The sequence below is a fragment of the Zeus faber genome (genome assembly GCF_960531495.2).
Source record: "Zeus faber genome assembly, chromosome: 19".
Lineage (NCBI taxonomy): Eukaryota > Metazoa > Chordata > Actinopteri > Zeiformes > Zeidae > Zeus > Zeus faber.
Window position 1 is genome coordinate 16892379 of NC_137206.1, and position 68513 is coordinate 16960891.

At 42.5% G+C, this 68513-nt stretch overlaps 2 protein-coding genes across 2 annotated transcripts; both read left to right on the top strand.

Annotated features, from left to right (window-relative positions):
- Positions 1-33524: 33524 nt before the first annotated feature.
- trpa1b (transient receptor potential cation channel, subfamily A, member 1b) lies at positions 33525-53528 on the top strand (the record flags this gene model as incomplete). The annotated part of the gene is made up of 27 exons (XM_080020394.1): positions 33525-33620; positions 33955-34117; positions 34225-34400; positions 35150-35257; positions 35577-35685; positions 36292-36437; positions 37714-37850; positions 40111-40159; positions 40368-40467; positions 40954-41054; positions 41438-41613; positions 42880-43044; positions 43205-43319; positions 44128-44294; positions 44690-44780; positions 44930-44989; positions 45120-45218; positions 45776-45846; positions 46668-46824; positions 49048-49137; positions 49614-49783; positions 49874-50003; positions 50484-50666; positions 50761-50829; positions 51288-51389; positions 51598-51725; positions 53303-53528. The coding sequence occupies 27 exons, from the start codon at positions 33525-33527 to the stop codon at positions 53526-53528; spliced, it is 3384 nt and encodes a 1127-aa protein (XP_079876520.1).
- Positions 53529-58178: 4650 nt separating this feature from the next.
- Positions 58179-60578, top strand: msc (musculin (activated B-cell factor-1)). The gene is made up of 2 exons (XM_080019935.1): positions 58179-58763; positions 59661-60578. Exons 1-2 carry the CDS (start codon positions 58296-58298, stop codon positions 59742-59744), a joined length of 552 nt encoding a protein of 183 aa, XP_079876061.1. The 5' UTR covers positions 58179-58295; the 3' UTR covers positions 59745-60578.
- Positions 60579-68513: the final 7935 nt, after the last annotated feature.

Here is a 68513-nt window from a genome sequence, read left to right on the forward strand (position 1 = left end):
TCGTCTTCCTCTTTCCAGTTCTCTGTCATATGATTTGTGTTCGATATGTAAATAATATTTTCTTTCTTTCCCTTATAGAGCTTTATGTCTCACTTAAACATTTTCCCTTAGCCAAGCATTTTTTTCCCTCCTCTCCCCTTTCCAGAAACTTGATTATACGACTGCATGCGTGTAATTGATTCCTCTGCCATGTTCTTCCCTTGCATTGGCAAGTGATCAATAACCCTGCACTGAGTGAGCCCTGAGCTCCTGACTCGCACGTATGCTTAAGACCATTTGCTGTCTGGGTGCTGGTGTAGGGGGCAGGGGCAGCGGCAGAGAACAATTTTTTCCACCCACCCTGCCGGCCCCCAAAATAAATATTGTTTTAATTTAAATAATGAATAAATAAATACAATTCTGTAAAATACACCAAATATATGTAAATATTATATACAATATTACATAAATGTTGATAATAATTATACAATTCTGGGGGGAAGCAAACAAATATAGAAAAAATATATATGATAGATATAATCAAATTTAAATACGAAAAACATATTTTTTTAATATATAAAATATATGAATATATTCAAAATAATTATGTATAATTTTCAATCTGTCACTGCTCATCCCATGGTTATGATTTGAGTTTAAATATTAAGAGTAGAGTGCAGTGTCACCTTTTCATCCTATTGTTACGACCCGAGAACATCCCAAAAAAAATTGTACATTATTAAACATAGCAGTTAAAACTTTTGTTTGATTAACATTTTGTGTACCATGGGTTCTATGATAACCGCAGAGCTCTGCGGACTGATTTAATGAATATAATGGTTTAATTTGGTGTGCACAAAAAACAACAACCTGCTGCCCCGTGTTGACATCACCTGCATATCTGAACACCTCAGGGGCAGGAAGTTGGGTCCCAGGCAACCGGTGTGGGCAGAATGACTCTTGTTATCAGCTTGTTACTTTTAATTAACACCCTCTATAACGTACCGAGACTACACCATGCTCCTTTTTTTATCTGGAGGGATTATGATTATTTAGCATTCGAGATGAGATTGTGGAAGATTCTTTAAACTCCTCAGCACAACGTGGGCATGTTCGCCTGTGTGGGATGTTGCCATAGCAACCCAAATTGTAGCATCACTGCTGAAGTAACACTTTGGCCTATGAAGCCGGCCAGACTGGGTTGGCGCTGGAACTGGCAGCTTTTTATGGAGTAATTAAATAAATGTTTTGGCTAATTTAACCTTTCTGTGTCTGTATTTATTGTAGTTTATTATCGGTTTAAATTATACGCTGTGCGAGTCTCAGGTTACGAACTGCGGCTTGGTTACTGCTGCTCTCATAATACAGGTCAACGCAGTTGTGACCGACTTAGGGCCCAGGGTACCACATGTGGCCGATAGACTAATTAATAGATTAGGTTTTATTCCAAATTAATAAAAAAAAAAATAATAATAATACATATATTAATTGATTAATTAATTAACAAATTCATTAATTAATTTATGTATTAATTAATTATATAATATATATATATATATATATATATATATATATATATACTGTATGTATAATAAAAATAAAAATATATCATATATATATAGAAATATAAAGAATATTAACCTTTTATCATATTAAAATATAGAGAAAAAAATATATATATACACAGTATACAGTATATATATATATATATATATAAAATTTAGTGTCCTTTTAAAGTTCTATTTTTTTTTTTTGGATGGTGGTTATTCAGAGGGGACGGTGTACCGCCACCCACATATACATGCTGTGAGGCACTTTTAGGCTGATACAATACCACTGAAATTATCATATTGAGCTATGGCCCGGCTCTACAGAGAGTATGTGATGAATGGTGTGTATGCTTATATGAGAATGTGCATTCACAGTGTGCGGGGATGGAGCCAGGACATAAAGTACTTATACTTTAACCAACAAGTACTCACTGTCAGTGTCTCCAGCCCCCCCTACTCTCTTTCTCTCATTGGTACTGTGTGATCTCATCCCAGGCCAGCAGCAGATGATGGACTACGTTGGCAGCCTCATCCCTGAGCTGTCACAGCTGCCTAGATTTCCCCCCATTCCTGTTTTGTCGTAAAGTGAGCCCACTCCATCATCCTCCACCGCCCGCCTCCTCATGACAAACAACATGGGCACACTCACCCCTCCTCGCCCCGCTCACTCACCCCTACTCACCCGCAGCCCATGTTCTGATGCCGTCAGCACATAACAGAGACATCATCGTCCGCTCATGGTCCACTCATAAGGCAGTCCCAGGGCCTAGTCATACTGTATATGAAAAAAAGACAAGCTACAGTAAGATGTTATTCATACCAGGGGGAAATCCACGGCAACAGGGTTTACAGAATAGTGCAAATAAGAGTACATAAAAAAATAAAACAATAAAAATATCACACAAAGTATTAGCTCATCTATAGCGCCCCTCTCCAAAAGGAAGCTTCTTAAACGCTTTAGAGACATTAAAAAAAATCATAGAAAACTTATCGGATTTGAAAAAAAATGTATCTTACCCCACCCCATACACAGCATGATTAAAGTTCCTCTGTAATAATTAAATACAAAGCGAATTATTTTTTATTTTAGAGACTTACGTGTAAAACAGATGACCCTACGCCATGCTTTAAGATAATAAGTGTTACAGGTTCAGCACATTAGGACAAAAAAAAAAAGTTAAAAAAAAGTAAACCCTGTTGGTTGTGTGGTCAGGGCAGACAGGGTTTAGGGCAACAAGTAAACAACCTAGTGACGGACAGAGAGAGGAAGAGAGAGGGAGAGAGGGGGAGAGAGAGAGAGAGAGGGAGAGAGGGCTGTAATTTACTGTGAGCTCCTGCAAGGGGGGGGGGGTGAGAACCACGTGGAACCCTTCAGTTAAATTACAATAATAAGCGATGGATCGATGCGGGACACCTTTCTATTATTAGAAAACCGCACTCTGCCGGAAATGGGAATACTGTAGGCCTACTTGTAAAGGAGGAGAGAGAGAGAGAGAGAGAGGGAAAAGAAAAACACAAGAGCGAGCAGACTTGAGAATGGGAAGCGCGTGCGTGCGTGTACGTGGCAATGAGAGGGGGAGGAAATATGAACTAGTAAACAAGGCATTCACTCTATTCATCGCTGTGACTAACCGTGCACAATGGACCCAACTCACAGTGTGTGTGTGTGTGTGTGTGTGTGTGTGTGTGTGTGTGTGTGTGTGTGTGTGTGTGTGTGTGTGTGTGTGTGTGCATTTGCATAGGTGCCTGAATACAGACGACAAGTCATAACTGCAAATGACAAGAATAGGACTGAAGTTATGAAGTAGCTGCCCCCCCCCCCCACCCTCCCCTACACACAAACACACACACACACACACACGCACACACATACACACACACACACTGTGAGCTGAGACTGGCATGATATTGTTTTCAAAGCTGTGTGTGATTTATGAATCCATGCACTTCAGCTGGCTGTGAGACTGTGTACTATGCTAGTTTGTGTGTGTGTGTGTGTGTGTGTGTGTGTGTGTGTGTGTGTGTGTGTGTGTGTGTGTGTGTGTGTGTGTGTGTGTATATGTGTCAGTACATGAAAGACAGAAAGAGGATGAGACACAGAAACAGAGCGAAACCGAGAAAGTGAAACTACTTTAGATTCTATGCACACATGTCCGCGTGTCTGCGTGCGCACACGCACGCGCATGTGTGTGTGTGTGTGTGTGAGAGAGAGAGAGAGAGAAAGAGAGAGAGAGAGGGACAAGCTGGTCAATAATGGGGAGGAAACCGGGCAATAGAGGGAGTTGCCTGTTTATTCTGTTTTGGCCTATTTTTAGCCACCGCCCGTGTCAAGGTCCACGCCATAACAGCAGCAACAACAACAACAACAACACACACACACACACACACACACACACACACACACACACACACACACACACCTCGATCCTCGTGTCATCCCTCCATTCCCACAAACACATAAATCCTAAATATATGTGTTTGTCAGGTTACACTCTGGATGTGTAGCAGAGCCCCAGGAGACGCTGCTGCTGCTGCCGCTGCCGCTGCGGCTGCTGCTGTTTGGTTTCAACGCTGTAGTTAAGCGCGGAGCCAAACAAACATGATTGATTGTGACCCGCTCCCCCAGTAAAGTTTGGATAATTTATTCAGGGCCACCGAACACAAACTGGATTTTTAGGGTTAGGTTTGCCAACAACCTCATCCCCGTAAAAAAAGAAGAAGCCATTCTGGTAAGGAGCAAATGGTGGGGGCTCGTCGCCCAATGTTCCAGAAGGAACGGGAGGAACTGACTAACTAACTAACTAGCTGCTCATCACACACATACAGTATACGTTCCCACATAGTGAAAAGAAATACTGAGATAATTTACTGACCTGTATTAAGTATATCCTGACAGTGAGAGTGAACTGTAGTAAGAATTATAGTACCACACTGACATTCCTGCTGAAGTAAAAGTATGTAAAGACTTGCTCAGAAACGTACTTGTCATATCCAGCGCCCCGATATAACAGAGCCTATACTATGACATGAAGTGCAACTCTGCCTGTTTTTCAAGCATATCCTCAGTCGGCAGTCAGTCATTTCCAAGCAGTCAGTCATTTCCAAATATATGTGTGGTGTGACTGAAGTGGTGTGACTGAAGTATAGATATTTGCTTTGAAACTTGGTGGATTGAAAAGTCAAAATTCTGAGAAACCGAATATACACCGATCAGCTACAACATTAAAACCACCACTCATAACCACTAATATTGTGTTCTGCCATAACAGCTCTGACCCGTGGAGGCATGGACTCCACAAGACCTCTGAAGGTGTCCTGTGGTATCTGGCACCAAGACGTTAGCAGCAGATCCTTTGAGTCCTGTAAGTTGTGAGGTTGGGCCCCCATGGATCAGGGTTTGTTGTTCCAGTACATCCCACAGATGCTCAATCAGAACGGACCCTCACCCCGGCCATCCACGTGATTCCTCAGAGCAGGCCACCTTCTTCCATCGCTCCATGCTGACGTTCCGACGCTCCCGTGCCCATTGTAGGTGCTTCTGGTGGTGAACAGGAGTCATCATGGGCATTCTGACTGGTCTGCGGCTACACAGCCCCATACGCAGCAAGCTGTGATGCAGTGTGTGTTATATATTTCTATCATAGCAGCATTAACTTTTTCAACAATTTGTGCTCCAGTACAGTATGACAGTACCACGCGCAATAATGAACCCATGGACGCCCGTGACCCCGTCATCGGTTCACCAGTTGTCCTTCCTTGGACCACTTTTGGTAGGTACTAACCACTGCATACTGGGAACACCCCACAAGACCTGCCGTTTTGGGGATGCTCTGAACCCAGTCGTCTAGCCATCACATTTTGTCCCTTGTCAAAGTCACTCAGATCCTTACGCTTGTCCTTGTTTCCTGCTTCCAACAGATTCCCTTAAAGAACTGACTGTTCACTCGCTGCCTAATATATCTCACAGCCTTGTCCGGTGTCATTGGAACAAGATGAACAATGTCATTTTTCATTGTTTATCTTGTACACTTCCCCTGTCAATGGATTTAATGTTGTGGCTGATCGGTGTACTTTGGTACGTCCAGAAACTTGAAAAACGTACTGAAGTACAGTTACAAAGTACTTTGTTACTTTCTACCACTGACACAAACACCTTACGGCACACAAGGTGCCTTTCCAGCAGGGTAACGTGCGCAACCTCCAAATTTCCTGCTTAGCGACATTTGGAGTGTGAATAACTCCGCCTACTGGGGCGCAAATGAGAGGGGCCAAAACAGCCACGGTTCAAAGCTGCTCGTGGCGGCGTGATGGTATGAACGGCAAGCTCCTCGCTCTAATTGCTACCAAAGACTCCGCAAGCACGAGTGACTCGACCCCGAAAACTTGTCGTCTCCAGAGTTTGGCGAGGGAAGCGAGCGTTTATGTAAGGGGGGCAGGTGCGGCACCGCCAGCATGTTCTGCTGATGGCTCCATGTTGTACACTGAGGTGAAAAGCAGAGCGGTTGAAACGCCGCATGCATGGTAAGAATGATGTCGCTTGGAATCCGGGTAAACCTGCAGAGGGCTAAAAAGGTTAACCATTTAGTAGTTTTAATCCAGGAAGTTTAAGTTTCGCGGCGGCCAAGAGACCAGATGTGGCCCAGACATCAATGTAGATTTGCCCTCAAAAAAACAAGTTGGCAATAACACACCCCAAACGTGACTATATGCAGAAGCAAAATAAGACAATATGACAGAATCGTATCCAATATACAGTTTTAAGATTAAATCTTTAAGTATTTGTGCATTTTCTCTTTATGTTTTTACAAGTGTAGCTGTAAGGTATCACACAATCAGGGTTGTGTATTTTAACGGCAAGTGAGCGAGGAGAACAGCCCGCAACCTCGTTGCCCTTTTGTGACAATCATATAGACAATTTGAAGCTTATGAATTATGACGACCGGGTTAAAATTCAACGAGCGTCCTCCCCCATTACAGCCCCCGAGTGGGGACGTAAACATGACCAAAGGATGCGATTATGCATCCAAGGCCAAAATGGAAATCAACTGTGAATATCAATTGCAATGATTATGGTACAAATGCAGCTGTGTTTACACTGTCATAAATCAGTGATCGGCATTGATACTGTTGTCAGTTGTGTAATTGGGCCCACCAGTAGAGTTATGGTGTTGCGAGGCCCTTGGCGAAATAATGTGAAATATTAATCATTTGGACAGGAAACCAAAACCTGCCCACTCCTAGGAGGGAGAATGTGACGGCCGTTTGTGTTTTTTTCTTTCATAAGAACTAGACCAAAGAGGAAGGGGTTTCACCCAGTTCCTTCTGTCACAATGAGAGAATTTCTATCATTTTGCTGTTCTGTTTTTTCCACTGTTTGATGCCAGGTGTTGGAAATGGTGAACAAAAACATCACAAACATATTGATGAACTCCACATACTGCTGTCCAGCTGAGGTGGTTGTTGCTTTGCTGTGATATCGATGCTTCACTGTTATTGTGCTATGGCCAGGTTATATCCCAGGACTTCTAAAATCCTCGCAAAGGACAACTTCCCACAAAGACTTTACTCATCCCAGTGGTGGACACACTACAGGATTTAGCAAGGACAGCAATCACCTTGGGATTCTAGCACACGCTATGGGAGCCTAGACAATGATCATTTCAAACCAACCTCTTATTATCACTAGTCTGGAAGTTTCTGTTCATCTAGGCTTGGGCGATCGTGCAAAATTCCAATTGCCGATAGCTGGGAGGGGTGCGGGGGTTCACGCGTGCATAGAACATAATGTAATGTGGCAAATACGGTTTCCCCCTTCCAGAAGTGCAGGATTTATTATTTACAAGTAAAGTATTTACACAAAAACATCCAGTTTTTACTCAATTAAGTCACAATGCAATTGAAAGCAACGGGGAGACGTCTTTCGCGACAGTGGTGACAGCCGGGGTTTTTTGGAACGGGACGGAACGGGACAGTCCCTTAACTCAGTTGTGTTTCAAAATGTCATTTCATACATGTAGGAAACAAACGTAAATTAATAGATCTAAAATAAAATGACAGGCAAGGGAGCCGGCATGCACCGCTGTCTGGAGGACAAAAAAGCTCTGCTCCAGTTCTCTGAGTTAGGTTTATGTTTTTCATTTTCCATACAAGTAAGAAATTAAGGAAACAAAATAAGCCAAAATCTTTCTCTAGATTATATATTGCTATATTATAATCACAAGATTTGCATATTGAGTGGCAGGTACGTGTGTGTGTGTGTTGGGGGGTGCCCCACAGTGCCCTTCTTATCAGGCGTGGTTTTTTAACAGTGCATGGGCATCGAGGTAGCGGATTGTCTGTGCAACATATATTAATGAGGAACACTTCATGAACCTCGCACCCGATGAGATCCAATCGCCAGTTGTTACCAGTTGTTGCTCCCTCCCTCTCACTCTGCTCCAGTTTCAGAACAGGGTTAATTGCACTTAGACCATTTCAATGCTCAGATTTTTCCTGGCGGATGAAAAACATTAAAAAACCATCTGTCGTAACTGTCAATCGCCAATAGACGGAGTCTATCGATAAACGATTTAAGTGTAAATCTGTCCATGCCCATGCCCATCTCCAATCAAACATCTGCCGGTGACAGGGGCAAGAGATCCCCGATGAAGTTCTTAAGATCTTGTCCTTTGGTGTATATTGGGCATTATAGGACCACTTACTTAGCTTGTCCTAAATTAACAAAGTCAAGATAGAACAAACAAACAATAGAGAATACACCCTTATTATTACATTTTGGGTAAAGGTTCATGGAAAAGGGCATGGTTGAAAGTCTTATTTTTTTCAACTCCATCTCTTTGTCCCAGTAAAAGCCCTTGAATAAATGTGATTGTGCGAAGATCTCAAGCAGATTTGCACGTTTCTTTATTTGCATATCATCCTTTTTATTTTCCTACAACCATACTTAAATGACTTGATGCATGTTCACAGGCAAGGAACTCACCATGAAACGTAATAACCTATAGCAGACTATGTGCATTCATCAGTTATGGTGGGGTGTTGAGGTCAAAGAAGGGTGGAGTGGTTTATGATCCTGTGTGATGCTCTTTCCTTGGACAGGGTTGCTGTTGTTCACCTGCTGACATGAGTCCAGTGTCACATTGGGGAGATTGGGCGGGAGTGAGATGTGGGTCTTAAGTATGGTGGATGTTATCGCAGGGCTCTGCATCGCGCTGACACCCAATCTCCCAATCCCCTCAGCCAGCTGGCTTTGGTGTTGGTTTGTGTGTGTGTGTGTGTGTGTGTGTGTGTGTGTGTGTGTGTACATTTTCAACTCTCCCCCTGTTCCTAACTCTTCTTTCTCGACTGGACTATTGCTGTGAGATAGCATTATTGTATTTACACATGCTGTTAGTGCTAACATGTAAACAACAAGTGCCTTAAGATGGACACTTACAGTAGGGGTGAGTTCACAAAGAAATGAATCATGGCCCCTAATAGCAGCATGAACTGCGCATGAACTTTGCGTTTCAGCATCCTATTCACAAAAGATATTGTGCTTATGATAGTATCATAATCGCTGGAATATTATGCTGGCGTATACACATAGATACATAGATTCTAGTTCTCATCATCTTAATATTACAATGTAGAAATTATTACAGTTGATTTAATATATTGTGGCGAGCTTACGCCGTGAAACTAATTAATTAGTCGAGACAGAGCGTTCTTTAAGAAGCCACCGCCTGCGTCGCATATACCGCACGACCAGCAGGGGCAGCTTCAATTTATTTGTACAGATAGACAACGCACATCAGCATCCCAGAGGCCACAACCGGCTACGTCAGTCCACGTCACGGCCCTATCCTAGTCAGCAACAGCAGTCAACACAGTCCTGGTCAACCCCCAACACAAACAACACAGCCCAACACCAACAGAACATCGCAGAACATTTCTCACCAGAACGGTTGTGGCTGCCCACAGGCTGTATGAAGCCTCGATTGCTCCCGCAGCAGCCGTCTCCTGGATCGTGACGTAGGCGGCGTAGGGGACCCCCGACACACGCTCCTTGGTGGCTAGCGGTGATGTAGAGGAACTCTGGTGGCTGGTGTGGCTTGGGGAGCAGCTGACTGCCGGTGGTCTCACCGAGTCCTCCTCCTCTGGCCTGGGTGGAGCGCTACGGTCTCCGGGCTGATGGTGAGAGTGGCCCAGGACAGGTCGACCCGGGCGCCCCAGCAGGTCAGCGGGGCGACTGATCTCGAGTTGGCTTCCATCTTGCACCAGAAAGTCCTTCTTTTTCAGTCACGATGCACTGGCGCCATGGGGTCGGGCGGGGCAACCTGTCAGCTGGTCCAACTCCCATATAGCCTCTGCTATTTCGTGGATCTCTCAATTAATTTGTTCCATCCCACTTCTGTCACCAATGTGGCAAGCTTACGGCGTGAAACAAATTAATTAGATGAGATAGAGCGTTCTTTTATAAGCCACCGCCTGCGTCCCATTCACAGCACGACCAGCAGGGGCAGCTTCCATTTATTTTTACAGACAGACAACACACATCAGAATCCCCGAGACCACAATCGGCTACGTCAGTCCATGTCACGGTCCTATCCTAGTCAGCAACAGCAGTCAACACAGTCCTGGTCAACCCCCAACACAAACAACACAGCCCAACACCAACAGAACATCCTGAACGACTGAAAACACATAACGAAAAACACAACAGAGACCCATTACATTTCCAAATCCATAATCCTTTAAGTCTAACATAACAAAAGGCTACGGCCCACCTCCTTGGTTCGCTACAGTATTTTGCTCTATCAAGTTCCGTGCCACTGCACCTGAAGCCACGGCCTGCAGAGCTATCCATGGTTCTGCAGGTTCAAGGCCATCTACGTTTCAATGCCAATTTTGACCACTTTATCACTATTCCCTATAACATTTACTTGTTTTTTCGAATATATTTTGAGTTTGATAGGAGTTATAGAACCTTTGTCTACGTTTGTAACCCCTTTTTTTGTACAAAAAATGATTCACAGTTTCAACAAGTTGCCTTTGGAGTGCGTTTTGAAAACTACCACGGACTGCTGCGCGTTCTGCTATGGACAGATTCCGTGACAGTTATAATAATAACAATAATAATAATTTAAAAAAAATAATAATAATTTCGCAATATTATTTACAGATCACTGGTCAGTCTGAGAGTGACACCCCTTATAAAAGCACTTCAGTTGCACAAGTTCTCTGCAGACGATCGCACAGGGCTGCCTTCTTTTTTTTGTCTCATGCAGTTACTACCTGGTCTCTACAGACGGCAATAGCATCACTCTAACTGCATGTGGCTATTAGCGTGGGTGTTTGTGATTTGGACGCAATTTGCGCTGAGGCTCATTTGCATAGAAAGGGGACAATTTTGCACCAAATGAATGCACAATACCTCATTTAAATACGCGCAAATAGCACCACCGCACCGAGCATTTCACTGTTTGCAGGTGCTTTGTGAATTAGACACTGGCTTTTTCTGTTATTCATGCCGGTTTAGCAACCGCACAATCACTTTGTGAGTTCGCCCCTTATTATTTTTCAGGTGTTGTTGTCCAGGTTAGCTTGCTAACCAACGATCCTTTATGTCAAAATATTGCGGTAATGCATGTAAAACTCCCTCAAACGTTGCAAAGATGGCTTCTTCACCCAGCTGGCTTGACCCGTTTTGTCTCTTTGACAAATATTCCATCAGTTTCCTTGACAGGGTTGGGGCTTTTCACAGCAACTTTCACAAATAATACCACATATTTCTGAAGTAACTAACCCCCCATTGACGCGGCATGCTGAATAGAAGTTGTCAGGCCCAAGACTCCCCAAGCCCATCAGTCATGCGGCGGGCGATGTCTCCCAAGCTCTGTAAAGGTCAAGGCAAGAGTCCTGGCAAGAAGATGAGTTATAGCCGTTGCCATCAAGGTGTACCCCTGAGGACCTATGCGGGACCTCGGATCGTTGCAGCAGCATTAAAGGGGACCGAGTGTGTTCCTTTTAAACAAGTTAATAAATGGTCTCTGAGGTCCCCAAAACAAACAAATATCACTCAGATTATGCCTTCTAGCCATTCTAACATTGCTCTATACCATCCTGTTCTAGGACGCTCTGTTTAAGTGGGTGGCACCTCCCTCCCGAGGCCCCTAGTTCTGTGAGCCAATGGGGTTTGAGCACAAGTTGAGGGTTCAACAAGTCAATGGGGTTTGAGCTTTACTTCCGGGTTCTGTTGTATTTAGCCAGTAAACGTTCAGTGATTTCACCTTATCAAACCTGTTTCTGAGCAAATTTGAGGCGTGAAATAAGCAATCCAGTTGCTGACTCTTCACTCATATTAGATATACATGGCCTAATTTAAAAGTTTGTTCCGACTTTCGTTGCCGTGCTTCAAGCTTGTGGGACCTGCACACCGCACGCAGGGATTATTTGTTTCATGTAAACATTGGAAAAAAATAAAATAAATACATCAACAATATAAATCAATTTACCCCATACTTAATATTTTGAAAGAATTTTTTTTTCAATATTAACATTTCCCTCGTCTGCAGTTTCATCACAGACAGTTGGTATTAATAACTCTTTCTTTTAAAAGATTTGTGCTGGTCTGTGCAGCCGACAGACGTGTTCTCCAGCTGTGGGCGGAATTACTCAGATGGAAGGCGGTTCTAATTCTACTGAAGCCCCACTTGACGTAGGAAAGGGCTGCAAATCTGAACAGCGTGTTTCACCACATTTTCCGAAATAGACACCTCACAAAAAACTGACTGGGTTGTCTTATTTCACAGTTTGTGTGTTAGTAGGCCCACCAGAGACCAAAATGCACTGAAAAAGTGAGTTTTACACAATAGGTCCCCTTTAACATTCCTGGGAGGAAGGGAACGGGCACATGCTAACTTTCAAAAGGATGTTGGACCGTTGGGTGTTTGGAAGGCGCCGCTGGAGACCTGTGTTCAAGTCACTCCTTTGAGGGAAAAGCCCCTGGGCCCGGTAGATAGAAAGAAGGAAGACATAAAGCCCTCAGAGCAGGTGACAGACAGACAGACTCCTGGCAGCGACGGTAACAATATCCCTCAGCTGCTCTGTAACTCACACCTGAGGGGGAAGAAGGTTAGCTGTGCAGCTGAACTCAATCCGTTTGATTATGGCGACACGGGCAAATGTAATTAAGCTAATACAGTTTAATTATGCTGACTACTATTCATTGAATGTTTCATTATTATCCTCGGTTACCGTGTAACGCGGTGTGAGATAGCTTTGCCCCGCTAACAGGTATCACTGAATGGCTGCTTGGCTATTAATAGCACAACGATAAACACCAAGTTAGCCACCAGATGGCTAGTTAACACACACATCTGCCAACAATCGCGTGAAAATACATTGGATAACTCATTCAGAGATGATTTATTTACCTCGGCAGGGGCAGAGGGGCAGCAGCTCAGGAGGTATAGCAGGTTGTCTTGACAATCCAAAGGTTGGCCGTTCAATCCCCGGCTCCTCCTGTGAGCATGCTGAAGTGTCCTTGAGCAAGACACCTGCTCCCCAGCTCCTGATGGCTGTGCCCATCGGTGAGTGACTGTTAAATGATGATGAAAAAGTTAGAATTATGACGATACCATTGCTCTGCAGATGTCTTAAATCACACTTCTTCTGCTGCTGCTCTTTGATTTGGATTAAAGGGGACCTATCATGCTCCTTTTTACACAAGTTAATATCTCTCGGAGGTCCCCAAAACATGTTTTCAAGGTTTTCTTTGCTGAGAATTACCACTCAGATTATGCATTTGAGCCACTGTAACATGCGTCCAATCTACCGTGTCTGAAAAACGGGCTGTTTCAGTGGGAGGAGCCACCCTCCTGAGCCCACGAGTTATGTGAGCCAATGGGGTTTCATTCTGGTTACTCCGCAACATTCACTGATTTAACCTTATCAGCGCACCAAAATCTGTCTGAACAAATTTGAGGTGAGAAATATACAATCTAGTTGCTGAATCTTCACTCTTATAAGATCCACACGGCCTCATTTAAAAGTTTGTTCCGACTTTGGTTGCCGTTCTCCAGGTTTGTGGGGCACGGACACGGCACAGCGCCCTCTGGGATTTTTAGTTTCATGTAAATGTCTGAAAATGAAATGAAAAACAATGGAATAAAATAAATGAATACATCTACAATAAAAACACACTATTTGTATTGGTTTCGTTTGGAGAAATGCACAATGGATCAGGTGGAGCAGATGACCATATAAAGAAATCCGTGACGTGCTGATGTCGGTGCAGAGAGTAGAAAAAAACTTTGAAAACCGAGCGTTCAGAGCCGACGGAAGCCTGAGCGTTTTGCTCACAAAAATTACTTTATCATTAGTTTACCTCATTATTTGACACTTTGGCCACGTCTAATATGAATGTCCGACATTGTAACATTATAAATATGACAGAAAATAAGGAAAAGCACAATAGGTCCCCTTTAAGAATTTCAAACATTATTACGTTCACATGTGAGAAGACGGATGCTTTCAATTACAGTAACAGATTAGAGCGTTTATACGTGGGTTTTAAATGTCTCTGTCTTGCCAGGAACACAAATAAAAGAAGCATGTGTGTATGCATTGCACATAATGAGTGAGCCTTCAAAATGATTTTCTGGGGGTTTGTCTTGTCATAAGATGATTATTTTGAATCAAATTACTGTGGAGTCGTTGCTTTTCAGCTGTTGTATAATATTATCCACTCAAGAAATGCAACCTTCCTACCATCATAATCCACATACTGTATGCATTACTGAAATTTCTTACAATCTAATCACAATTGTGGCTTTTCTGTCTTAACGTTATACTACCTTTTGTATATATTTTTATGTATCAATCCACTCTGAAAATAGCTCTGAGGGCTGTATTTCCTTAAGTACATTCATCAGTGGAAGCTCTCAGTCATTTGAAATGCAGCTGCACTATGTTCTATGCAAGGTGTTTAATTGTCTGCTCCCTAAGTGCCCCCTTGGTTTTTATTAGGCTAATTTATTCTGAATAGAAAACCTAGAGGGTATAAAGCCATTTGTTTGACATTGCCAGCTGGACCCCGTCCGATAAGAAACATTTTTACAGCAAGGTTAATCTTCTGGGGTTTAAAAATACACAATGTGGGGGAGCTTGTGTGTGTATGTGCATTGTGTATTGGGGTGGTCCAGAGGTGAGGATGGTGCAGAGGGATAATTCTACAGTGTCACAATTTCAATCTCAAACATAAAGGGGAAATAGCCAAAAGCATACATTAAAATGCATAAATCGGTGTCCTAAAGGTAAGACAGTGTTACCCAGGAAAAAATGCACAAAACCATTCAAGAAAACAGTGAAAGATAGAGATAGAGTTAAACTTCCGCAATGTCAATGAATAAATGATTGTCTTTTTTTTTCATACTGCAAGATCTGCTCTGTTGCATCTCTTCTCCTGGGAAGCCATGAAAAACACACCCACAAACATTGACATAAACCCATCTGTAGAAATTAAGCCATAGACAACACTGCCATATATCCATCCATCTTTGGAAACCCCTTCTTACGGTGTTGGGGTCGCAGCAGGCCAAATGGAGCAGCCAAGTAATCCTCCTTCTCTACCCTTTCTTTTGCAGATCATGGAGGATCCTTAGATGCTACCAGGCCAGCCCAGTCCAATCCTTCCAATCCTTCCTGGCTGCCCCAGGTCCCCTGCCAGTTGGACATGCCTGGTACATCTCTAAATGGAGGCACCCAGGGGCATCCTCACCAGATGCCCAAAACACTTCAACTGGCTCTAATCTGCGAATGGGCCCAGCTGCCCTGCAGGGTAACTCATTGAGGCTGATTGTTCAAAAGTTGTGGCCACAGGTGAGAGTAGGATTACTGTCGTTTTTACCCTAACTCATGAATAAGACCCCAATACATCTGAACTCCTCCACTTCGGGATATTTCTTCCCCTTCATCTGAAGGGGACAACCCTTTTCTCCTGGAAAAGGATGGCTTGGAGGTGCTGATTTGCATAATAGCTCCTTTACACTTGGCTATAAACCATTCAAATACATGCTAGGGGTCACAGTGGGATGAAGCCGAGAGGCAAAAAATCATCTTCAAATAGAAAAGATGGCAACTTTCTGTACTCTCACCAGACACGCTCAAAACCCCTTGGCAACACATTGATATTCTATTCATTGATTACAAACATGCGAGCCTACAAACAGCCTACATGCAGCCTTGTTGGGGTCCAATGTCCAGGCTGAATGAACTGGACCTAATGCCACGAATGATGCTCCACCATGACTCTCGGCCCCGGAGTACCTGTTTTGAGTGGACAAGATGGTTCACAAACCCATACTCCTGCAGCACTTTTGACAAAACGCCCCACAAGCCTTTCAGTCCACACGACACATTAACTGCAAAATGGTAAAAAGTAAAAATCCATTCCTTCAAAATCTGAGGTTTGATTGCCTGTCTGATTTGAGTCACCTTTCCAGAACCTTGGTATATTCTTTCCCAGGGGAGATGAGAATTGTAATTTCCCAATATTTGGAACACACCCTACAATCCCATTTCTTAAAGACAACATCCATGGCCTTCAGCATTATCAGGCAAATCTCATACACCTCAAGTACGAAACCTTACCAATGAGGGGTGACCTCTGCCACCCCATTGACCTCTTCCAGAAACTAGCATAGCGTCCTGTGTGTAAGACATGTCACTCAGGTTATATTTTTTAAAGCAATTCTTCCACATTATGCCATATTCCCAGTCAAGGTCAGAGTTACTTCACTTCACTTACTTCTCACCTTCAACACCTGAGTTGCCAATTTTTTTTTAACCCAGAACCTCCTTGATGCCACCCCAAAGTTATTTTCTGCAAACCCCTCTTATGCCCTGGATTTTTTATCTGCAACTGTTGTGGCCACAATTTTTTGTCTCTTGAGTTGTTAACCTGACAGGAACCAACATGCTTTTGACCAGAGCGCTGAGTAGCTGTTATGGACGAGGAGGTCCTGAGCAGGGTCCATTTCCACTGCATGTCCTATGCCTCCTCCAGGAGAAAACCTCTTTCGGAGGAAACAGTTGAAATCCTTCTGGATTGAACTCTATCATTCAGGCAAACCTGCACAATGTGCTTTGGCTATGTAGGTCAGCTTCCCCTGCCATATGATCTGCACCACTCATCATCAGATGGTGACCAGTTGACAGCTGCTCCCCTCTCTTCACCTGATATTTCAGAACATGTAACCTCAGGTCTAATGAAATGACTACATAGTTTATCATTGACTTACCACATGCACGTAACTTGTGGTTGAATATGGTTTCAGACATACACAGAACATGTGGATGTCCACAAACATCCCATCTTTCGGTTTCAGATCAGGCAGGCCATTCCTCCCCCATAACACCATTGCAAATTCCTCAGTCATTGCAAAGTGCACCAGATCCATATTTTCCAACTTGCAGGTGGTGAGCCCACATGATAGTTGCATGTGCCTCTGTGAGGGACCGAGCCGTGAAACACAGGAGTCGCAGGTAGATTGAGGCAAAAATTAGGATTAATAGAACAAAAAACATCATCAACTTAGAATGGTTGCAAAACAAGTGCAGGGGGACACAGTTACAAATTAAATAAAGTACGATAAAAATTAAAAATTAGGTCCAAAGATCTTAAACAGGGGATAACGTAAAGACAACTAGACACACCAAACGGACCTGACCAAACGAAACAGGAGGGAACATTCGGTATATAGGGCCCTACCAAAAATACACGAAAGGGGTGAAAGAAATATCAGACACAAAAATGATTAAACTCAAAATATTATTAAACAAGGGACTAAATAACACAAGTGCACATCTTTAAATAAATGCAAAATAAATAGAAAACATTCACCTATAAAAAGAGATGATTGTCAAAGGAAATACAAACTAAACCATCTCACCAATGAAGCTCCACAGCTGGCTAAGCCCTGCAGCTGTGGAGTCCTTGTCCTTTCCAGCAGGGGCAACAAACTTAAATCCAGCAATAAAAACGTATTGTATGTTACGGTATATGAAACAAAACCTATGTGTCATTATTAGGTGTTTTAACTTTGTATGTGCATTATGGATGGAGTGTGTAAAAAGATTCATTTGAACAAACATAAGGAAAATATAAGGCCGGTAAAAACTGTGTGCGCGTGGGAGCGTCCATCACAGCCTCTTCAGGCCTCTTTAGTCGGATTAAGAGGTCTGCCTGGTCACCCGGAAACACCACCCACAGGCATGGCTCCAGGGGCGGGTCGCACAGGAACCAACAACATAAACAAATGCACTTGCACACATTTGATTATGCAAATTACCTCACGTGATCAAACACAAACGTACAGTGAAAACCTATAACTGGTTGAAGTTGCTTTCTTTTTTACCAAGGGTCTCCTTGAACATGCAGGCCAATTTCTTGGTGTGGCGTAGATCAATCCCATGCACACATTATTCTGCGCAAGCTTCTCGCCAATGAAATAGGTCATTCTGATTATAGGTACATTCGTTTATTGGGTGGCATTATGGACACTTCCGCTTCATTGCCCAAACCTGAAATCCCACACACACACTTCCATAATCATACATTCGTTGAGACAACAGAACCACTTATAAATACCAACTTAAATGCGCATACACATGCTAACCCACATGTACTCACAAACACAAACAGCTCCCTCAGGCTTTGTCAAAACGAATGTGTGAGAATGAGAAGAGCTGTAAAAAAAAAGAAAAACCCCGGCACCTTCATATTACAGCACAGTAAGTCTCTTGACCCCTGCATGTGGGAAGCTGTTCGCCATAGGAGAGGAGAGAGGTGGAAAGGGTGAAAACAGCTCTCAACCAATTATTCCACTGGAGAGAAAACCAACAGAGTAGAAAATAAATAAATAAATTTAAAAAAGATTTACCGGTGTGTGTTCTTCTGTTATTTTTATCCCCGGTGTCTGCTAAATCTCAGATACGTGAAGGTGACATGAAACGGGGGTACAACGGTGGACTCCGGTCTTGTCCGATGAAACAAAGTTATGAATTCACATAAATCCCCTCCGCCCCAAAGTGATTCGATAAATAAATAAATAAATAGGATGGAGGCTTGGGAATGATTAAACTTTTCAGGATTATTTACCGTGTGCTGAGCCGACACATTGCATTTAAGAGTCTGTTTCAGCAGCGCGCTCTAAACAAGTACCATAAATCTGCCGGTGTATCCTCCAGCTATCTCTTTTTCTCCTCACTCTCTCTTCCCGCTCTCCTCCTTTTCTCATTCTCTCCATCCCCTCCAACTTTCCTTCCCCTTCCTCCCTCCCGTCCTCATATCTCATCACCCGAGTGACGACCGGCGTTCATAAAGACTAACCATCATTTTCTAATTCATAACTCGCAGTTGGAATTGTCCCCCCCCCCCCCCCCCCCGTAGAGCATTTTGGTGATTTGATGTTGCAGATTAAAACGGTGGCAGATGTTAGAACGTCACGGGAAGTGGGAGCACAACTCAAACCTAATGTCCTAATGATGTGGCACAGAGATGATATTCGCATATTTCATGTCTGAGGTGCTACAGCAAAATTTTTCTTTAAAGGATGTTGAGATATTTACATTTTTTTTTTTTTTTTTTGGTCAGATAAGCCCCCCCACCCCTTCCCCCACCTCCCCCCTCACATTAAGTATTAATGCATTGCTGCTGCACAGGGGCGGTTCTAGGAATGGTCTCCACAAGGGGGTGTCATGCTTTCTTTTCTTTTTTTCATGCTTTATTGTATCTTCTTTCAATGGTGGTGTTTGTTCACTATGTAATACAAACGGCAGCATAAGGCATGCTTTTCCCTAAAACTACAAGTCTTTCATTATTTATGCTACACAGACCCTTTTTTAATTGAACTAAAATCTGAAACTGGAACTGAAATCTAATTTAAATCTAATTTCGAAATTTTTGTTTTGAATTTAATGAATTAATACTAATTTTAAAATATAGATAAAGATAAGTAAAGTTGTGCAAAAAGGCTAATCCGCCTACGTGCTCAGTCCTATGTATGAATATGTACACCACACCTGCTACCAGCTGTCTTTACACATGTATACCTGCTTTTGAAGGAAGTATGTCCATATGTCCATTAAGTGTTAATAATCAAGTATTTGTCATATACACATGTATTAAATAGATATTATAAATGTTGAAAAAAAATGGTTGAAGCTGCAAATCTCTGAGGTCTGATTTGAACAGTGATGCACAGTTTTGTGGAGCTTCAGATGGGAAACTTACAGCAGGACTGATTTTACACTCTGCCGTCTGTCCCACATCTGCCCTTTTATGGTGAAAGAAAGAAAGAAAAGTTGTCTTCCACATTCTGGAGTTTATCCAAGGTGACTCAAGCGCTCCACTCCGGTTTTATTTGGCAATACAGTCAGTAGCAGTCGTTGGGGCATTGTTTTTGTTAGGACACTCAGGATCATTTTCAAATGATTTTCCTTTTTTCCCTTAAACCATTTTGATTGATATTATCCATCTTTTTATCATTGTGATATTTTGTCTCTTGTCAAGACGGTATTTTGCAGCATTTCATTTTTTAAACTAGACTATAAATCATAAAATGGGGGAAAGCAGGGCGATGCGAACTTCCTGGTTGGCCTGCAAAAATACGTCATCCCTGCACCACTCTATGTCAACTGCTTTATAGCAGAGGTGGGAGTTAATGGTAGAAGTCCAGAGGGCTCGTTGGCGCAGCGTACGGGCGTGGCGCAGAGCACGGTTTTTCACCGGCTCCACCGGCTTTGTGGTGAAGCGTTCATGTTGTTGTAGAGAGAGGAGGAATATTGGAAAGACCAGAGATATAAACCTTTTTTTAACAAACAGTTTGACCACCAATGATTATTAGTTACTGTGTGAAAACTATCAAACAATATCTGTGATTTCCGCTAATTACTTGTTTAAAAATGACATTACAACATCTTGATCTTGATTAGACAGTTTGTCGACTAACAGTAAGCGTCGCAATATAACTGAAATGTGAGCTACAACTGTAATTGTTGCAATTTGTCAGTAGGATGTGTGTACACTGCTAGCCATAACAATAAAACCACCACTAATAACCACTTATATTGCTGCCAAGACAGCTCTGAATTTGGCCCTTGTCAAAGTGGCTCAGATCCTTACGCTTGCCCATTTTTCCTGTTTCCAACACATCAACTTCAAGAACTGACTTCACCTGCTGCGTAATATATCCCACCTCTTGACAGGTGCCATTGGAACTAAATGATCAATGTTATTCACTTCACCTGTCAGTGGTTTTATTATTGTGGCTGATCGTGGTAAACTTTATTGCATTAATTGTACGTATCACATATATGTTTGTTCTTTGTATTTGAAACAGGTCTTGATCAATGAGCAAATCCGACTGCAGCTCCAGGTCTCTGGTACAATGTAGACTCATAAAATACATTTAATTGATTGCACTCTTTGCAAAAATATTTCTCTGTAGTTTTATCTTGTACTACCATGGAAAAGGCTGCGTAGCTGTGAGCAGTTACATAAAAACCTCTCGCACAAAAATCCTGACGTGGCCAGTAGAGCTCCAACAGTGAACTGACATGTATTTGATAGGCAAGTCGCGCCTGTACGCTACGCCAATGCGTCCAGTGGACTTCTACTGTTAATCACATGTGCAAGTCACAAGCAAGTCTTTTTACCTTCAAGTCTCAAGCAAGTTCCAAATTACTGTGGTGAGAATCAAGCAAGTCAGGCCCCTGCTCAAGTCAGGTCAAGTCACAAGTCACGTCGTACGCAATTCTGATGATCTACCCCAGTTTCCGCATTTGAATCAGTAAAAAGACAGTGGTCATGAAAAGTTGAGTTTCGTTTTCAACATTAATTAAAACTGTTGCAGCCTCCTTACAGCTTACAATATAAATCTTATGGATATTTGACATTTTGTGGCAATCAACAACAAGCCTCTTAAATGGACAACAATGGAGAGCGGGGCTGTGAAATGATAATATAGCCCTACAGCTCTAAAAGGCTATGAAGTACAACACGGAAAAAACACATCTCAATGTTAAGCCTCCTGACGTGGCTCCCTTTCGGGAGGGTCACATCATTCCTCCTTGGCCTACTAATGCATCTGTCTAATGCTGAATTCGGACTATGTGATTCTGGCCTGAAGCCCCAGATCAGAGGCAAATTATCATGCGCTCCTGTGAGCGACGAGCATACGGTGTGAACCGCTCACAATGCGTCTTGCCTCAAAGCAAGAAGGCTCTGGGTTTGATTTCCGGCTGGGGCGCTGCTGGCACTGTGCTCTGGCGGGTTATCTCCCAAGTAGGAGCCTTTCTGTGTGGAGTTTGCATGTTTTCCCCATGCTCACATGGGGTTTCCTCCACCTACCATCACTAAGGACCCACCCAAAAACATGCACACATCATCATCTGACCAGCGATGGACACTTGTTACCAGGTCCCCAGGCGCGTCGACGAAATGCAGAGGCCTCATTTCACCGGCCACCATCCAAAGCATGTGTGTGTGTGTGTGTGTGTGTGTGTGTGTGTGTGTGTGTGTGTGTGTGTGTGTGTGTGTGTGTGTGTGTGTGTGTGTGTGTGTGTGTGTGTGTGTGTGTGTGAGTGTTGTAGTGTGGTGTGTTGCGTGACAATTAAAGATTCTTTTTCTAATTGAATGTATTGTTATTGGAGAGCTGGCCTCTGTCCCTGGGGGTCAGCCCTGGTAGTGGCTGTATCCAGGCATTAACCCCTCCGTTAATGACTGACTCACCTACGGTATAACTCATCTTTATTCGAATTTCAAAACAGAAACACCAATTTATGGCGTTCATGTTTACCTTATAAACCAGGACACAATTAGTAGACAAATTGCTTATCCTTCACATTCCTCGTTATTTTGATATTGAAGCAGATGAGGCTTGTTCATTTCACTCAGCCGAGGTGTCACACATCGTTTTCTCCCTCCTTGGGCTGGAGATATTATTGACCTTCCTCCTATATGAGGGAAAACACACTCGGCCGTTTCCATCAATCCAGCGCTGATCCGCGTAACAGTGGTAACAATACTGCGGCACAGCGATAAAAACAGCAAATGTCGCCCCCAACTCCTCAAATTTGAAAAGTCAGACTGCTGTGGCGTCACGTTAGCTTTGCCGGAGATGTGGAGGGAGTTTTCACACTGAACACGGATTGTGGATTTGTCCCCAATGACTTTAACATAACTCCTGATGGAAGGTTGGAGCCAAGTGTCCTGTTTGGAGAAAAGGCCAAAACTCACTGTACTCTACGTACTGCATGAGGGGAAAGCAGAAACAAGATTATGTTCGCTTTGCCTAAAACCTGGAGTGGGATTTTTGCAATGGAGACATATTGTGGTTTATTCCCCCCGGTACTTGCATTTAACTTCTGATGGAGAGGTGAGTGTAAACTAAAAAAAAAAAATCCAAACGAACTACCTTTAATGACGATGAAGTTTAACGTTTGCTCAACTGTCCCTTTGATGCAAATAACTGTTGGGAAGGGAACAAGGCTTGTGAAGCCCCGCGTAGTATCGTACAAAATGGATGAACAGGTGGTTCTGGGCCTTCAGACGAAACACTCAGCTGTTCTAAGAAGCCTCCACAGACACAGCAGATGGCCTCGCCGAGCGGGACAAGAAGAAAAGGCGCAGACTTCTACTCATCTGACCTGAGCGGCGGCGGCGGCCTCCCTCACGGCACGTGATGGTTTTTCCAATTTGTCCCCCATCGGATCCGCTACAGATAATCGCGGGGATTTAGAAACCTCCGAGGGTTTCCTCTCCCAGGACAGCACGCGATTCAAAGTCGACTCTGCTCGTCCGAGCGAGGAGAGGAGGACGGAGGGAGGTGAGGGGGGGAGAGAATAAAAGAGAACGGGAGAGACAACCCAGAGTGAGGGATGAAGACATCTAACCTCTGAGCCCCTGAGGGCGTCCTCGGAAGGGAGTAACATCCGTCCTTCTAACAGGGGGCTGCGCTGGGATGCCCTGGACCCCATCAAGCCCAAATGGATCATTATGTCAGCGGGCGGGGAGGGGTCCACACACACACACACACACACACACACACACACACACACACACACACACACCCCGCCTCTGACAGCCTATGTTTCATAAAAATTAGTTTTATGGTACAGTGAGTTAAAAAATATATTTCTGAAAGTGATAAAATATATAAGTATAAATATACACATATTAACAATAAAACACAACTATAAAACTTGACTTTTTATTTATACCACTTTTGAGATGGATGGATACTTCATTCATCCCCGGAGGGAAATTGTGGTTTTATAGCAGCGCACACCAGAACAAATAGGCAATAATAAAGCAGTAAAAATAGAAAAAAAAATGTAGAAAAACAAAACAATGCACCTCTTGGGTCCGAAAACGACCCCAGCAAATAAAAAATGAAAAAAGCCCTCCAATACCTGTCACAACACTGTCTGGTGAACCCAAATCCAGGACACTCAGAGACTCGGGCAGGAATGCTCAAACAAGTTCTCTTTTACTAAAGAAGTCAAATCATCGCTGGGCATGAAGGCGACAGCACTGACAGGGAATGTGTTACTCAACCAGGACTGACTGGGGAACACAAACTCAACGCACTGAGGTAATGATGAGAGGAGACACAGCTGAGGGGAACAAGCACTGAGGACATCTGCAGGACAAACAGGGGGACACAGGACCGGGAGGAAACAGAGAGAGAGGCAGCTAGAGAGTAACAGAGAAAGAGAGAGCGAGAGAGGGAGAGAACACAGGGAGATACCGGGACAGGTGGAACGCGAGACTACATACACTAGGGGGAGAAGGATAGCAACAAGGAACAGAATGAACTTATCACAAACAGAGGGCAGGACCACGACGCTACCTGATCAGAAAACAAAATTAAAATAATATACAATCTCAACATCAAAATGCCCAGAACGCTTCCCAAAAAACTGTCTGGCTGCTATAAGCCTGCAGCGTACCTCCACAAAGCCTCGCAAAGGCACCAAAACGCCTCTGAGCACTTAATTACGTGCTTAGGAGGAATCCATCCCCCGCTATGACTAAGGAGATTTCCACAGCAAATATCTTTATATTGAAATTAACAACCCTCCTCTGAGCCCCGTGCACAATAACTGTCAGGCGAATGAAAGAGAGGAAAACAGGAAACCCAATTCCTCTCTCTGTGGAAATCCCAGTGGCAGATTTGAGGAACGTTGCCCATCGAGGAATGTCAAGGAGGGGGCGGTGGATCTGGGCGGTGGATCTGTCCGGTGGACGGAGGCGGCGTTAAGAAAAAAAAAAAAAAAGAAAAAAAAAAGGCCGCCTGCCATGTCCCCAAGGTCCCTGAGGGCACCTCCACCCTTAAGAGGTGAGCTCATTTATAAATGATGGGACCCCAACACACACACACACACGCACACCCCCATACACGCCTCACTTAGCCCTGGCCTGTGATTGACAGCTTGCAGGTTAATGCACTTTGCATATGGCATATAGCAACGTGTGTTTGCACCTCAACAGCCAATGGGCAGCTTCTCACGCCGTGAAAGAGCATTAAACTGCTTTTTACGACCAAAATGATTCACAACTGTTCTCCACCATCTTTTGCCCATGGATGTTGCCAGCCCAAAACTGAATATGCAAAGCAAGGGTGATGATACTAATTGAAAATAATTTGGTATATATATATATAATCTAGTAGATATAGCAGCATCAAAGGAATGGGTGAGCAAAGTACAGAAAGAAATAATTTAGTGCCCGGCAGGACCTCTCTGTGACCCTCGCTGGACAGCTGCGGCACAAGCATGGCTGGGTTGCCAGATATGCAGCATACTTTATGCAAGCTTGCACAATTTCCTATTTTTGGCAGTACAGTATGTGAATTGTTGATACAGTGGTTTATTAATTATTGGAAAAATAAATAGGTTTATTGTAAACCAATTTTGTTCTTTCTTGGGTCTTGTTTATTATTAGGTTTTTATGTTTATAGCCAATTTATGTACATTTTTCATTTTTATTTTTTGAATATATTTCTTGTTATGGTTTAATTTTAGGCTCATTTAATTGCCTACTTTATAATAATAAAATAAATAAGTAAATAAATAATAATAAAATAAACCAACCTTTAGGTTTATTTTGTAACGTCAAATTTGTCTGGTTTATTGCTTATTTGATTGTTTACTGTTGTTTTTCAGGTTTATTGTATATTGTCAACATTTTCATGTTTATTTTTTATTTCAGGATTATTATTTTCCATGTTCTTGTTTATTTTGAGGTTTATCTTTATTGTTTATTCTTAATTTGTAGGTTTATTTTAGGTTGGCAAATATATATATTTTTTGTAAACTTTTAGGTTTATTAATTATGAATTTATTATTATTGCCTATTGTTGTTGATGCTATCTATCTATTTATCAATCCAGATTGAAATCACATCTGTGGTGTGTTGATGAAATCGACATGAGGTGCGTTTCTCCCACATGTATATGCTGTACAAACACTCACTCAGGATGTGGCAAACGCACACCATTTAACGTAGAACATAGAGACCCTTTCTGTCTCTCAACCTAAATTTCACCACAAATTCACAAAATAAACAGATAGTGTTTGTTTACTCCTGTAGGCCCTGGCCAACCCATCCATCAGGGATGGACGTTCTCTTTTCTGACAGTGAGCGAGTGGCTTTTCCACGGCCATAAAACAAACAAACAAAAAAAAAAAAATCACGATAACTACAACGGCTGTCGTATAACATGGAACAATAACCTTGTAAATATTAGCTTTAAAGGTAATGCGGTGATGAGGCACCTGCGCTCTGACTCACCATCCGCCCAAAAGGTTTTAATTAAATGGGAGAACGTATTCTGTTTGTCTTAACAGTCGATTGGTTGCGTTCATTTAAAAAGCCTGGATATCACTGTATATTACAAAAGGGACAAATGGAATCTTACGTGGTTATTTTCCTCCCGCTGTATCAGGGCAATCTGGATCAGGTTTTTCAAGATTTTTTTTTTTTTCAAGTTTTACCTACTGTCTTTCTCAGTCACTCGGGGTGGTTGGGGATATTTTTGCTTTTTTTTTTTTTTTGTCTGTGTTCGTCCTTATGGAGAGTTTGCTCACCACCGCGACTAGCGGCCCGCCGCTTCATCAAATTCCCGGCGGGCTCCCTTGGTGGCGGACCCAGCCATCAACAATGGAAACTGCCTGTAGAGGAGCATATGCAAAACACACTGAATGGCTGTTTCTCATAAAGTACCAGCTCGATAAAGTATCAAACATGAGATTGTTTCAACAAAATAACCCTTGAGACGAGCACTTTAAACACCGCTTGTAGGCAACACGGAGGAGGTTGCTAAACAAAGACTAAAGGAGACATAAAATAGGATGAGAAGACTTTATTAATCCCCAAGGAAAACATTTAAATATAATTCGTATTTTACACAATTTATCTTACCCAACCTACAACCAGCTCCTGGTGTTGCTTGCTAACTGCATGCCAATTCTAGCCTTTCACTTTGTTTCGCACAACACGGCACTTTGCATAAACTAATTTACATTAAATACTTGATTGGCACATCTATTTGGAGCCTCAAACTCAATTCTTCAATTATTAACTGATCGAGGAGAAATACACCCGGGATTACCAGCACGGCAGCAAGATGCTACGTACATATAGCTCAGATACGGACAATAACAAGCCCAGCCATCCCGTATAATTCTTATTCCCTTGATATGTCTTTGTAATGCGAGTGTAATCCGCAGTTAATGATATACCTTATCTGATAATCCTGCTTGATAAAGACCAGGCCCGCCCTTAATCCACCCCCACCCGGTAAATATTCCCTAATCCGGACGCCCGCCACCATCAAGGAGATCCGGGAGGTCATCTCTTCTTTGTCAGCAGAAAAAAAAAGCCTATTTATTACCTTTACTATTTTACCTGCTATCGGCAGGCTGGGCATACAACACGGGGCGTTGTATTGGAAATGGGTTGGAAGGCTTTGTCTAAAAGGCAAAGCAGCCGAACAGGCCTCACTCCAAACACAGCGCGTTTATAATTCGGTGCGGTCGGTGTCACGTGTCATGGCCGACAGGTGTTTCCTATGGATCTTTGGAGGCTCAGTCCGTGTCATTTTCCTAACCTGTGAGGGCACGTGAGGCACGGGTATTAAATGCAAAAATGAGGGATTTACTTACCCAAAATGACCCAGTTGGAAATAAACGGCATGGGGCCCAAACTAATTGAGGTCCAGACAAGTTAAAAGGGGTCTCGGTGAAGACTCCTGGAGGGGACAGTGTGTACAGTAGGGGGCAGGGGGACGAACTCAAATGGCCACAAGAAGGGGCGAGACAAACACCACAAAACGAAATGACTGTACTGTTTGCCTTGTCAAACGCTGGGCCAAAAGGAACGAAAAACTAAATGGTGAAATCCACCTTCTTTTATTGTGAAATCGAATTAAAATGAAGCTATCGTCACCCCCTTGGGGTGAAACCAAATGGATTATTCCACAGGTGTGCAGTACTTACAGTGTGGAGCTCACCTGGGTTTGCTGAGTGTGGCAGGGTGGCCGCCGCCAGCAGTAGTAACATGGAGAAAACACATTTATTAACAACATACATACATCATAACAAATCTATCAAATGTACAGTTTATATAAGAAATTATATAAAAAATATGACTAAATGATCAAATTATGGGAATCACATTTTTCATTTTGGATACATAGAAAATGTATACAACATATATAGAACATTACAATGTACACAATTGCTAATGCTACAATCCCAATCAATAATCAATCCACCCTAATCAATAAAATGTGAATATGATACATGAAAGAAAACCCACGTGTCGTTATTATGTGTTTTAACGCTGTGCATGCACATTATGAGTGTACTGTGTAAAAAGATAAATTATGGGAAAAATAAAACAATGTCTATAATCTATATATTATATATAATATATATACATCAATATAATGAAATAGCGGCGGTGCAAACTGGCCGATTAGATTAGATTCTACTGTAAAAAGGGTAACCAAAAAAAAGAAAGAAAGAATGAACTTAAAGTGACAACACTGCGGTCACGTTGTCAAGGCTGCAGCGATGGGCGTCCAGGCACATTAACCCAAACCTCATTATGCAGCTGAGTGTCTTGGACGATCCAGCACCGGTCCCCTGTCTCGAATTGCTAATTGCCCCCCCCCCCCGATGACAGCAGCCAGGAGCGGGGACGGCGGTCACCAGGGGCAGCGTCTCGCACTCAGGGGGCGACCCGCATCCTGCCCTCGCTCCTTAAAAGCCGCGGTCGGGAGGACAGCGCCACGGCTCCCGCTCCGCTCCACCCGCACGCACGGTGAGTACGCGAGCGTCTCCTTCACAGTGGGCTGTGGTTGCAGGCAGCAGTTTCATCTTGTATATCTTGTAAAAAGGTCAATGAAGTTGGTGCTGTGTGATTGAAGACTACACACACACACAAAAAAAAAAAAAATGTAGTTTAACATTTTGTATAATTTATATACAAAATACAAAAACGTATATTTAAATAAAATATATTATTCATATTTAGTACATGATTCAAGATTCAAGATTCAAGATTCAAGATTTTTATTTGTCACATACATATACATACTTTCATAGATATATGCAGTGAAATGTAATGCAACGCACCCGGTGATGATGATATTAATAACTAGTTTTATAATAAATAATATAATAACATAAAAAATATTATTATTATTATTAATACTACTACTACTAATAATAATAATAATAATAATAATGAATCCTAAAATTATATATACGTTTTGAATTGACTGGTGTACAGAAGAGCGCTTCAGTCTAACCCGATTCAACCTTGGAAACCTATATCTCTTTTTTTTTTAAGGTGACAATTTGTATTCAACCAATGTTGTCGGCCGGCCAAGATATGTTATTACGCTATGAAAAAGTCATAGAGTTTCCTTTGAACCTTTGAGCAGATTTTTATTTGGTGGAGCAGTTTTGACTTTAAAGTAGTGGACAAACACTTGTACCATGTAGTATGACAATTCTGCACAAAAACTCATAATCACAGAAGAAAAAAAACAAAACAAAAGAAGAGCTTGACTACTCACCCCAAAAGACCTGAGGCGGCGGATAAAATGAGTTATTTGTTTTGTTCTTTTGCAGACAATTTTAATGTGGTCTTTGCAGGTATTATTTACATCCAAGTATTTATATGAGAATACCTGCTTGATATTTTCATTATGGATGACGGATAGGAACCCCAACTTTTGCTGTAGAAAATAAAACACATTATAAGCATTTATTTTTGTCAGTTATTCAACAGTTAATAGGATGGATGTAAATAAACATTTTTCCACTTTTAATCTTTATTTTACTAACCCTTATACACTATGTTTATAAATATTTTCATAATTTGAAAAAAAAATCTCATGTTTTTTTACATTTTTATTTATTGACTTTTATAAAATTGCCATCATTTTTATAAAATGTTTAACCACTTTTTTCATTGTTTTTATGACATTTTCATCATTTTTAAATAATTTCTTAAAATATTTAACCTTTTTTTTATTATTTTGCCATTTTGAATGGAAGGTGGTTTGTTTCGTTTTTAGGTGACTGTCAGGTTGCAATACAACCAGCATCTGTTCATCTAGCGTCTGTAAAATGCTTTGATCGATGTCATTTTCCTGTTCTTCCTTCTGCCGTCTGCTCCTGTAAACAGCCTTTAATGTGAGAAAACATCTGCTGCATGGAAAGAACAGGAGGGATCATCCTGATCAGAATTAGTATAACACAATTAGTAAAAACCAAGCTGCATTTTCCGCCTCTTTCAAAATGCATGACTTATCTAGTTAGCAAAACGATGGATAGCTTTGTTCTGCTTTTAATGAATATGAATTTATGTAAATATTAATTTAAATTATATTAATTTTGCAATTATTATGAGAGCCATGGAGTCAAATCCCTTATATGTGCAAAATTCTTATTACAATACAAATAATTTCGGTGACCAAGAAAAACCGTAAAATAAACTCCTAAAATTCATCATTATGCTGCAAACTTTCCTCACTGTTTATAAACATACATTGCGGTCAAATTTCACTTTCTTATGCATGGTATGAATCTGATTTTGATGACATTTATTATACTACAGAAAACTTAATTGATTATGAATTAGCATAATTATTATTTTGTGCAAACTGCATACAATAGTTTTTAGCAGCATATCGTAGACCCCCAGTCCAGGACCATTATTCTACTTGGGGCAAAACTACTATTGTTCTCTTTTTTGACCCTCTGTTATTATTCATAACTGACTTTTTACAACAAAGTAAAAAAAATCGCAACCCTCCACCGTAGTGGAAAGTCAAATGTGGATTCCCAGACCATTCACAATCTAATTCGAATAAAGTATACATATATATTTTTTACTTTGTCGTGGAACAAAACCAAGCACATTTTTGGAAAGGTCCCATCTTGTCGGTTAACATATGTAAGTTTGAAAGATTTCAGTGGACTTTAAACTGAGATATTGACCTTGCCACTTGAAATGTCCTAGCATATACTGTAATTCAGGGCTTTGCAAATTACATAGGTAAATTCTGAGAGCGCAGGTATATTCCCCGTCCAAATTAACCCATGGTAAGACATCATATCCCTTTTCACCCATACTTTCTTTTCATTTGTAGGTTTATAATAATAGAACTACTTCACCCATAAGGCAATTGCATAAAGATGCATAACAAAATGGCACAGAATTGTAGTTTGTGTAGTTTTTAGGGTTAAGGTTTGAAACATTTATAAATAATTGCGTAAATATTACGCAATGTATATATACTTTTTTTTTTGTTCCTGTAGAAGCCACAGGTCCATATGATATCAACCTTGTTTTAAGAAAAACATGTTTTATTCATGATGTCATGGAGACTACACTACCCATAATCCTAAATGTAACAGTCTCTCATTGGTGGAGCTAGCTGTTACCATAGAAATGTTTACCGCACTGGCTGATGGGTACACAGGCGTACCAACACTAATATTTACACCCAGGTAAATTGTATCTATAAATGAAATTCATACTGATGGTATGACCGATGATCCCTAATCTCACCCAAACTTGAATTTAATAGACCGTTCAATAGAAAAAAAGTGAAAACAGTAACCCTGCTTATATTTCGTGCTAGTCAGAATGAAATATAAACTCATTCGTTTTAAATTTTAATACACCCCCCCACCTCCCCACATTGCCATACTTTCGTAGTTTAGGTTTAGTGTATGTATCTGCACCCCCTCCTATTATTCCTAAACTTGATCATTTCTAACCCGACATTTGGGGCTATTGGGGCTTTGGATCAGTGGGCTGTCGGAACAATGGGCGGTCCCCAAAAGAGCGAGGGTTACAGCTGATCATTGATCGCCATCATCCCACTCTCCATCAACTCACTGGACAAGGGAAAAATGCAGCAGAACTCTGGTGCATGTGTTATTCCTCCAGTGTTTGACTCTTCAAAGCTTTCTTCTGGTTTTTCTCAGACGCAAAAAATATTTCTGTGAGTCAAGAGTGTGTATAGAAACCGCCACTGCCATTGATTTATTGCCTTCCATGCGGTGAAATCATGGCGGTTGTTGACTTAGCTCGTGTGCTAAAGTTGCTAGCCATTAATCAGCCCTTGCAGCCTTTCCCAAACTTTTTTAACGGGACGGCACATTTTTTAAAATGAAACAATCCCACGGCACTACACCGCTATCCCGTTCACCACTATAAACATCACAAAACATCTCAAACCCGAAGAACTGTGCTTGTTATTACGGCCTACTAATAGTTAGTGTCGCAAGACTCTGATGGATTCGTTCTTAGCGAACAAATCCGAAATCTGAAATGTCTCAAATGACTCAGGAGTCTGCAGTCACTCCGGCAAAAGGGCGGTTTGGAGAGCGAATCATCGACTTATAAGCTGAAAATAGTCACCAAGGACTTAATTAGAGTCCAAGGCAAAATAAGGTCTCGACGTTTGGCATAATTCATCGAACGTAAGGGATTTACACTCACACTGCATTCATCACCGAATTAGATGATTCTCGTGAGAATTCCACCCACAACTCAGAGCCGACTCCTCGGACGCTCGTGACACCGACTGAATCAAACTAACAAACAGCGGGAAAATGTAACGATTTTTACTACGTGCCTCGTCAAGAGCCGAATCGCCAAAAAGAGTCGAACCTTTCATCGCTTCTAAAAGTTCTCACTTTGTGAGTGAAACTTGTTTGTGTGTGCTGCTATCCCGCCTGGAAATGCTGAATTAGATCAATTAGTGTAATAATATTGATCCCGCAACACAAGAGCTAGTTTCCATTAATAACGGATTTTAAGTTGAATTACAAACTTTGACATTTCCAAGGCACAGTGGTTGAAAAACACTGAGCTGGTCGAGCTTGATTGCATTGGCAATGGAACAAAAGATAGAAAAACCTCCATGTCCTTTTACGGCTACGGGTTTGGGTCAAAGGTGGTTTCCAACGGGAGCAACTCACCAATGTCATCTCCGGCTTGGGTCTTTTGGATGTGACTCCAGGGGCTCATAGCATACGATTCCATGGCCTCTTTCCATTGCACTCGCCCGGCCCTCTCTCAAGGACGTGGGAAGGAGGGCCTCGAACGCAGTGTGAAGAACTTAATTGCTTTCTTCAACAAAAAGCAAAAAGGCTCCAAAGGGCTTCTAAACACTCGGCGGACTCAAACACCCCCTGTGGTAAAAAGGGAAAGAGAAAGCTGTCTGTGGGCCCTCGCGTCCGCGAAAAAAGCCTTTTGGCCTGAAGCGCTATCTGCCCTCTCAAGGATTTATGTGTTCATACTTCCAGCTGTATCGGATTTTGCTCTTTAAAACATTTTGTTATGCTGTTCAATTGTTCCCACCAGCAGAGGTTGTGGCGTTTGACTGACGGAATTCGCTCTTTCCAACTCCCCTCATGAACTTCAGTCGGGAGGTGGCTCGGCAGACCAGCTGTTACACTTACGTGATAGAGGATGAAGACGCAGCAATGACCAGCCTCAATGTGTTTGAGGTGAACAATATACACGCTACGTAGAAAAAATACAATTTTATTTTCCCTCGTCAGAATGTGCATTGTTGAGACAGGCGTATTGTTCGCTGTTGAAAAAACATGCATTGCCACTTCTTTTCGTATTATTTTTTATTTATATATTTATTTTTTATTTTATAATATAGATACAGATACAGATATTGACATTAGATCTTTAAATGTATCAACCGTATTTCTTAAATGTCAATAGTCTGTAATGATGGCTCAGGTAAAGTCTTGCCTGAATACAATAAAATGACAGTTAACGTCATAGTCTGTTTCATTCTGTTCCATTCCATGACCTTGTGTACTGTAGCTGGTGGAGAAGGGCGACCTGGCTCTGCTGGAGAGCCTGGTGCAGAAGAATCCCGAGTTCCTGAGCGAGAGGGACGACTTCGGAGCCGGACCCCTCCATCACGCCGCAGGGGGAGGCCACGTCACCCTCATCCAGTTCATCGCCTCCTCCGTCGACCCGGAGGGTGAGCGGGGACTCGTAGGGCTTGAGGTCTTTGAGGACAATTCGTTCAAATCAAATGGAAATGTGTGTGTAAATCTTTATCCATATCTCTATCCATCCCCTTCTCAGTGCTGTGCAGCGGTGATGACCAGGGCAGCGTGCCCCTGCACTGGGCCGTGGCTGAGAACCAGGTTCAGAGCTGCAGAGCCCTCCTGGACCTGGGTTCCAACCCCAATGTCCTCAACACGGCCCTCATGTCCCCATTGCATCTAGCCATCAGCCACGGACACAACAACCTGGTGGAGGTGAAGACACTGAAATATGAAGGGTCCGATAGTCCAAAATGATATGTAAACCGGCCGTTCTTTAACCAACAACCAAAGTTATTCCAAGACGCTGTCGTGCTTCAGCTCCATTTAGACTAAATGTGGACGGTGGGGATTTGAAGTGGCCACTATGGTTTAACAACATGCATAGTTTTGCTATGATTACAGTTTTATAGTATGATCAATTGTACAAATTGTTGTACAAATCGGTGTATTTGTACACTTTTGCTCCCACTTGAGAAGTTCCACAAATGTAGTTCAAGGTCCTCTCAGCTGGCATTTCCCGATGAGTGGAAACATGAAGATCCTCCCCATGAATGGGGGGGAACTATAAAGTATGAAGTCGTTGTGTGAAGGTTTCTGATAATAAATGCTGGAAAAAGGGGTTCAACTTATCCCCGAGAAAGTCAACAACTCTTACAAAGGGGAATGAGTTCTAGTCAAATAACCTTTCTTTGGACCTTTACTTCACAACCAGCACTGTATTAACTTGTCACCTGAAGGAACCTGTGCATTGTGCAGTGTCGGCCCCATGGCGGTGCGGCGAGTTGCTTACCTTGACAAAAAACCCAGAGTCAACCTTCCCCCCTGCTTGGAAGGACCTTGTCCTTCAGTCCCCATAGCGGTTGGCTTTTCTCCACCAAACGCCCAGCAGGGCTCGGGTCCTGTCGGAAGGGATGAGGACAATAAATGTTCTCTGAAACATATTTATCACCCGTCCCCTCCAGCTGCTGCTGTCCTACAGCGCCACGGACTGCAACCTGGAGGGAGACCTTGGAAACACGCCGGTGATGCTGGCTTGCTCCATCAATAACTGCGTGGCCCTCTGCAAATTGGTAGGTGCTACCGCCCTCACATACACGACGCATTTCATTTCAGTACTTTACCGTCCACGTGGAATACGAAGACAAAAAACCCTACAATATGCACCTCTCAGCGCCAACTCATACCACTAACTAAATCAAGAGAAAATTGGATTTCTATTTTTAAACACCTTTTTTGGGGAAATTTTTGTGCCCTTGATTAATGGTCTGTCACGTCACACATTGTCGGGACCGGTCACCCATTGCAACCCTGAGAGCCGTTGAACGTTTTTGGCTTTGCAATTATATCTTGTCTTTCCCATCTCCTTCCAATTCCTGTACGCCCATTAAGCTGAAGCACGGAGCGCGTCTCTGCCGGCAGAACAAGCTCGGCCATTTTGCCATCCACGCGGCGGCGTTCGCAGGTGCGAGGAAGGCCATGGAAGTGATCCTCAAGGCGGGTACGACCAGAGACGTTTTGGAGAAGATTTTAAAATGCTAGCGTGCACAGTACACAAACCAGGCTCTGCAGAGTGATCGTTGTATTGTACTGTACCCAAGAGTGGGAGGCGCTGCCGGTGAATCACGTATGTTTTAGCCCAAAGCCCAAACTATTTGTGATACTTGTTGTTGTTGTTTATTGCCAAGAGTTTTACACGGATCTTCAGCTCGGACATCTTAGGAGTCAGAAAGCATGACGACAATGTGAATGTGCGCGTCCTCTAGTAAAAACAAGCTAGGCAAACCGCAAGACTATGCAGAGTCAAGCACCAAAAAAAGGAATCGATTCCTCAAAGGCCCAATCAGTAAAATTAGTCTCTGTAAGGTTTTTCTAAACATTTAAATCAGCTTGCAAATGGATATATATTACCTTTTTACTTGAGAGTAAAGAACTTCCATTGATGTCTTTTTTGTCTGTTTTTAGATCTGTACTTCCATGCCTTTGTTCTTCTTTGCTCTTATATGATGACTTTTATGCTGTATGTAAAGCACTTTGGAATTGCCCTTTGTGTATGAATTAACAAAAAATACAATTTAAAAATTAAAGCCATCTTCTGTCACGGCAGGGGAGGAGATTGGTCACCCGCCTGAATTGCACATCAACTATTTAGACAAGTCCAAAAGCAGTCCCCTGCATCTGGCTGTGCGTGGGGGGAGCATCGACACCATCCGCCTCTGCATCGCCACTGGGGCCAAAGTTGACCAACAACAGGTCAAACTTCAATTTTCTCTCCATCTGTGCTATTATTAAATGTAATTTATTATTTTTAATGATTTGGCTTTAAGTAAAGAAAGAAAATTTGGTTTGTAACCCAACGGCCACATGTTGCATTTTGGGGCACATTTGGTAGTTATTCGTGTTGAGTTCACGTGAAACTCGTGAATTTTTTTATTACCGGATTTGGAATTGGTCAGCAGCTTCCTTTTACAACCAACAACCTACCGCTGCTGTAATCTCTGATAGCGTCATAAAACAGAGCTTATCCCTCTACTGTCCCCCTCGATGCGGGGTGGGGAGGGTTTCTATTTTGGCTCATGCGACTCCACCTGTAAAGTGTTTTGCTGGGTCTTTTTGTGCAGTCAGAGCCATGCTGGCCATCTGGGAGCAATCACTGCGTCTTCTCCCCGGCCTGGCTGCCAGATCCACTGGCAGTAGCAGTAGTGGCTACAGTTAGAACCTCAGATGATAGAAATTACCTCACTTCCACTGTGACGCTGAGTGGCGCGTTGTGCTGCCGGTCCCGCTGCGGTCGGTCCTGCTTATCTCATTGAAGGGTTTTCTTACTGGTTCTGACCCCACGTCGCAGCCCTCAGGCCCAAGGAGATTAGACCCTTAGACTATTATTATTATTATTATTATCCAAAGTATTTATTACTGAAGTTGCATTTGAGGTGTCTTGGAATGAGTGGCGTCCCAAGACAGTACCCATTGTATAAGATAATTACTAACAGACGGTGCCAGGGGTCTCAAGAGAGAGCGAGAGAACCCATTGTCAGGGGTCCCGGTGATAAGGGAGGTGAAAGTGAAAATGTGAACGGTGACCTATGTAGGGGAATCAGATGGTGAACGATGCTGTTCTTTTGTAATAAATCTATTATTTTACTCAAGTCAGCGTCAGCAGTCATTCCTTCTTCATCAACACACCAAATTCATCAAGAAACTTCACATTATTTTATGATGTCTCTTCTTATTATTTATTTATTTGTTTTGTTTATTTTATTGTCTACTGATTGTCGCCATTTTTTTTTCTTGTCATTGTTTGTTTTTATTGTTATTTTTTAGATTTATTGCATGTTGCCTGAGTTTCTTTTTAGTTTAGTTTATTGTATATTGCCAATTTTTCTTAGTTATTTTTTGGTTTATGCATACTGGCGATTCTTCTCTATTTTTATTGCATTTATTTTACTATTATTGCATTTTGTTTTTGTCTATCTATCGATCTATCTATCGATCTATCTATCTATCCATCATACATCCATCTATCCAGGTGGACAGATCCACTGCTCTCCATTTCGCCTGCACCCAGGGAGCCATTGAGGCAGTCAAACTGATGCTCTCCTCCTACGACCCAGTGGAGGACATCATCAACCTGACCGACGGGGCCCACCAGACCCCCCTGCACAGGTCGGCCTTTTTTTTTTCATTATTATTTTATTTTGTTATTATAATTCATTCAATAATTATTTACTGTATATGAATGAATAAAAAAAAATAAACGTAATATTTAATTGATTGCGTTCAGCCGTACACTGAACAGCATTAGGGTTAGATTGGGGTTACTGTAGGAATACGTGTTTATAGTTTTGTGTTGATCCCTGGGGCACTGGCACACCAAATCATCGCAGTTGTCTCTTAAAATATATATTTTTATATTTCATGTGTTTTAAATATTATGATGTTTTTTATATAGTTAATAAGGTGACATTATTTCAAAAGAAGATCTTTTGAGAAGTACTTATTAACCTTCAATTCAAAAACACAACATATACAGATACAATTCTTTATAATAAAATTTGATATAATAATGATAAAATCTAAAACTAAGATAAGAATTGTGTATTGGTGCACAAGGAGCTGAAGCATCAGGGTTATGGTGACGATGTGGGTTATAGTTATGGCTAGGGCTAAGGCTACAGTAGGCTGCGAGTATTGATGTTGCCTTTACTTGCCAGATGCATTTGGGATCTATGCATAGTAACCGTTTCCACCTTTACTCATAGAGAGAATCAATCTTATCAGCCTGCAGAAAATCAACATCATAACTACATTATAAAAGGAAATGGGATAGAGATAAACCTTAAGGGGGTGACAAGCATATTACAGAGATAATAAATACATGGAGATATGGTACATATATGCAGCGTACGTCCCTTAAAAGCGATTTGCTCTCCCCGAAGAGCCGTAGAAATAAGTGCTGACACAGGGAATACGTTTAGGACATTAGCCTGCAATGCAACCCTGCTTAACCCCCTTTAGAAAGACAACGGCAGAGGAAAGTAAAGTAACCTGCCGTTCTTAAAATAAGAGTTTGTCAGAATTACCTTAAGTGCTCTGATCCTTTATTTGCATCATTGAATACTTTGGAGAAAACATGAACGATCCCGGAAATCCAACAAAAGAACTGTCCGAGAAGTATTTGACGGAAACTTTAACCTACTCGTACTCACCAGGGCGGGCCCGGTAGTGTTTAGAAACGAAAACCCGAATCAAACAAAAATGTTGTTTCGAGCAGAAATGTTGCTTTGAAATCTCTTATCGGTATTAAGGTTATTTTTTCGTTCGGTCCAATATTTAATATGATGTTTTTGTCTTCCAGTGCCCAAATATTTCTTCTTTTCCTCCACACTCCCAAATGTTGTATCTACGTCATGTCTCTGCATGATTTAATTTGATTCACGTATCAATGCTCCTTTCACTGTCTAAGTTCAGAATTAACAGGGAATAATTCGATATAAGAAAGAAAGGAATCCCAGCACTAATCTATTAACATCAGGACCATTGGTTAAAGTTATGAAACTGTGTTTGTTGCCCTCCCTGGGCGCGGGGTCGACCGCCGTTTTGGAGATTACCCAATCGATAGCTCTTTGAAGACTATTTGAGCGTGGAAACCACCCTTTCTACCCCTTAAGCCTCTCCCAAAGTGGTTTCTCACAGTGCGGAACGGATCACTTACCGAGAAACCGTTATCAAAATGCGTCATTAACAGTTAACGCGACTCCATTGGAGAAGAGAGATTTAGACTTGTATGCGTGTTATATCGGTGTTTTCAACCACTGTGCTGTGAAAATGTTTCAAATTCCCCTTAAAATACATAAATAATCTAAACTCGCTCTTGTGTTGCAAGATCAAAATTGCAAGGCTGCACTAAATAACTCGTAGTGATGAAAGGTTTGACTCTTTTAGGGTTTGGTGAACGAGAGTCAGAAGCGTCATTTTTTTATTCTTTTGAATGGATTTCTTACAAGAATCATTTAATTCTGTCAAAATGAATCATTTGAGTGGAATGTGAATGTCACATTCACTATGAATATGAAACAGAGACACAGAAGAAGGGATTGTAGAAAACACACAAGTTTATTGTGGAGAGGGGGCTTGATAGGACAAGCCCCGGAGCGGATGGACACAGGTCCTGACAGGGCTCCCCTCTCCTGAGTGTGTGTGGGGATGGGGGTTTTGACCTGTTGCTCGTTAGACCCCAGTGTGATAAAGTGGATGGTGTGCGATAGTGGAAACACTGAGTTACGGCATGTTCTTGCGCCGCCTGGTTAGAAGGAAACCCCCTAAATTCAACATTCAACGTGCTCCGCCGCTATGGCTGCGATGTTGTGTTTTTATTTCAAGGGACAGAATGTTGGTTTACTACCTCTTTGCTTTGCTTTTCCAGGGCCACCATATTTGACCACATCGGGCTGGCCGAGTACCTAATTTCAATGGTAAATAGGATTAATAAGTAAATAGCGTACATATAGCTCACAAGACATACACACACACACGCACGCACGAACACACACGCGCACACACGCACACACGCACACACGCACACTGATAATTGTGAATTGCCAGTTTATTGTTCATCGTTTATTTTGGGGTTCCGTTTTTTTAACCTAAAAACCTATGCTTTACATTTCGTCCTGTCCCCAGGGTGCGGACATTGACAGCATAGACTGTAAAGGGAACTCTCCTCTGCTGCTGGCCACCAGCTGTGGAGCCTGGAGAACTGTGGCTCTGCTGTTGTCCAAAGGTCCAACATTGATTTTTCTATCTTCTAATTCGAAGATAATTTGTTGAGTTGTACATTTTAAAATGTTAGTTAGTAGGTAGTATAGTTGCATTTTAGGGTTATCTATCCATCTATCCATCTATCCATCTATCTATCTATCCATCTATCCATCTATCTATCTATCCATCTATCTATCTATCTATCTATCTATCTATCTATCTATCTATCTATCTATCTATCTATCTATCTATCTATCTATCTATCTATCTATCTATCTATCTATCTATCTATCTATCTGTCTATCTATCTATCTATCTATCTATCTATCTATCTATCTATCTATCTATCTATCTATCTATCTATCTATCTATCTATCTATCTATCTACTGTATCTACTGTATCTAGTGTATCTATCTATCTATCTATCTCCAGTATCTAATACTGTGAGAGAATGTGATTGTTAGTGTGCGTGCATTCATGCTCTCATTCTTTTATATCGCCTTCCAGGGGCCAAAGTAAACGTGACGGACCGATCCGGATGCAACTTCCTCCACCTGGCCATCCTGCAGCCCAAGGGCCTTAAGAACCTCTCTGAGGATGTCTTGCAGGTAAGCGCAGTGCAGCAGTGGAGCCCCATAAAGAGGCGGGGAGGAGGCTATCATTTAAAGAAATTTTATCTACTCAATTTCTCCCGCGAACAATTTCTCCTGAAAGCCGGTTCGGATAACAGAGTGCATTAGCACCCGAAAGAGCCAAGTAGTCTGGAACATTTACAGTTTGACTAAAAGCTGCAATGACTGAGCGTCCTCCAGTCTGTGGGATAATTAGATACTGTAAGATTAGGGAAAACTGATGTATGGTTGATTCTAGGCATGAAAAGGGGTGTGTATTTATTTTAGCCCCACCAACGAGATTCCAGACTACTTCAGAGATGGATATATGCTTCACATTCATGTAAACATGCCGGTGTTTATAACGTGACTTCCTGCAGAACGGCAGCGTGAAGGCCCTGCTGTGCAGTGAAGACAGCGAGGGCTGCACGCCCCTGCACTACGCCTGCCGGATGGGCATCCACGACTCGGTGAAGAACATGCTGGGGCTCTCTGGGGAGATCTGCCTCGCTCGCAAGTCAAAGGACAAGAAGTCTGGCCTCCATTTTGCCGCCCAGTGAGTCGGATTCCAGGCCTTCAGAACCGACGCTTCACTAGTTTAATAGCTGATACCTCTCTTGCTGGCCTCTGTTGATTAAGGCTTGTTGCCGTATACATCTATACATACAGACACCGAAAGTGATAAAAACTACTCTGCTGCTCCCTCTAATGGTCAAGAATTGCACATTGTAAATTGAAAGCAATACCTGCACTCGGTATTGGTTTTCTTAATATATAAAAGAAATGACGAAAAAATAAAATCAACATTGGCCTAGTTTTTACAAGATAGAGCCCTGATAAGTTTTGTTTTTCGATCAGGTAATAATAGTCTATGGCTTCCTCTAGTAGTCAAGAATTTGAATTCGGTGTAGATTGTATATTAAGTCGAAAGAGCCCAACAGTCAATGACTGCCCCAGTCCTAACGGCACAAAAAAACGTAAACATTTTAATGGACCTCTGAAAGACTTTAAACTATGTCCAGGCATCCATTTTTATCCTGTAAATTGAAAACAATGATCCAATGAAAAATTAACCACATGACTATATTCAAAAGCCGATACACCATTCAGGCGTTTCATTTCAGGGAGCCACTTTTGAAAATGATTCCCTTCACCATAAATCAATCCCAGTCTGACGATTATCCAATCGATTAATCATCTATGGTATGGTATTGCTGCGACGCTATTATTCATTTAGCAAGGCACATATAATGGAACGCTGCTGATAGTGTGGAATAAATGAACATTTAACGTTACAGTTATGGATGGCTCCATTATGTCCATCCATTTGGTTACAGCTGGAGGGCAAATGAAGGCCTCGCTGTGACGTCATATTTACTCCGCCCCTTTTTAGTTTGTCCTTCCCAACAAAGAAAAGACAAAAGTTTGACTTTTTATAAAAAAAAAAAGCAAGCATTTTAGTTATTTTCACTTTCTTACATTTGGCATTGTTGTTGTGTTTCACTCAAGTAATGATAGACTGATGCTCCCTCCAGTGGTCAAAGATGTGCTGCACACTACACATGATACACTTCACATGATACACTACACATGTTTTTTTATATAATCTTTTTCTCCTTTTTTCTATCTGTCTGTCTTTCTGTCTGTCTGTCTCTCTATCTATGTATTTGAAATAAATTTAAAACAATGATAAAAAATGAACCTTCAAACCTTCAAAATGAACCATGTGTGATCCACATGACATTAATAAAGATAATAAATTACTATCTTTTTTTATCTTATCTTATCTTATATTAGATGTTTCATCTTGTTTCTCCTCCAGGTATGGTCGTATCAACACCTGCCAGAGGTTACTGGAGACCATCACCGACTCGCGGCTGGTGAACGAGGGGGACGAGCGCGGCCTGACGCCGCTGCACCTGGCGGCGGCTGGAGGTCACACCAAGGTGGTGGAGCTGCTGCTCCGTAAAGGAGCCCTGTTCCACTGGTAAAACTAAAAAACATCGCAATCTCAATCTGTTCATTTATTATGAGACATGAGATGAGATGATAATGAGACAAATTTGTCAAATTAAATGACAAATTTGTGTTGCTCGTTTTATTTCCAGGTTTATTTTTGATCTATCTATCAATCTTTCTTTTTGCAGTGATTACAAAGGATGGTCTTGTCTGCATCACGCTGCCAGTCAAGGATACACTCTGACGATGAAAATTCTACTTTCAGCAAATATGAAATTACTGGATAAAAGAAATGAAGATGGGGTGCGGAATTACCATTATATATGTATATATATATATGTATATATATTTGTGACTGTCTATATCTGTCTCCCATCTGAGACTAGCCAGGTGAAAACATGCTACTTTAAATACATAAAAACATACTACAAACACTACTACATACATACTAAGCAATACTCATATATTAATAATACTAATACTACTACTACTACAATTAATAATAATAATAATAATAATAATAGTATACTTAGTATATTTAGTATACTTTGTATGTATTCACTATTATTATTATCATTTATAATAACGGTCTCGAGTTGAGTCAAATTGAAACCACTTACACTACCCCAGCTATATTTAATGTGTTAGAAGATGAACTCAAAATGCACTTAAATATATAAAGATATATATTTTTCATGTATTTGGTTACTGTATTTTGGGTTACTTTTGATGACTAAAACTAAACACTTTAAACACGTACACTAAAGTGCACCTTAAGCTGGGTTAATCTTTAAATATATTTTATTATTTTATTATTTTAAACAAGGACATAGAAGAGGAGAGACGAGAAGAGAAACAAACTTAAAAATATACTAAAACAAATAAATAAATAAAAAGCAAATACATCTGGCAAGCCAAAAAAAAAATAACATCAGTCACCCGGCATGCAAATGTAAGCAATTGGAAATTGCAATTGTGATTGAAATGGAAATTGGAATGGTAATTGTAATTCACGGCAGTGGTCTTTCGTAACAGCAGCAGTACGTGGACTTATCGTGTATATTTTAATTGATTGTGGATATTTCTATTTCCTGTGTATATTTGGGGGCAGAACACAGCCCTGCACATCGCGGCCAGGGAGGGCCACGTGGCGGCGGTCCGCCTCCTGCTGCTGCGGGGGGCAGAGATTGTCCTGAGCAAGAACAACACGTCCTTCCTGCACGACGCGCTGCAGAACGGCAAGCAGGACGTGGCCAATGCCGTCATCGACAGCGACAGGTACCAAGTGCCGGGAGAAACCATGGCAACAGGACATCTACATCAAAAAACATTTTCTTTTCTCTTTTTTACCGTTTTGCTTTGGCGTACATTTAAAAATGGGTTTGGAAATGATACGATGACTTCCAAAGTGACTGTCGTTAAGCAAATGATGATTGTGCCAAAAGTAATAAGAAAAGATATGGTAAGATAACACGTTATCAGTCAAGAAAAGGGATAGGAAGTAAGATGAAATAAAAATAAAAAAATACCATATGTACGCGTCTACAGAATCAGAACACAGAGTTGCACTGTTCCAACCAGATACCCCAAAAGCTGAGTTTCCTTCCATGTCCAATTATCTACCCCACCAGCTTGAAGGCATCATCTTTTTATTCTTTGTTTTCCTCTTTCAGATGTGCTGAAGTTTTGATGGCTTTCAAGCACGACTCAAACCAGCGCTCGCCGGTGTTGGACATGATCGAGTTCCTGCCGGAGTCCTACAGGGTTCGCTTAAACAAAAAAAAAAGAGCTGATAGTCAAGTTGATCTTCAACATGTGAACTACTGTCTGTGTTGTTCCACATGTTATTATACAGCTCTCAGGTTGCCGTTGTTTATCTTGTTTTGTTTTTTAAATTGTTTTTCACTCGTCAGTACCTGTTGGACCACTGTGTGACGGGGTCGGACGACGATCCAAACAGCCCCGAATACAACGTATTTCAATTTTGACCAACGCCATGAAACTCTATTCGCAAAATATCAGTTCTCTGTGGAATGCAGTGACATCTTATCAAATTTAGTTTGAATTGAATTTTTACGAAGTTTATTTCTTCACATAATATAGATCGAATATAATTTCCGATGGCTCCAGGCTCCCATCTCGCTGAAGAAGTATTCGAAAGTCGACAAAACCCTGAGGATCCAGCCGCTAGCAGCACTTAATGTAAGGCTTTTTTTTCTATTTATTCATTTTTATATCTTTATTTCTTTTATTTATGTATATTCATTTATTTTAGACCCTTTCGACTTTCCCCTTTTTTCTTCTTTTTTTCTTTTCCGAAACTTGAAAATAAAGATGATATGAAAAGTTTTTTGTTTTTTTTTTATTTAATGGAACTATAATCAGGAAAATGGTTGGGGCTAATGTGTGGTGCTGACTAGATGGACTCAATGTACTAAAACTACATTTGATCCCTAGAGCAATGCACAAGAAAATACTTTTCTATTTAAGTTGTACAGACATTCCTGTTGTCAAATCCCAATGGTTTGCTCTGATAAATCATTGGATTTCCTGCATAATTTTCAGATGCAGACTATTCATCTTTCATATTCCATATTTCATCTTCAACAATGGCGCTGTTGTTTCTGAATGCCTGCTGCTCATGTCACTCAAATTCTCCCTCGTCTGGAGATGAAGAAGAAATATCCGCCTTGTAAATCTTTCAACATTTCGTTGACTGAGTATCCAATAAATAATTGCTTTTTCTTCTTTCTCCGCAGGCCATGGTGAAATACAACCGCATCGAGCTGCTGAGCCACCCGGTCTGCCAGAGATACCTGGAGATGAAATGGTTTGTTATTAAAAACAGCATGTGATGTTTCTAATTCTATCGACTGCATTACACCAGTGTCGACAACAGTGGAATAATCACACACCACTATCCTGTTCACCAGCGAAAACGTCCAAAACACAGAGAACTGTGCTTATCATTATGGCCTACTAAAGGTTAGTAGACCATAAAAAAAGTTAAATTAGTAGGCCAATGACGACTGCAAGACTGAGCCAAAAAGTTGGTCCAGGCATTTGGCACAATTCATATGGCACGTGACGTGATTCTACACTTTGCATTCCGAAACAAATCCCTTGCAAAGGATTAAATGATTCTTGTTAGAATTCCACTCACGGATCAGAGCCGAACCGACTCTTCTGACTCTTGTTCACTGTTCAGAAAGTCCTCCCCCGCGCGTTACACAGACTGAACCAAACCAACCAAGAGTCGGAAAATTGAACGACTCTTTTTACTGAGTGACTCGCCCACAACACCGAATCTCAGGAAAGAGTGTTCGCCTTCCATCACCACTAACAGTTCTCAATCTCAGTATTAAAATCTAGCTTTTTCTAATGAACATAGAGCTGCTATTCTGCTGGAACTGATGACTTACTGCAGCCGTGCAGTTTAGCAATTTAGATCTTGCAACACAAGAGCTAGTCTCCTGAATTTATGTGTTGTAAGTGAAAATGCAGTCAAAAACACTGCGCTATATCACCAATGTACTAAAACTAATAATCTCTTGAACTTGAAACCATTCCACGTCCATGCATTAAAGTGCAACAGGTCTTTCATTTTTCTTTCTTTCACTACGCCACACGGTTTGGTTTTTGGGTTGCCAGGTTGGCGTATGGGAGCATGGCCCACGTGCTCAATATGTGTGTGTATCTGCTGGGGCTCCTCCCCCTCACCCACCTCATCGTCACCCTGAGACCCACCCTGAACACTACCATCCCCGGACACCACCACATCACCATGGTGCCCGTGTCCTTCATCAAGGTGGGCGGGGCACGGAAATCATTTCATTGTCTTCTATGTTCAATTCATGCCACTCTCATAGTGTTATAATAATACAAATCCACCTTCGGAAAAATAAGCCATCAATATTTGAACATAAAGTTGCCTCAACCCAACTGATGAAAATCCTTTGATTTTATTTTAATTTTTTAATTCGGACATTTTGAACATTGGAAATTCCCCCAAATGTATATATACAGTATATACTGTATAGACAAGATCCAATATATATATGTATGTACACATATTGATCAATCAGCCACAACATTACACTGGCAGGTGAAGTGAATAACATTGCTCATCTCATTCCAATGGCATCTGTCAAGGGGTGGGATATATTAGGCAGCAAGGGAACAGTCAGTTCTTGAAGCTGAAGTGTTGGAAGCAGGAAAAATGGGCAAGCGTAAGGATCTGAGTGACTAGCCAAATTGTGATGGCTAGACAACTGGGTCAGAGCATCTCCGAAATCGCAGGTGTGGTTTGAGCAGCCACACCTGACCTGGATCGAGGTGATTGGGTCAGAGTGGCTGCATACCTGTTGCTCGCTGGTTGGTCGAACGAGCAACAGGTTAAAACCCCCATCCCCACATACACTCAGGATAGGAGCCCGTGTCATGACATGTTCTATCTGCTCCTGGGCTAATTCCAGCTAGCCCACTCGCTACAATTAAGTGGTGTTTACAACTGGTGGTCCTCTGTGCCGGAAGGCCCTGAAAACGCCCCTTGGCTGGCGTGTGGTAGGCGAAACTGCCACAGCAGCTCTTGTGGGGTGTTCCTGGTATGCAGTGGTTAGTACCCACCAAAAGTGGTCCAAGGAACCAAAACCTGTGAAAGGGGCAAGAAGAGCGACTGTAGCACAAATTGCTGAAAAAGTTGATGCTGCTATGATAGAAAGGTGTCAGAACACACAGTGCACCACAGCTTGATATGTATGAGGCCGCGTAGCTGCAGACCGGTCAGTGCCCATGCCGACCCCTGTCCACCGCCGAAAAACGCCTACAATGAGTGTGAGCATCAGAAGTGGACCATGTGCGTGTGCATTGTTTACCTGGGAAAGGGATGGCACCAGGATGCACTATGGGAAGAAGGCAAGCCAGTGGAGGCAGTGTGATGCTCTCGGCAATGTTCTGCTGGGAAACCTTGGGTCCTGGCATTCATGCGGATGTTACTTTACAATGGTATTTTCTGATGGCAGTGGCCTCTTTCAGCAGGATAATGCGCCCTGCCACACTGCAGAAATTGTTCAGGAATAGTTTGAGGAACATGACAAAGAGTTCAAGGTGTTGACTTGGCCTCCAAATTCCACATACCCCAATCCAATCAAGCATCTGTGGGATGTGCTGGAACAACAAGCCCGATCCATGTGGGCCCCACCTCACAACTTACAGGTCTTAAAGGATCTGCCGCTAACGTCTTGGTGCCAGATACCGCAGGACACCTTCAGAGGTCTTTTGGAGTGCATGCCTCCATGGGTCAGAGCTGTTTTTGCGGCAAGAGAGGGAGTTACACAATATGAGTGGTTATTAGTGGTGGTATTAATGTTGTGGCTGATCGGTGTATATATATATATATATATATATTATTATGGAATCTTCTGATAATGCAAAAAGGCGATCATGTAATAATCGTAATTGTAACACCTCTCCTGTTGAACGGAGATAAAGTTAAAGATCTGAATGAGTAAATGGTTCATTCTGTCCATTCTCAAATTTGCTCTTCTGGGAGTTTAACGGATCTTTGACAACGATTTTTATGAAACAGCCATAGGCAAACATCCCTCTCGCTCGTTGTATCTATGAGTTGGAGGAAGGCTGATATTTATGCGACCTTGCTTGCCAGAAGTGTTTGCTTTTGATAACACCGTGCGTGTTATATTGCTGTTAATGACGAGCTTGCGTTTGCCAGGCAACAGGCTGGTCCTTGTGTAATTAGAATTTATTTTTACAAACTGGCTCACTGGTCTCTTAACCTAAAAATGTTCAAATTACGGTCATGTTCAGTGGCTTCATAAATATAAATTACTTCTCTTTCTGTTGAAAAAGGCCAAACTTGTGATACCTACATCTACATTAATTATTGAATTAAAAACAATAAAAAACAAAACTCTCAAAAGGAAGGCCTTCAGTTCTACAACATTTCACTTTGGAAAAACCTGAATGTCGCAGCCCCAATTCCTATAGATTGAAGTGGTCTTGTACTCCACAGCAAAGCCTGTTCCTGTCCACCTGCATGGTGATGGTGGTGGTCATGAACATCTATGCCATCGGGAAGGAGGTGGTGCAGATAACCCAGCAGGTATTGCTGCTGTTACGTAAGAGTCGTCATGTAATTTCAACAGAGGGACCTTGGACCCATAAATCTGCGCCCGGCCTTGGGTGTTTGGGGGGGGGGTCGGCCTTCGGGTTTGATGGATTAGCAGTCAGTAACCTCAGAGTCAAATTAATCTTGATTTAACATTGAACGTAACCTCTAAGGTGGGCTGGCCTTTCCCCTGCCGAACCATGCGGCTAACCAAAAAAACAAAATATAATGGATTGGATGTTTTTCTCCGCAGCACCAAACGCCCGATTAGTCGATTCTTTACCCATGTGAGGTCCCGGTGGACTTCATACCGATTGCCCTACAGTGCAGACAAAATATTGATTTGAAATGATTTTATAGCTAGTATGCCTAGTATGTACTGTATATAGTATAGTATATAGTATGCCTAAGAGCTTTCGCTAAGAAAAATAATCCTCCATCGAATTGCTTTTTTCTTTGTCACTCGAAAGCGCTGGAATTACTTCAAGGATGTCTCCAACCAGTGTGATTGGGCGGCAGCCATCTTCTCCCTGCTGTTTGTCATCCCACTGGCCCTCAACATGGAGGGTTCCCTGCATTGGCAGGCCGGGGCGCTGGCCGTGTTCCAATCCTGGGTCGGCTTCCTTCTCTACCTCCAAAGGTACTCTTCCATTTCAAAAAGCACACGGCGGCCTGAATGACGCTGACTGATCCGCTCTCAATTTGAATTTGCCCCTTGAATCGTCTCCAGGTTTGAGCATTTTGGGATCTACGTGGTGATGTTCGGGGAGATCATGAAGACCCTGGTCCGCATCGTGATCCTGTTCCTGTTCCTGATGTTGGCGTTCGGCTTGGCGTTCTACGCTCTGATGCTCAACCGGGTACGATACCGGGTCCCCTGAAGTCTCAATATTCCAGTGTTGTAAATTGTTATTTCACTGACATTAAAATGACCTGGTCTGTGTTTGTACAGGTCATTTTACACTTATCAATCAGTGTCAATGTGTTTTTCAGAAATAGATAGATAGATAGATAGATAGATAGATAGATAGATAGATGGATGGATGGATAGATAGATGGATAGATGGATAGATGGATAGATAGATGGATTGATGGATTGATAGATTAGGAAATAAAAAAGTTAAAACCATAACAATATCATAACCATAGCTATGACAACCATCACACAAAAATAATTGGATCTATCACTGATTTCACATAATAAAATCCTTCTGAACTGGATTATGTCCTTATATTAAAAGAACATAATACACTAAAGAGGGATTTTTACGTATTGAGATAATTTGCAAGTAATTTCAATATAATATTATTTGTGGTACTGCATTCATTTTCCCTTGCAGCCTGAGTTCCAGAGCGTGCCGCTGTCGGTGATCCAGACCTTTGTGATGATGGTGGGCGAGCTGAACTATGAGAGCAACTTCCTGCAGGCCTACCTCAACAACAAGCTGCCCTTCACCTACGTCACCTTCTTTATCTTCATCATCTTCACCCTGCTCATGCCAATACTGCTGGTCAACCTGATGGTAAGCATTTCAATGTATCTTACTGTATATAATCTTATGAAACATAAATGAAAAGGGGAGATTTATGATTGACTTCATGGTGACTCTGCTGTAGATTGGTTTGGCGGTCGGAGACATCGCTGAGGTCCAGAGGAATGCTGCCCTGAAGAGAATTGCCATGCAGGTCAGTCGAAAATCTTTGATGATGTCATGAAAATGGGATTGTAAATTAAGGTCAATTAAAAGTGAATCCTGGTTCAACTGCTTTTGGTTTCTCCTATTTTTTTGCATTGTTTCTTCCTGGTTTTGTTCCACCACCGTAAATTCGACTTCATCTCAATTTATGTTCTCAGCATTTAAAGAAAGTTTATGAATGAATATCACCATTACACATTTGGTTAAATAATTATTGTGACACAAACAAACAAAAAAAACAGTCAAACATTTCACCATGTATAATCAGACAAAATTCTAAATGTATTTTTATTTTTATTTTTTCCATTTACTTTTCCATTAGTTTATTCAAAATGTTTATATATAATATCAATAATATAATATTATATATAATATAATGTTTATGGGGGGTTTTTTTTGTTTTTTTTTGCAATGTTGGAATAAACCTGTTTAATATCTGACCCGAAGATTGACCTCCACACCGCTCTGGAGGACAAGCTGCCTTATTGGTTCATGAAACGAGTGGACAAGCCCTTTGTCGTCATGTACCCCAACCGCAAGTGCTCCAAGGTATTTAACACCTTTTTAATACAATGGAATAGCTCAATGCAAATTAATAAAAAAGGCAAAAAAAAACAAAATATGCCTGTACAAGTATTCACTGAAGTATTTAGTGAAGCAGTGATCTCAAGTTTCTGTGATTCTATTTACAAGTTCTATTCGATTCCCACTTACCCACCAACCTCATATTGTGAAAAATGTGACACGTTTAAAACAGGCCTATCTGGGGCTGTTGACGTTCCGGGGTGATGACGAGGCGATGGATGCGGGGCTGAGGGCCCGGCTGCAGACCATCTCCCGCCCCGTCACCCCGGTGGAGAACGAGCTACAGAGGCAGAAACACAGGTAGAGTGAGAGAAATAGTACAGTACATGTGACGGGGTGACGGGGGTCTCACGGTAAATGCAGACCGCTGTTATATTATAATGTCATGTTAATGTTGGCTCATCTACTGATAGAATGGGGACACTTTGTAGTGCAGGAAGCCAAAATGGGAAATAATTATCTCAGTGTTTTGAATTCTTGATATTGTGATTATCATGTATATGTGATATATCATGATTAATCACAAATATTCTGCAATTAATCGCGATTAATTATTTTAATCATTTGACCACGTATATACACTCACCGGCCACTTCAGAACTGCCTTAATTCTTGGTGGCATAGATTCAACAAGGTGTTGGAAACCTTCCTCAGAGATGTTGGTCCATATTGACATGATAGCATCACGCAGTTGCTGCAGATTTGTCGACTGCACACCCTGCCGTTCCACCACATCCCAAAGGTGCTCTATTGGATTGAGATTGAGATTATTTGAGCTTTGTGACATGGTGCATTATCCTGCTGGAAGTAGCCATCAGAAGATAGGTACACTGTGGTCATAAAGGGATGGACATGGTCAGCAACAATACTCAGCTATGCTGTGGCATTTAAACCATGCTCAATTGGTACTTAGGGCCCCAAAGTGTGCCAAGAAAATATCCCCCACCCCATTACACCACCACCAGCACCAGCCTGAACCCTTTATACAAGGCAGGATGGATCCATGCTTTCATATTGTTTACGGCAAATTCTGACCCTGCCATCTGAATGTCGCAGCAAATATTGAGACTCATCAGACCAGACAACGTTTTTCCAATCTTCTATTGCCTATTTCTGGTGATCCTGTGCGAATTGTAGCCTCATTTTCCTGTTCTGAGCTGACAGGAGTGGCATCCGGTGTGGTCTGCTGCTGTAGCGCATCTGCTTCAAGGTTTGACATGTTGTGCGTTCAGAGATGGTATTCTGCATATACCTTGGTTGTGACGAGTGGTTATTTGAGTTACTGGTGCCTTTCTATCGTCTCAAACCAGTCTGCCCATTCTCCTCTGACCTCTGACATCAACAAGGCATTTTCGTCCATACAACTGCCGCTCACTAAATATTTTCTATTTTTCGGACCATTCTCTATAAACCCTAGAGATGGTTGTGCGTAAAAATCCCAGTAGGTCAGCAGTTTCTGAAATACTCAGACCATCTATCGTGTACAGAAATATCCAACCATATTGGTGTTTAGATTTACATTTATACAGTCAATACTTGCATCCTTACTACCACTTAGCTCCTGTTATAGAATTTTGTGGGTTTTTTTTCTTTATTCTTTATCATGATTTGTCCTTGTATATGAAAATTGTACTTGGCCCAATAAACTGATTGTGACTGTGATTCTGATACTATTTGCTTTGTATTCTGATGCATGAGCATCCTCTAGTGGGCTTGAAACACCAAGTCCTGCCTCCATTTCCACCACATCTATTCCACTAGTTGGTTTTCTGTGGAATCCCACACGGAGTCAGGTCCAAAACTCTGAATATGAATCTGTTATGAATATGAATATGAATATGAATGAAGAGTATTCAAGCCCATGTCTTCCTCTCCAGGCTGAAGGAGATGTCCAGCACCCTGGAGAAGCAGCACAGCCTCCTGAAGCTCATCATCCAGAAGATGGAGATCACCTCGGAGGCCGACGAGTCCGACGGGCCCCCGCACATCAAGGGCCACATGTGGCCGAGGCTGAGCCAGAGCAAACCCAGGAGCCAGACCCCATCCCGGTGGCTGCCGCTGATGAAGGCCCTCGAGGACGAAACCAAAAAGCCATCGAAGTAAACGTGGTCACGCGGAGGTAGTGATCGAACGCTCGATCGGGTGATTAACGGATCTGTGAGCGCCGAGTGGTTGCGCATCGGTAGCTTTACGAGCAGTAACTGAAAGTGAGCATGCTAACGCTAAGCATATGTATCTATTTACTTTAGATGTATGACACATGTATGTATGTATGTATGTATAACTCATTCATACAGTACAAAATACTGTAGTGCTGCTTGATTTAACTAGCGACCCATTGATACTTCATTGCTTACACGTACAATATGTAACTTTTCCGCATTAAAATGTCCCAAAACGACTAGACCTATGTTATATATGTTGTTGAGTTGTTACTTACATTATCCCAAATGGTCCGGGGTCAATGCGAGGAGCACGGGATGGTACGTGGGAGAGCGAGGAGGGGACTCGAGCGAGTAGCCAACGCGAGCTCTACTCACTACTGTTTGACGGAGCAAACAGTTATCCACTGTCGTTTGCGGCGCGTTCTGTCCCCAGTAAAGCGCAAGCGCGCGGGTCAAGACGACTCTCGGTGATCCCACGCCGCTCCACCAACGTCATCAAAACCCACGTCTTTTGTTGTTGTTTTGACTGGGAGAAATGACATATTGTACCTTTACTTACCTATTACCTATTTCTTGGCTGCTGTCACGCGCATGATTTTGTGTCGCCATTGTAATTTGGGTGTATATTGGGAGCAGCTTCAATAATGCGTTTCATTACATTGTGTAGAAGTAGAAAATGTGAAACGGTTAAATATCAAATTATAACTAATCATCGGACCTTTTATGTATGTGTGTTTATGTGTACGTGCACATGTGTGATTGCTTGGGTAGGAGCTGTGTGATATGTAAAGGAGCATGATGTGCAGCCGGACGGTCGTTATCGCAAAATAAACCCCGGACAGGTTGTTGAATCCCTCTGAAGGGGCTGCTTTTGCAATATTTCTGTTTATTACACGGCTTTTTCATTTAAAAATAAAAGCATACATTCAGACGGAATGTTGATTTGCAACTCGGCTAACACTGCAATCACGTAGTTAACTATTCTCTCTGCAAAAAAACTTGGCACCACACATGACAAGCCTATTTACTGAGTCTATGTAGCGCTAGCTAGTGTTAGCATTAGCATGTAGGCAAGCGAGACAAGTTCAAGTTCAAGTTCAAGTGATTATTTGTAACATACATGTACATGCGGTGAAGAAGGATGGGAAACCAGACGGAGAAGTGGTCACAATGGTGAATGGACAATGACAACATTACTGACAGGTCATCATTCAGAAATAACCGGTGGCCCGCGGCTGCTATTGACCAATCGGAATGGAGTATTCCGCTGAGCCGTGTCATAAGGTGATACGATATCGATATGAAACTACCGCAGATATTCAGCGCATATATTGGAACGTGAGTTCTCCGCACCGCCTCCAGTCGGAGCTCAGAGGGAGCGATCTCCTGGGTGGAGGAATCAGGATGTGACTTCCATCCAACTCCACGGCTCCATCGCAATGAGCCGCTCGGGCTCTGCTGTGATCGCCCACGACCGCTTCCTTCATTGGCAACAAAAACCACCGTTGTCCTTTATAACTTGGAGATCTGTTACGGTAGATGCACAAAGAGACAGACAGACAGACAGACAGACAGACAGACAGACAGATAGATAGATAGATAGAAAGATAGATAGATAGATAGATAGACAGACAGACAGATATGTAGATAGATATGTAGATAGAAAGACAGACAGACAGACAGATAGATAGATATGTAGATAGATATGTAGATAGATAGACAGACGACAGACAGACAACAGACAGACAGACAGAAAGATAGACAGACAGACAGACAGACAGATAGATAGATAGATACATAGATAGTTAGACAGACAGACAGACAGATAGATAGATACATAGACAGATAGATAGATAGATAGATAGATAGATAGATAGATAGATAAACATAGATATCAAAAGTGGATAGATACATGCACACATCCCTACATAGATAAATACAAAGATAGATACATAGATAGATATAGTAATACATAGATATATAGATACATTGATACACTGAGCAGTAAGAGTCACAAGATAATTTTGTACCATAATTGGAACTTGATAGGGCATTTGAGTGTTGACTCTTAGTCTTAGAATTGAGGTGATATTGCTGTTTTTGTAAATTCAGCAACCTGAACACCACTATAATCTAAACTCAGATATGGACGACTGTGATCGATTTTTTTTTTTTTGAATCCCGGGTTCGCCGTCACACACCCTGGCTTTTTCGTGCTGCAGCTGGGCCAACGGTGACCATGGGAACCGCGGAGGTTTCTGGAGGAAAACAGTAAGGGAGAAGCCCCCCCCCCCCCTGACATCATGGGCTTGCACCTGTCCCTACCCTTCCCCCTTTTGCATTCTGGTGAAGAAGGGGGAGGGCGGGGGGCTCTGATAGGGGTCGCGACCCCCCGAAAGTCCACGCTGAGAGACGAATGCAAGCTCTGCCCTCAGGTCCGGATTCCTCTGATTCCGATGATTTTTTCGAGCATCAGCGCTGAATTTAATCACTCCTACAAGCCGATACAATTAGTCTACGAGCGCTAAATATCTCCCCCGTCGTCTCGGCCAAGTCCACCGAATGACTCTTTGCACGCAACGCACGTGTTAAGGTTTTTTGAAAAAGTGTGGTAATTCATCAAACAGGATATAAATCCAACCGGACAATTCCGTCGTTTCCAGCTCGGACCGGTCATCAGTCATCTGCTTACGGAGCTCACAGGACGCGGTGACACGGGGGGATGAGAGGCGGCGGTCGACCGCCGAAAGAAAGGTCTGACGGCCTCGACTCAGATCAAGAAGGAGGAAGAAGAAATCGATACCCCCAAACCCCCGGTGACACCTGCGAGGACGAAGCAGACGCGGCTCCTCCGAGGTCCCCCCATTCCAGTCGAAGGCCGGGATTTAAGGGATTTCTGGACGGACGGGAATGTGTCCGTAGATCAGGAAGCGTAGCTGGACTGGGGCGAGGGGAAAACCATCTAAAGGGCGCTGTCGTTGTCGCTGTACTCATTCTGATGTTCAATTTCTCGTTTAAGGAATCTATTGGATCCATAGCCGGTGTTAACCGGACGAGCACACTATTAAAATTTGGTGGTCAAATGTCGTTCGTTGCAGGTGTTCTTCCCGGGTGCAACTGGTATATGGGCCTGCTACCGAAACCAACTGTGAAGTTTAGCTGCTGTGCAGTCGGATAAGCCTCGGCTGAGTCCTTCTGGTGTAATAAAGAAATATGAATTTCACAGCTATTATGCGATGCACTGGCTGTGAACATTATGGGGTTCAACTACTCATATTCTTCTTGAAAGGCGGACTACAGAACGGTCACATTTATTCACAGCAGAATAGTTCAAATCAACCATACCCCCAAGCGATTTTCAATTTGCATTTTCAATCTTTTGTTCTGTACTTTCTACACTTTCTACAGTTTTCCTCCTTGCCTGTAGTGTCTAGAGGCAGGATTTGAAACACACACACAAAAAAAACAAAAAACAACATCTCTCGTTAAAACCTACAAAAGTTGCCAGGAGGCAACACGTTGAGCTCCGGTGGCAGAACTTGCGAGGAACTACAAAGGAGCTCTGAGGAACCCCAGAGCGGTTAGCTCCCCCTGACGCCTTCCCTCCTTTGAGTCCCGTGAGATCAGTGAGGCGGAATCTAAACGACGACGAGAGGAGAGGGTTGTTCTGGCACTCTGGGAATAAAGATGGCTGGCCCCACCACCACCACCACCACCCCTCCCCCGAAACCCCCTCGGCCACGCCCTTTTTCATGCCAACGCTCCAGATGTCATGGGAACCGATAACAGCTGTGGGGAGGCCGCGTGTGAACGGCCGCTGCATCTGTGGAAACCCAATCCCTCTGTGAACCTTGCAATGGATTAGGCACTTTTGATAAGGTCCTTGAGACATTTCTATTACCAAAACACATCTGTGGGAGAGACGACGCTGTGTACATTGTTGGCCAAAAAGCCGAGTGTTTGTATTCTAAAATATACACTCTGAGAATTACATGGAATAGGATTCTCCTTACAATGGAATTTAATGCGAGTGGGAGTGTTGCTGGGCTTAGATTTGGTGAATTTGGAGCTCCCAACCCATTGTTTCTGTGAATTCAAAATGATAGCGGAAAACTTGGGAGAATGAGGGTAGGGTTCATTAGGTGAGGGTAATTGGATCGACTAAAAACATTTATATTTTTACGGTTTGAGCGTCAACGTGAAATTGTCAAATTGAGCCATACCTTACTAGTTTAGAAACCACCCCCAAATACATAGGTTTGGCAAAATGATACATTTGACAGGTTGATTCAATGATTCCAATCTAATATTTTCCCTTCAAACTTCCCATTATCCTTCTGAACCTAGTTCTAATCAACCAACAAGTCACGGTCATTAACTCTGAACACATGCGGGCAGAGCTGTGGGGGTCACGGTGGTCTTCAGGGGGGGAAAGGGGGATAAAGTGGGTGGGGAAACGCTGTAATCATGCCAAGCCCAAGACACATAAATTTGGCAGATAAGCAACAGGGCAGATTTTCAGATTTGGGGCTTAGTGCTCAAACATTCTCCCATGAATTAGCAATAATTTGATTTGCATATAATGGTTTTGAGACTAGAATAGGGCCCGGGAGCCGATTTAAAGGCGCTTCCCTGCATTTTCCGGGGGGCAAAAGGGAATTTTATTTTGCGGAAAGACACCTCGATCTTTTGGGGGGGATCGGCCATGTCCACCGGCTCGGCAGCAAGTGATGCCGAGGACCTAGAGACCTCATGTGCAACCAGGAGAAGGAGCGGCGCGCTCCCCATCACCAAACACCGCCACACGGACTTTTCCGACCAGCACCTGGAGGAGGACAGCGCTGGCGGCCCTTTCCCCAGAGGGAGGAAAGCGACCAAGCCGGGGGTCTCCAGGGCGCACCACCACCCCCAACCCCACGCCCACCCCCACCCCCACCAGAGGGACGCGCGGCACGTGCAGAGGAGCGCGGCCAACGCGCGGGAGCGTGCGCGGATGCGCGTGCTGAGCAGCGCGTTCTGCCGGCTGAAGAGCAGCCTGCCGTGGGTGCCGCGGGACACCAAGCTGTCCAAGCTGGACACGCTGCGCCTGGCCTCCAGCTACATCTCCCACCTCCGGCAGCTGCTGCAGGGGGACCGGCTGCAGGACGGCGGCTTCGTCCACCCCGTCAACCTGGTATGGACTCAGAGAAGTTTTAGTTTTTTTTTAGTTTTAAAGAGTTAAAGAGTAAGCAAGGAAACTGCGCTCCAAAGTTGACGTGCGTGAAAGGACAAGCCGCCTGCGTCAAAGGGGCGCAAAGTGAGAGAAAAGGTGGCAGCGACGTCATCACTGCTTTACTACTCTTTGATTACTTTTACTCCAACAAATACCCTGACCCTTACTCCAGTAAAAGTGACACGTTGGTATTTCCACTTATGTAAAAGTGCTTGCTCTTAAATGTAATTAAGGAATTACAAGTAAAAGTACTTTTCATATCCAGTGCCCTGATCTAGCAGAGCCATTAATTCATTAGTTGTTAGTTGTTGCTATCTTATCTTATCTTATCTTATCTTATCTTATCTTATCTTATCTTATCTCATCTCATCTCATCTTATCTTATCTTATCTTATCTTATCTTATCTAATCTTATCTTATCCTCTCTTATCCTCTCTTATCTTATCTTATCTTATCTTATCTTATCTTATCTCATTATTCAAATTCTGACTAATCTAACCCTAATCTATAATCTATAAGGATATGCAGCTAAGGAAACATACATTTAAAAACTAAAGTCATGTGATTTGCTTTGAAATGTAGGGGAGTAAAAGTCAAAAGTCTCCGGAACTGAATGTTGTGTAAGTACAGATACATGTACTTGGAAAAAAGGTACTTAAGTACAGTAAATGAGTACTTGTACTGAGTTACTTTCCCCGCCGCTGGACTTCAAAAGACATAGTAGAAATCAATGCATATGCAATGCTTGTATGTTAATTAGGTGCATGTTCATTCATAATGATTATACTCTGTTACGATGGAGTGAGAGATAAGCATATATATATAAAGTGCATAGATTGACGTATTTCCCTCTTGCAGACCTGGCCCTTCATGATGTCCGGACGCCCTGAGGACCATGAGGACATCTCTACACCCGGCAGACTCTGTGGGGCTACGGCATAAAATCAGACCCTTCACTTGAATTTGTTGCATTTTTTAACGTTTGCTTTCTCCATCACGAGTTTTAACCTACTCCATGTTCTCACTCCTGACCTTCCCAGTTTGTCTGACCCAGTCTGAATCCCTTTTATTTCCACAACATTAACATAACTTTGAACTCTATTCCAGGCACGGGGCATTTAATGAGCCCTGGAATGTTTTGTTTTTTTTGTTTTGTTTGTGTGTGTGTGTATGTTATTTTATAATGAATAAATAATAATAATATGCATCTGGAGCTATCCCGTTCAAAGGACCAGACAATTGATTGAACATAAATGGAAGCGTTCTTTTAAAAACCAAAGCAACACTAATAAGACACAGCCCTATTACTTTTATTACTTTTATTACTTTGTGTGAGTGTTTACACTGGATCTAACATGTTGTTGAGTTTCCCAAAATTTCTCTGTAAGGTAGTGCAAGATAAAACACTGTAAGATAGAATAGTCTGTGTTGCATACAGAATATTATTTTCCCCTTGGGCATTGTAAACTGTCAGTGTTTGTTTTTGCCAAACGCTGAAAATGGATTTTTATCTTGTTATCTAAACAATGCAGATGAATATATTGTGCGCAAAAGAGCTTATTTTTGGCAATTTCTTTATTGTTAAAGAGTAAATCTGTATGTTTTATAGAGTTGGTGAGAAATCGGGAGCTTTTTCGTTATTACTATGTAGTCTTCGACATGAAATAACAATTATTAACAATGAATTATGGTTGTTTAAAGGACGGCTATGCCTATGAGCATGCGACTGGATTGTTTATATATTTATTGTCTGTGTAAAATAAATGGGTTTTTGGAGCCTATTGCAAGCTTTTAAGTTCCGGTAACGCCTGTATTCACTGTTTCCTCACAATTCACTTTCATCTCAAAAGAAGGCAAAAAAAAAGTCACTCGTTTATTTAACCTTGAAAACTCATGCACATGTTGTTTTTTTCAAGCATTTGCCTGTACATTTCAATGCAGCAGATAAAACTATAAATTTGTGTAAGTATGAATTTATATTGTTGATATTAATGTTTATTGACCAAAGGCTCAATATATGTATTATTATTGGGTCTCTGGTCTCTGGTTTCTGGTCTCTCTCTCTCTCTCAATTCAATTCAAAATGTTTCATTGGCATGGGAAACATGTATCGCCCCTTGCCAAAGTAAACGGGAAAAAAAAGAAGAAATAGAATGTAAAAAAATAAAACAGAAAAACAAACGCTGCAGAGAAAATATGCATAAATGAGTGAAGATAAAATACAACAATACATATTTTTAAACATTCCTGTTAAAAACATATATACAGATACGTGAAGATCACCTTTACATTTTCAGTTAAATATATGCACACAGATGCATGTGAAGATAGCCTAAAATAAAATGAGGAAAAAGGACAAAAAGAAGGAAAATCCCTCCGTCTCTTCCATTTCACATGTGAGTTGAAACGCTCTTTAAAATAATGTGAGCACGGATCTACTGTGGAGCCCTGTGTCCACGGGCCTGCACAGAGTGCTGCAGATGAAGAGATGAAGGAGGAAAACGAGGGAACGGGTCTTTCATCAGGAGGTTGCTGGAGCTGCAGCTGTTGGCTTTGTTGGCTTTTTTTTTTTTTTTTTTTTTGTCCACTTTCCCACTGGTCTGAACTGGTCTCCGGGGAGGAACCAGCCACCGTGTCGGGCCCTGCCAGATAATGAGCTGAGGCTTCTTCCCACCACACTGCTCTGGTTCAATCACACTATTCCACATCAAAGTCAACAAAAATAAGTGAGACATCGGGGATTCACATAAATATTAGAGGGTTTATTTTAAATCACAAAGCTCTATCAGTACAAGCCTACTGAGCCGGTCTCAGAGTTTTTTTTATTTTATTTATATATTGTGTATTCATAGAATTCATTAATATTCACTCATAGGCAACTGCTGAGATAAAAGCCTTGCAACTCACACTGCTTTACATCCATGAACTTCTGCTGTTTCTACAGCAGCATTGACATCTAGTGGTTGATATATGTATTAGCAAGCATAAGAATACTAAATATCGAATTTTAAAGGTAATGTTACTGTTTTCATTTTTGTAAAAAAAATTTGGAAGGGGGGGATACTTGTGTAAAAAGGAGTTTAAACAATCGCTGCATTGATAGATTGATACGTCATTCACCCCGAGAGGGAAATTGTGGAAAATAAGCTAAATAAGGGAAAAAGGAATAGGAAAAAAGAGCAACATGTGGAAATGAGGAATGACCACAGGATAAGGAATAAACAATAATCGAAAGACAAAAACCAAAACAAAATAAACCGTTCCTCGTTTTTAAAATGTCGATGGAAATGCGACAATTGGTCTCGACTGTACCAAAATCACGTACGACAAAACATGAGCTCTAAGAAGGGCAACGGTAGCCCGACAGTTGTTGCCGTTTGGATTTCTACCGCGAAAAAACCTTGAAGGCAGCAGCGGAGAAGACAATGCACAGTAGACACCGAATAATCCACAGTAGTAGAGTGATGCACCAAACGTTTTTTATTATTTTGTCGGAAAGCAGGAACCAAGGAAGCAAGCCCCGTGTCTGGCCGATTGCCCTTGAATAGAACCTGGTCCGTTAAAGCCCCTGCAGTGTGAGTGGACGAGTGAGGGGAAATAAATCAATAGCGTATCAAATAATCATTTGTCATCGGAAACTCAATAGACATTGCGGTATTTAAAGACTGACAGCGTCCTGTACAGTGCTGGCAAAGCTCATTAGCGATGCACTACAACTGTAATTGTTGTTCTCCTTTTTTGCAGATATTGTCTTGCACCGTTGTTGTTCACTGTTTGCACATTGTTCCTCGTCTGTAAACTCATTTTACATGTAAACAAATTCCTTCGTGTCTTGACATTTGGCCGGGAAAGGCTTTCTGAGGTACGAGCAGGGGCGGTTCTAGTGAGCGTTAGTTCGATTGGGAGGCCCCCCGCCCCCCCCGGGGCAGGACCGGGCCCTTCTCCGCCTCGCTTGATGCGAGCATGGCGGCTAAACAAAAACTAATGAGAGGGAGCTCTTTTCAGCGAGCAAAGCTAAATGAGAATCCTTACCGAAACCATCCCAGCGCTCTTCACTCCCTCCGAAGGAGTGAAGGTTCAGACGGTGCCGTCGTCACAGGATCCAGTCCAGGTTTTTTTTCCCATCCAAGTCACCGCCATCGCTCCATAAATCAGACGGGCGGAGGAGACGACATCACTCGATAAGACTCCGCGGCTCAAAGAGATAAGTCGGTTGGATGAGGTATTGGAGGGTTCGATGCCAAGTGAGCGGTGAAAGGCAGCGCCCCAAGGGTGTGTTTAAAAGAGAGCGGAGAGCGGGGCAGAGTGTGAAGGAGGCCTGGTGACATGATCGTTCGGACGCCGCCTTCCAGCCTTCCAAGGTTTGATTCTTCAGGAGCAGTGGGGGAGATGGGCCAAGCTCCAAAAGACAAATTGGCTCAAAGGGATAAGCTGACTCGGGCACCCGCCTCCATCCTCCGGGAACAGCGATTCAGGGGGTTTTCCCCGAGAGAAAGCCGTGCGCGGCTGAAGCTTTGAAACAGAACTGAAGCAGAAGCGTCATGCCGCCAGGGCCTCCTCCGCGCTCTGCCTCGGTCTCTCCGGCGCTTTTTAAACCCTCGGGGTGCGGCCTTTCAAAAGTTGACTCGGCGTTGAACCCCCCTGGTCCTTCCTACGGTGGCTTAGCTCTTTGAGCCACTGAGTCTCACTGAGCCGGGTTGTCTCCTCCGAACGTTTGATTAAAGGAACAGGACTTGGATGGAAAAACTCAGAACTTGAACCTGTGACAGCAACGGCACTGATGAAAATCCTTTTGGTCTTGAATTTAGACTTATTGTCAATTGTCTGAAAAGAGGCCGTGGCACCGCGCAACAGGTTTATTGTTTCTTTCGCTTATTAACCCGGTTGATTTATTATGTAATGAATTCAGACGACATACGCACGTCCGCCCGCCGTGTCTGTGTCCGCTCCGTATGCTCTCTCAGGCCTGTTTTTTTCCCTCCTTGTTTTTATTCTTGCTTGTACCATTGGAATCCCAGTAAATACCACATGAGTTAAATAAAAGGTTTTTAAAAATCTCTCTCTCTCTCTCTCTCTCTCTCCCATGCACACATAAATATAGCCTATATAGAAAGATAGAAAACAGAAGCCATGTTTGTGTTGGGCATGCTTCCACAGTGCACAGGATGATGGATTGTGGAGTGAGCCTGTTTATTTATGCTGGGCCGGGTAGGGGGATACGGCACGCATACTCCATACAATCAACCGAGAAATCAGATTGCATATTTATGAATGAGTGATGGGCTCACACACAGGCGCATGCGTACAGCGCAGCAGGCTGCGATGGCTGAGGACTGAGAGAGAACACACCAACACACACGCGCACGCGCGCGCACACACACACACACACACACACACACACACACACACACACACTGAATATCACTCTTCCTTTCTCTCTCTCTCTCAAGCACACACACACACACACACACACTGAATTTCACCCTTCCTTTCTCTCTCTCTCTCAAACACACACACACACACACACACACACACTGAATTTCACCCTTCCTTTCTCTCTCTCTCTCAAACACACACACACACACACACACACACACACACACACACACTGAATATACAACTCTTTATTTCTCTATCTCTCTGAATCACTGTCAAAACACAGGCACACACTTACACACACATACGCACGCACACACACACACACATACACACACTGAATATCACTTTATTTCTCTCTCTCCGAATCACTGTCAAACACACACACACACACACACGCGCTTGCACGCGCGCGCGCACACACACACACACACACACACACACACGAACGTGCACGTCCGCACAAACATACACTGAGTGTATAAGAGGAGAAAAAACCTTCCCTTGATTAACCTGGAACCAAAACCTTGACATGTTTTTCCTTTTACGTCATTGCCCGCTCCCCGAGTGCCTTCGTTGGAAGCCATCAATTTCAGTTTGTCTGCAGTTTGTCTCTGAGAATTCTTTACTAATTGGTATTTTCCACTGATGTGCAGTTGCCTTCTACCTCAGGAAGTTGCCATGGAGTGACTGCCCTGGAGCGAGGTAATGTTTGTACAGGGACCCATTCAATCATATGCTTTTTTATGTATTTTAACCAACAATGCACACCAGTTATAGTGAATTAATGCAGTATTTCTTCCCGAGACCCACATTTTTAAGAAGAAAAACCATCGCCACACAACTGATAATGACCCTAACCTATCGACCGTGAGCAGAGGTTAGAAATTTATGCAAAATTAACATTTCGGAACATTGTTTTCTACAGCCAGTTCTGCATTAAAAACTGATATTGTAGCTTGAAGAGGTAGACCACTCATTTCTAAGACATGAAATGCAGGAAGAAAAATTAGCCAGCCTGCTTCACTGTCAGCCTGAATCCGACAAACTACAACATCAAACCGGAAGTCCATTCATTCCTATGGAGAGTCGGATTCCACAGGCGGAAAGCTGACGTTTAGAGTTAAAGAGTTGAAAATGTCCAACGCATGCAAAAAGTTTCAGTCTGGGTTTTCTTCGGAACCGGGCTTAAAACGAAGTAAATAAGTCACGTATATAAAATAATTATGTCACAAACACCACATAAAGGGAGTGACTCGCAGTCAATGCAAATGGTAGATGTACAGCGGGTCAAACTATTCTCTGTTGTCCTGGAAAAAAAACAGCTCTCCAGTTTTTCCTGAAATACGCTATTTCGTGAGGCGAAACCCAGACACAGTTCATGTGACGGCCACTAGGGGGAGGACCTGAATGTCGGATGCGTATGCAGATTCGTTGTGAATCCGGCCTTAGCCTAAAAAAAATAATAAATAAATCCTGCAATTCCAGTCGGCGACCCAATTTCACAATTTCCTGCGACCATGTGATTGCATTGTGTGAAGAAAAAAAGAAAAAAAAACGGTTTAATCGCGGGAGAAACGCGAGAAACGCAGGACGCAGACTTGAGATCGGACCTCGCGGCGACCATCCGGAGCCACGGAGCATCTGTGAGAGTTTGACCACGGGGGACTTAATGTTTTTTCTCTCACAACACTGCAGCTTAACACCCGTTCCCCAGCGCTCCCCGTCACCCCCCGGTATCACCAGGCCCCGAGATCTCCCAATCGAAAGAACGAGACGCTATGCCTGATTATAACAAGGGGGTCAGGCCTTTGATGCCGCTCCGGTGAAATTTGTTATACGTTAAGCCGGTGCTAATGTGATTATAGACATTGATCCATTAAATCTACTGTAAAAATGCAGTCTGCACCAGGTTTAAACTCGATACTGGGGGGGAAATCCGAGAGGCACTGTGAAACATTAAAGACCCTTTGATGTAACATTTAACCCATCTGCAGCCGACCGAGGGGGAGAGGGGACGGGGACGTGGAGGGGGGGTGGAAATGTCCATAAAATGACTTTTTGGCCGGAGCGGGCAGCACAGGGCGGGGTGAGAAATGAAAAGTGGGAAGTGTGATTCTGGAGCCGGTGCAGGGCGGCGGGCCACCGCGAGCACCACCCCCCCCCCGAAGGACACTTTCATCTCCACGAAAAAACTGGAGGGATCAGCGCGAGCATCTCACAGGACTTTGCAAGTCCCCTGTCACCCTCTTCCTCCCCCTCGCTGGTAACAGCAGCGCGGCTTTTGCACATGGCGCTCTTCCACAGGGGTCTAATCTGAGCCCGTGGTGTGTTTATGTCCCGGGATGTTTGCAGGGCATGCGCTGGGAACCGGGGTCGCTCTTCAAAGGTTAAACTCAATCACAACTTCCAACCATGAATCAATCACTCGAGGGCCTTGGATAGTATTATTATTCATAATGAATATTAATTTTATTTTCCATTTTATTTCTTGTCCGTTTCTCTCTCTTTTTTTTGCGGGCTGTCACACCTCCATTAAAATAGTGTCATCCTTGTTATCCTTTCTTATCTCGACGGAATATTTTTTCATGAAAACGCAGAGAAGGCAGCCCGGCAAAATGTCTACGTTTTCGTATCTTAAATCTTGTCCTTCTTTGTTGCATCATTTTGCATGTGAAGGGACTTTATTACCCAACCTTTTAAATTGACAGAAAAGATACCTTGACATTTATGACAACTTCACTGATAGTTTGTCAATTTGAGGAGCTTATCTGAGCCTCTCAGAAATATCTTCGGAATGTGAAGGCGATGTTAAAGTTTAAAAATCAAATATTACCACGTTTGATGGTATGATCGTCCAAGAAAAAAAGTAAAGTAAAAAAGATTCTGCCACCAAATGAGTTCTACACAGTCCAGTGCACCTCCACGGTGCATGTTTTTGTTTACGCACACGGGCTGGTCAGGGGAACCTGAACAGCCTCCCTGCCGCCGGAGAGGACAAAAACACAGCGTAACATGCTAAGAAAAGCAGCATCCTGTGTGTGTGTGTGTGTGTGTGTGTGTGTGTGTGTGTGTGTTGGGTGTCAAAGCCTCGCCGGGACATCCGCGGGGCACGGCCTCTCGCTCTGCCGCATAATGCAACAAAGGTGTGGTTACTGAGTAATAATCCCCTCCACCAGACTCCACGCCGAAGCCCAGGGGTTCGGTTCAGTCCCCCCTCCGAGTCACCGCCATTTCCTCCCGAGTGGAGGAAAACACCCCCACCCGACCCCCATCACCAGCCCTCCCACCGCACACCCCCTCCCCTTTCTCAGATCTCAAACCCAGATAAAGCCCACGGTGACATCAGCGTCTGTCTGAGCGAAGCCCAGGAAACATCCCAGCAGTCCTCCCTCATTAGCATTAGCGGCGGAGCGGCCGGCGCTCTCAACTCTCACACCGAATGTCAGAAAAAAAAAAAAAAAGAAACCCACAAAATCCCCCTTCAAGTAGCCGTGAGGCCTGAGGGGAGAAGACGGTCTGAGCATCGCCGTCAGAGGCTGTTTACGTTGGAGACCTTCCATGTCAGGGGGGAAAGCTGGACTGTAATTTGTGCCGGGGACGTCGGAGGACGGTTTCCGTTGGTGCACAAGACGTCTGAGAGGTGCGATCTACATCTGGGTTTGAGCGCCGGGTGAAGAGCCGGAGCTGGAAAGTAAAGGAGTCAAAGTCAAGTCATTCTCAAGACGTTCACATGCTGAAAGAAGGAAAAAAGTAAGGAGGAAAGAAAGAATGAAACAAAGGGAGTGAAAAGTAGCTAGACTTGTTAAGTAAAGCACTTTGAATAGTCGTTTTCAAGACTTTTACGCGGAAAGAAAGAAAGAAAGAAAGAAACCAAGTCAGAAAGTAAAAATTACCGGGTTCAGGCAAAGTCATTCAAGTCTTTTATGCAGAAATTAAGAAATAAATAAAGAAATTAAGAAATAAATAATGAAAGAAAGAAAGAAAGAAAGAAAGAAAGAAACCAAGTCAGAAAGTAAAAATTACCTTTACCTGTCAAGTACAGAAGTCCAAGCAAAGTCATTCAAGTCTTTTTGCAGAAATAAAGAAATAATGAAAGAAAGAAAGAAAGAAAGAAAGAATGAAAGAAAGTAAAAATGACTGTCAAGTACAGGAGTTCAAGTAAAGTCATTCAAGTATTTTATGCTGAAAGAAAAAAAGAAAGAAAGAAAGAAAGAAAGAAACCAAGTGAGAAAGTAAAAATGAGCTATGCCTGTCAAGTACAGAAGTTCAGGTAAAGTCATTCAAGTCTTTTATGCAGAAAGAAAGAAAGAAAGAAAGACATTTGTCCACGTT

What these genes read in the sequence shown, in the direction of transcription:
- msc (XM_080019935.1), top strand. Translation starts at nt 58,296, where the DNA reads ATGTCCACCGGCTCGGCAGCAAGTGATGCCGAGGACCTAGAGACCTCA. An exon ending in TCGTCCACCCCGTCAACCTG is followed by an intron (nt 58,764 to 59,660) that starts GTATGGACTCAG and finishes TCCCTCTTGCAG; the next exon opens with ACCTGGCCCTTCATGATGTC.